Source organism: Pinus tabuliformis, chromosome 6 (assembly GCF_031772625.1).
Source record: "Pinus tabuliformis cultivar Carrire ecotype Pingquan chromosome 6, CPIR1, whole genome shotgun sequence".
Taxonomy (NCBI): Eukaryota; Viridiplantae; Streptophyta; class Pinopsida; order Pinales; family Pinaceae; genus Pinus; species Pinus tabuliformis.
The window spans coordinates 793,598,627-793,670,715 of NC_142292.1; the positions used below are offsets into that span (position 1 = coordinate 793,598,627).

The 72,089-nt window shown below is 36.9% G+C and overlaps 1 protein-coding gene and 1 long non-coding RNA gene across 5 annotated transcripts; both read right to left on the reverse strand.

Annotated features, from left to right (window-relative positions):
- Nucleotides 1–4,528: 4,528 nt before the first annotated feature.
- On the reverse strand, nt 4,529–36,026 carry LOC149261178 (uncharacterized). Of its 4 annotated transcripts, none has more exons than XR_016258404.1 (4): nt 35,867–36,026; nt 35,499–35,699; nt 4,887–5,031; nt 4,529–4,720 (listed from the first exon to the last, which is right to left on the reverse strand). XR_016258404.1 is itself a non-coding variant. In XM_089421843.1 (4 exons), exons 1-3 carry the CDS (start codon nt 8,398–8,400, stop codon nt 4,947–4,949), a joined length of 459 nt encoding a protein of 152 aa, XP_089277969.1. In that variant the 5' UTR covers nt 8,401–8,688; the 3' UTR covers nt 4,529–4,720; nt 4,887–4,946. The 4 variants fall into 4 exon arrangements, 2 of the variants coding, with proteins under 2 accessions (XP_089277969.1, XP_089277970.1); XR_016258403.1 differs by lacking the exons at nt 35,499–35,699; nt 35,867–36,026 and adding exons at nt 7,792–7,851; nt 8,102–8,692; XM_089421843.1 differs by lacking the exons at nt 35,499–35,699; nt 35,867–36,026 and adding exons at nt 5,987–6,061; nt 8,102–8,688.
- Nucleotides 36,027–36,032: 6 nt separating this feature from the next.
- On the reverse strand, nt 36,033–39,359 carry LOC149261179 (uncharacterized). The gene is made up of 3 exons (XR_016258405.1): nt 38,776–39,359; nt 38,464–38,583; nt 36,033–36,119 (listed from the first exon to the last, which is right to left on the reverse strand). It is a non-coding gene; the product is annotated as an uncharacterized LOC149261179 (long non-coding RNA).
- Between the last annotated feature and the right edge of the window lie 32,730 nt (nt 39,360–72,089).

Here is a 72,089-nt window from a genome sequence, read left to right on the forward strand (position 1 = left end):
AGGTCAAATAGACAACGTAACCCACTGTGATCACTCATCAACACAAATCTCATGCCCATAAGATAGTGCCTCCACATATTCAATGCATGTATGATCGCCACCAACTCAAGATCATGTGGGGTAGTTTTGTTCATGCTCATTCAGTTTTTGTGACTCATAGCATACCACCTATCCATTCTGCAAGCATTTGTGCATACTATAAACTCTTTGTCTGAATCTACAATCTTTAACACTGGTGCATGCGTCAACAACTACTTAAGCTGCTCAAAACTAGCCTCACACACCTCTTTCAATTCAAACTTCTTATATTTCCTCTGCAATGATGTGAAAGGATAAGCAATATGTGAAGTTCTTGATGAAACTCATATAATAGTCTGTCAACCCCATGAAACATCTCGCCTCATCTACATTCCTGGGAGCCACCCACTCCATGATAGCCCTTATCTTTTCTAGATCTACTGTAATTCCCTCCATGGAGACAACATGCCCCAAGTAATGTACCTTAGTCCGGAAGGAACTACATTTGTTGAGACTAACATACAACTAATGTTCTCTCAACAACCTCAACATTGCAGCTAAATTCTCGGCATGCTCTTTCTCATTTTTAAAATATACAAATATGTCATCAATGAACACAACAACACACTTATCTAGATACAGATGCAACATATTATTCATCAAGCACATAAATGTAACTGAAGCATTAGTAAAACCAAATGGAACTACAACAAACTCATAATGCCCATACCTGGTTCGGAAGGTTGTCTTGTAAATGTCCTCTTTGATGCATACCCGACGATATCCAAATCTCAGATCAATCTTAAAGAACATGGTTGCTCCCTTCAACTAATTGAACGAGTCTTCAATCCTTAGTGGCAGATATTTGTTCTTAATGGTCACTTTGTTCAACTGCCTATAGTCAATGCTTAATTTGAAAGTACCATCTTTCATCTTTACAAACAATACTAGTGCACCCCATAGTGATACACTTGTCATAATGTATCCCTTGTCCAACATTTCTTTCAACTGTAGCTTCAACTCTACCAACTCACATGTACTCATTCTGTAAGGTCTTTTTGATTCTCCAACTACCCCTGGCATAAATTCAATAGAAAATTCTACCTCCCTGTGAGGTGGCAACTCTGTAATGTCTTCAGGAAATACATCTTTGAACTGTTTTAGAAATGGGTACTTTTTCAACACATCTTCATCCTCAACTTCCTTACCCTTGTCACTAGAAATGTGCACTGCAAATAACACACACCCTTTCCTATGACTACGCTTTGCTTCCATAGCTATCACCATCCTAACTGATGTGGTTTTCTTCTTTTCCTGTAAGACTCTTGGTTCCCCATTATCATCCAAGAACTCAGTAGCTTTGTCATAACAATCCACCTGGGTTATATGAAGATACAACCAATCTATGCCCAACAATATTGTATGATCCGAACAATAATACTTTCAAATGTGTTGCGGTAGGCATACCACTCAAATAAAATGCACAAACTCTTACCCAATGACAAAATCATTTTTTTTGTACATGTAGCCAACTTCACTAACCAAGATTTTGCATGCAATTCCTTACTCAAACCACACTTATCCACCAAGACAGGACTAACATAGCTATGATTATTATTAAAAGGATTTCAAGTTAATTATTAAAGCGAAAGACATTGGAGTTGTTTCTAACTAGAAGCCTATAATGCAAATCAGTGTCCCGATGAATTATTGGGGGAGCATAAAATGTAGGATATGATATTATAAGTAAATAGCAAACTGCTTTTATGAGGGAAAGATACTTGTCAAAGAATATAATTAATTTGTAGGAAATTTTGGATTGAGTTTCAAGAACAAATCAAAATATATTAAAGTTTGTGATGCACTTTTTCAAATCTTAGACATAATGGAGTTGTATGTTTTTGTGGTGAAGTTTTGGAAGAAATAGGATTGCAATGATGTCTCTTAACCTCATCTTTCTATTAATACCATATGCCATAGAATATATGAACATAGATATTGCAGGTCCTCATCATGCAATTGACATAGGTTTACATCTACAAACAGATCAATATAATGTGGAATGGACTGGAAAGCCAGTTGATGACATTTTTTAGGTAATTTGACCCTAAACTGGATCTTAAGGCAGAAGTTATAGCCACTCATTCTACGAATATATCCAATTGGAGTAAAGGCTTAGTTGCATGAAGGAAAGAAAAGTAAGCTTCTATTGGAAAGAGAAGTAAACTCTAAACAGGGGAGTATGCTATGAATAATGAAAATGAATGGATAAAAGTTACATCTACAAAGTTGGGGAATCTAACATCTTTTGAAAGGGGTTTTTCAGAATGCATATTGATTATTTCTCATATCGAAATCCAAAAAGAAAGCATCCCAATCACTTCTACAAACATATCCAATTGGAGTAAAGGCTTAGTTGCAGGAAGGAAAGAAAAGTAAGCTCTATTGGAAAGAGAAGTAAGCTCTAAACAGGGGAGTATACTATAAATGATGAAAATGAATGGCCAAAAGTTACATCTACAGAGTTGGGGAATCTAACATCTTTTGAAAAGGGTTTTTCAAAATGCATATTGATTATTTCTTATATCGAAATCCAAAAAGAAAGCATCCCAATCACCTGAATGCATTTTGATTCATAAATGATATATTGTGAGATGACAACTAAGCAAGTAAAATACATGCATTAATTGGCAACCGTACAACATGGAGCTAAAAGATAAAAGATTTAGTTTAGGAACACTACGCATTAGCTACCACTTCCAAGTATCAAGTAATAAACTAAAAATAAGTAAGTATCAAGTAATAAACTAAAAATAAGTAAAATCTGAAAAGCTTCAAATTCATTGGGAATTCATTGGGAATTGATAGTAGAAATGTTCTCAGATTGTTATTCCCATTCGTGATAACCTAAGACGGTCGTCGTCTCATCTGACAATCTAACTTCAAATACTTACGTATCTTTCTCTAATTGGAACCTTATATATTTATATCTGGAAGGTCAAAAGGAAAGTAAGAACCTTGATGAAGATTAAACCTGCTAAGTTGAAAAAACAACTGATTAAGATCTTGGACTGGAACTACTGTACACTGGAAGTGAACCTTTGACAATTTCAGTTTGATATAATAAAAATAAGAAAAACATTGAGGTAAACGATATTTATAAACAATAGAGAAGAAAATGAGATGCTAATAGATACATGACATGAGAAATGGAATAAAGTGAAGGTGGCATTGTTTATTTTGTGAATTGCTAATCTGTTTGAGTGTTTCAAATATCATTCTAGGGAATCAAAGTGAACTTCAAGGAAAATCAATAGGGGGTGATGCATTGTGATTAGAAACATAGTAATTTGGAGATAAATTGTAGAAGAAAAAGATCCATATTTATATGGAAAAATAAACATGCAACGCCGAGTAAAATCTAAGGGCTCATACTATCACCTCTCAGTGCACTATTATGGGCATTATTCTTCGCTTAAAATCAATGTAACTAATTTATTTAATAATCCCCATTGTTGTTCAGCTATCGAAATCTCTTTTGTACAAGAGTTCAATAAGAAGCTACTGTTGCTCATGGGGCAACTCAGACTGTTATACCTATGACAACATGGAGAAGAAGAAATACTCAGTGGCGAGGCAGAGTTAGGATAGCCTCCAAGATGTCTTTCTGTACAGATTGTTGTGGAGACTTTGTGAAGAGACGGAGAAACATTACCAGAAAACTATCAAAACTAGTTAAATAGATGAATAGCACATGAAGAGATGGAGTAACAGTGATATATCTCAGTGTACAGAAACCAGAGTTACAGGAATTAACTGCAGATGTGTCTGAGTAGGTTGAAACTCCAAAAGGCCAACTTAGTCTGTAGAGTCAAACACAAAATGAAAGATGAAGAAATACATTGTGAATAATCTGAAGCCTAAAATGACCATGGTGTGGATATAGAAAAATTATCCCATCCATATTAATAATAAAGGCTATAGATAAATAATCTTATCCAGCCTATCACTCTTGTATTGAAGCATGTGAAAGGAGAGCAAACAGGAGATCATACAGTTTCAACCATTTTTGGAACAAAGAAATAATCAGTACATGATGAATTAAAAACAAGAACGCTTTGGTGAATCAGAGTATTCAAGATAAGCAGCTTGGTGAGAGTGAGAAATGATTTTATCTTATATTCCTTGAGACTGAAATTAAACATGAATTCTGATACTTTATAAACTTCGATTTGGTAGCAATTATATTGATAAAACTTTCATTTGTTGAGATGTACATTTAGAAAATATGTTGAGAAGGATTCTACTTGATTATGCTAAACTTTCAATTGAAAACACAGCAAGCACAGAAAGTGGAGTAAATTTTATCTTAGATCGTCTGTCAAGAATGGGAACCCAAGTCATGTCTGAGATGGATCATCACTAAAGAACATGCATAGCACATCTCACCTCTCACATTCTCGAGGAGGCCTTGCTTTGCCCATTGAGATGGAAAAACCAAAACACCATCTGTGCGTGAAGATCCCCGACGGCAATATCCACACGTCATAGAAAGCATTTATAAACATGATCAGCACAATTTATTTTTATGCCCATCACGACCAGTAAGGTCTTCAACTGAAACATTTTTTCCATTTTCTTTTTCTACATCCCCATACCAGCAAGGCCTATCAGGCTTTGTTAAAATATGTGATGACATTTTCTGGATAAGCAAGAATATCTATTATTAGATTCCATAATTCAGTAATTTTCATAGTTTAAAAGTTGCGTGAAAGAAATGAATTCCACTTGACACAAACAAATTAATTAAAAAGAGGCAACACGTACCCAAAACAGAATTAATTAAAAGGAAGAACACCAACACATACCCAAAACCAGCATTTGTTGTCAACCAGGTTTTAGTGGTTAGCCAGACCCAAACAACGTCTCTAACAAGCTATAATAGGCATACTCGACATAATAATCACACTGCTGAGAAGCTTCTTCGTGGTTGTGATTATGGGCATTCCCTGCCTGCACAACAGCACGCGCAAGATTCATGTCTGACACCAATCTTTCTATGGCAAGAATATTTCTTTGGCTTGTATAAGTGATGTGGTCCATGCACAGAAGACATAAATAACCCTCTCATGTTGTCTCAAACTGGAAGACCCAAGATAGAATGAATTCAAGAAACAAAAGTGTCCACTAATAACCGAAAGAACCGAGAATGTAGAGTCAAATACATCCATTACGAGATATAACAAATTCAAGAAACAGTGTCCACTAATAACCGAAAGAGCTGAGAATGTAAAGAGTCAAATACATCCATTACAGTAACTCAAGGAAGTGCCTAAGACATATCCAAGAGAGAAATGCAGAACGACAACTACCAAAACATACAACAAATACAGCCCATGATGCAGATGCTAACAAACTTTCATATGTATATCAATTGGGTTCCGTAAGCACCATGAATTCTACCATGAATATCTAGAAATCCAGAATGCTAATTGGAATGCATTCATAAACAAGCAGATATAAGATGCAAGCAAGCAAATATATGGGCTACTAACCCAAAATGCAGAGTCAACTCTGAGATTCGGAAATCTAATAACTTGGCTTATTCGAAAATCAAGGTTTCAAAAAATTCAGGGAACATAAACTTGGCAAAGTACTGGTGATTGCAAGCAAGTGTGACAAGCCTCGGAAAGTTCATAACTTGGATTATTAAAAAACATCGGAACATAAACTCAAAAAATAAGGGAACACAAATTTGCTAAAATATTAGTCAGTGTCTGAAGTGGGATAGATCTACTATCAACCAAAAGGAGAGACAACTATTATCCTAGACGTAGCGGGCTAACTTGGCTTACTAAAATGTTAGGGAACATAAAAAAGAATTCAGCAAAGTACTGGGCATTGTCAGCCAGTGCGCACAACGAAAAAAACGAAAAGAGCAATGACTACACTGGCCTAAGTTTCATACCTTGGCACAACTTCTGCATGGAGCATCACACTGGACCCGGGTGAGGTCACTACCACTATCATCCAGAAACCATGGCTTTGGTGGAATCCCAACATGCATAATAACGTAATACATATTACAAACTGCAATTCCACCCTATTGAATTACAAATTCTAATACAAACCATGAATTCAAATTGCATATTCTAAGATAAACCATGAATTCACAGTAACAAAGATGTATCGGAACTGTGAGAATTAGTTTTCCTTTAAATAGTTTACTTGTGAGACGTTCTTTTTATTTATTTTGGCAATATTTTATGTGGATTTTGTCCTATATTTGGTGGGATCTTTCGCGTAGTTTAATTGTGAGGTTTTTTTTATTGATTGTCTTAAATTTGGTGGGTTTTTCTTCGAAGGGTAACTTTGAGTGTAAAACAATGCTGAGAACTATGAATGCATTCATATATCGAAAACACACGTTCTAAAAAAAAAAAAGGACAATCTTCTCAAATAATAAATTATCACATCTAACAGATAAAAATAAAAACGTCTCATAGTTATATTGTTATATCCTCACTGTGATAACGAAGTATTACATGTTGCCACAATAAGAAACCAGTAAGATTGTATTTTTGTTTACACAGTAGCTGCAAAGTGCAAAGTTGTCATTGTAGAATTAAAGTTTGTGCAAAGTTGTCAATGTAGGATTAAAGTTCAGTTCATAGTTTGGCAAGATTGAAACATCTATCAGTATCAGGTATTCACTGTTCAGGTCGTCAGATTCGAAATATAGTATTTCTTATGCAGCTGTTTGAGAATGGATCAGAAGAAGAAATAAGTGAGAATGACGATAAGACTGGGATTGATCGAGATTGATCAGCAAATTGGAAATTCAAGCAGATTTGATAAAAAGACAGGATCCCAGAGACCAAGAAGAGGGAAAACGATATGCAATCCATGTTAATGAAAAGGGCATGGCAATGTGCTTCTTGCAGGTGCAGTAAACATAGCTCAAAACCGAGCATTCGATGTCGGGGGCCGAGGATCCTAGATCTGATTACCTAAAGCTTTCCAATAATGGGTCCCAAACGCTTTCCAACTATGATTCCCAGCTTCCCAGCTTCGAAAATGCATCAAGACGAAGCCTGAATTGAAGTAAATTGATGAAGATGCTAGTAGTATTTACGATGACAAGCCTAAAATGCCTTATTACAAGTGCACCCGCCTGCAATAAGCTTTTCATTTCTATCAGGCAGTGCATATTCATTCGTATCAGGCAAAGCAAGACAGAGTAGAGCAGAGCAGAATATGCAATTAAACTTACAGAGGAAGCAATGACATAAGCGTTTCATTTCTATTAGGCAAACGCAATTTCATTCCTATTAGCCAAAGCAAGACAGAGTAAACCAAAGCAAAACATCAAGACAGAGTAGAGAAGAGTAGAACATGTAATTAAACTGAGGAAGCAAATTAATCAACCAGAGGGATTAACGAATAAATACAGGGTAAACAGACTAATTAATTAAGAAATATGCTAACTAAATTAGGGCTAATTTAATGGAAGAATACCAGTCATTCCTAAGGAAGATGACTTATACCAACACAGTTGGGTTAAATGTAGAAGTTGATTTAATGATGATGCAATATGATTAATAGAAAATCAGAACACCCAAATTTTAGGTTAAAGAAAAGCTAGAGCCATCTCATATCTGGAGTTATACGCTGGAATAGGGTTTGAACAGAGACGGAACCATCTCTAAATTCCTGGAATTGCAAATTAGAGCAGAGTAATTGTGAGTAAACGAGAAGCTAGAGCCATCTCACCATATCTGCAATTATACATTGGGATAGGGTTTGAACAGAGACAGAGACAAGTCTACGTACCTGGAATTGTACATTAGAGCAGGGTTAGCGACAACAAATAAAACAGAATTCAAATGGCCATTGCTATAGTAACAACAAATAAAACAAAGTTCAAATGACGTAATCTTCAACACAAAAGTAAATTTCAATACAAAAATAAAGAAAACGGTTGCTATCTTCAACATACAAAAGTAAATTTCAATACAAAATGAAATAAAAGGGAAATTTCGATAAAAAAGAAAGTAGATAATAAAAGAATTGCTTCTCATACCAGAGATCAGATGAAATATACTTGAATGTCAGAAACCTGAGTAACTCCAAGGGATGAACCAAATCCAATTGCCCTGCCTCTGAAGTCGTTTTCTCCAAGGAATCATACAAATAGAATTGCCTCCTCCTCATCCTCCTCTCACATACACTACATGACTCAGACACCATACCACACAGAGACAGCGATGACTCAAACACAGACAGACTCAGACACCAATACCACACAGAGAGAGCCAACACCAAACCACACAAAGACATCAAACCTCGCAGACATAATAGTGCATAGAGGAAGGACACCATACCACACAGAGACAGCCAAACCCGCAGAGATACCAGGCCATGCCCTAGGAGAAATATGTTTGAAACAGTGACATTTAATGTGCATATAGACTCTTTTTCAACAAATGCGAGATATAATATAATGCATAAATTGAATATCTCGTAGCAACATTCTCATCCATTATGGTAACCAATTCAATTACAACCTTTAGAAATATTTGCACGATTAAAACAACATCATATCACCAGATTTAATTTTAAAATTGAATATCTGAATTCATAAAAGAGGGCGGCGGTGAAACTAATGATCGCCGGTTTAGAAACATGCTGATTAGCGACGGTAGTCAAACTAACAAGTGTGGATTGAAAAGGAAAAAAATGATTTAATTTGCAGGATGCAGAAGGTTTAATGAAAAATTAGTATGGATTTAAATGAAAAAACCTAATTTAATAGGGCGGGATGAAGGAAGTTTAATGAAAAAATAAATTTAATATAAGCATACTTAAACTGGGTTAAAAGAAGCCAAGAAATTTAATAAAAGCATGGTTAAAATGGGTTTGAATAAAAACTAAATTAAAACATATGTGTGCACCTAGAGGTGTAACTTGCGGTAGGGTTTAACTAGCGGTAACATTAACTAGAATAGTAGAGAGCTCACGTCATGACTATAGGAGAAAAGGCGAGAGGCCCAGACCTTCTAATGATTTATCAGTAAAGGAGAAATAATATGAGGGATTGGATAGCAAAGAGAGAATGTATTGCCCACCATGGAATTCTAAGAGCAGTTGGCAGTGTGCAGAGCGGTACTCTCATTTCTGTTCGGTTCTGGGTATGGTTTCTTGGTCACATGACGGGTCACTCTAAACGCATCACAATAGTGGTCAGTGGTCACGTCCATTTTCAAGAATCGCACACACATGAAGCACAAGACGAAAACGAGCAATGAAGTGAGAATGACATTAAGATTGAGATTGATCGCTCAATTGGAAATTCATGCAGATTTGATAAAAAAACAAAGGTCCGTCCAAGATATGCAAAATGATATGCAATCCACGTTAATGAAAAAGGGCATGGCAATATGCCCTGCAAGTGTTAATGAAAAAAGGCATGGCAATGTGCCCAGCAAGCGTTAATGGAAAAAGGCATGGCAATGTGCCATGTAATATTTGCAGGCGTAGTAAACCCCGCTCATAACCTAGCATTCCTGGTTGGGGGTCGATGATCCTAGATCTGATGACCTCAAGCTTTCCAATAACGGTTCCCAGCTTCCAATATGCATCAAGAAAAAGCCTGAATTAAAGGAAAATGATGAAGATGCTAGTCTTTATGATGACAAGGCTAAAAAGGCCATATTACAAGTACTCACAACTGCAATAAATTTCTCATTCCTATTAGGTAAGGCAAGACAGAGTAGAGCAGAGCACAACATGCAGTTGAACTTATAGAGGAAGCAAATTAATGAACCAGGTTGATTAACTGATAAACCCAAGTTAAACAGGCTTCTTAAATTAACTACGAAATATTTTAGGCTTCTTAAATTAACTACGAAATATATTAATTAAAATAGTGTTCATCTAAGGGAAGCACATCAGTCATTCAGAATACCAATCATTGCTAAGAATTTAGGGTTAATCTGATGGAAGAATACCAGTCATTCCCAAGGAACGCAACTTATACTAAAATAGTTCGGATAAAGGAAAAACTCGATTTAATGATGATGCAATAGGGTTCATAGAAAATCAAATATGTTAAAACACCCAAAATTTGGGTTAGCGAAAAGCTATATATAATAAACCTAGTTAAATGAACTTGATTTAATGATGGTGCAATACGGTCAATAGAAAATCAAATATGTTAAAACACCCAAAATTTGGGGTTAAGGAGAAGCTATATTTAATAAACCTTGTTAAATCACTGAGAGGAAAAGAGCTAGAGCCATCTCAGTATACCCGAAGTTGCACATTGGAATAGGGTTTGAACAAAGATGGAGCCATTTCTACATAACTGGAACTGTACATTGAAGCAGGGTTTGAACCATACCAACAACAAATTAAACAAAATTCAAATGGCAGTTACAACAATACCAACAAATAATTCAAGTGGCAATTGCTATTTTTATGAAAATGAATGAAATTTCAATACAAAAAGAAAGGAAGTCTTTAATAAAGAAATTGTTTCCCATAACAGAGATCAGATGAAATAATAGCAACAACAAATAAACAGAGTTCCAATGGCGGTTGTCATCTTCATCGCAAGGAAATTTTAATATAGATGGTAAGAAAGTCAGTAGATAATAATTGCTTCTCACTTTTATGAAATAATTATATGTACCTGAATGTCAAGTCCAATTGCCCTGCCCTGCCTTTGAAGTTGTTTTCTCCCAGAAAAACAAAAATGATACCAATAGAGTTGCGTCTTCCTCCTCTCTCGCATAAACCCACATGACTCAAAATCACAGACAAACTTAAACACCATACCACACAGAGAACCAAACCAATCTGGCAGACATACTAAACCAAACACCATACCACACAGAGACAACCAACCTCGCAGACATAATAGTCCATAGATAGAGGAAAGACACCATACGACACAGAGAGCCAAGCCCGCAGACATAATAGGCCATGGATAGAGGAAAGACACCATACGACACAGAGACACCGAACCCCGCAGACATAATAGGCCATGGAAAGAGGAAAGACACCATACGAAACAGAGACAGCCAACCCCTATATATATAGATAGACTTTCTTTCAACGGATACTTGTACCAAGTACCACCCATTACAGGTTATAGACCAATTAGCACATTCCTGCGCTTTTTCTCAATCCTTTCTATTTAGGTTCATGCTTTCATTTTTTTTATACTCGCCATCGCCTTGACAAAAGCACACCCCACTTTTGATTCATCCTTGAGATTCTTGCTTTTTTTCTCAGAACTTTCTATTATTCATGCGTTTTAAAATACTTTCTAGCACTTTCTTCACTTTAGATTCTCTCCTTTTTTTAATATTTTTTATTTAGATTCTTTTTTTTTTATACTTTTTATTGTCTTTTTAATTTAGCTTCAATGTTGTAATTTTTATTATAATTTAATTGAAATTGTTTAAGTATAAAATTAATTTTTATTATAATTTAATTGAAATTGTTTAAGTATAAAATTAATTTTCTTATATAAGTAATTTTTTAACGTTCATCAGTTTGAAAATTAATTTCTATTAATAGTGGTAAGAATTTAATAGGATGGAATAGAAATAGATTTGGTTAAGATTTTTAAATAAAAATTTATTAACTAAATTATATAGATAAATATATTATAATAATAATAATGCAGTAAAAACTTTTAATAACGTATCAATTTTAAGTATTATAAGAACACAAAGATTCGCTATATGTATGCATGTTGCTTTTTTCTTAAGATCACAAAGATTCGCTATATGTATGCATGTTATGCATGTTGCTTTTTTCTTTGATATTTTAGCTTTTTAGAATGTGATTTTATATGATTTTATATTGTCCCAAAACAATCTGTTATGCTTTTTAGAGATGTAATTCTATGTTCCATAATATTGCATTTTAGATATGTACTTTTATGTTCCATAATCATAATGGTGGGATGAGGCTTTTGGAAATTTGACACTCAAGAATTGTTGTTGTTTAAATCTATCTAGATTTTACCCTTATGCTTCTTAGCTATACTAAATGGATATACAATATTCATTCTAGGAAAAATATATGAATAAAAATAAAAATAAATTAATAATCAACCTCACAAGCTCACTAGAGCCAACAACATGTCAATCATACACCAATTAATCCTACCAATTGTACATTGATTTTAGTGACCATTACCTCATGGAAGCTCCACAAGTTGGCTCATTGTGGGTTTATAATTATAAATCATCTTTTATTTATTCGTTATTATTTTAGCTCATTTGAAGATATTTATTTACTTTTAATTTAAGATATTTATTTACATTTTATTTAAGATATTTTTATCCAACTAAACTTTATGCTAATTACATATTTCTGGGAGAATATGTCATTGCTATAAAATTTATATTTATGTATTTTATAAAATTTATATTTATATATTTTTTAATATTAAATTTGATTGAATTTTAAATCATATTTTTTTAATTTAATTTAGACATTAATTTAAAATTCATTTTAATCTCTTTTAAAACTCTCTAATTTATATTATTTATTTTTTCTCAATTATAACAATTTGATTCTTATTTTACCGAACTCCAATGTCACATTTAATACTTATTTTACCAAACTCTTCTCCATATACCTGACATTAACATTCTAGTTAACTTCAAAGACTTCTATTATATCATTCATAAATGCATTAAAACTAGGGTTGGTTGCTATCTAATATACTCCTTTGGGGTCATGACAAGTTTTGATATCTCTATTTTAAAAATTTTGAGAAAATTTTTATCACTAACCTAATTATAATTATTTTATATTATTTTCAATTGCATTATTATCTTTTTAAAGCTATTTTTTAAAGATATATTGTTTTCATTTCGATATATTATTTTCTCCGACTAAAAGCATAGTAATTTTCCAACTAAATGTATATTACTATGACTATATATATCTAGGTATTTTATTAATATAAAGTATAATTATGTGTTTATTTGTTGACTTTCTATTTCTTTGCTTAATGGTGATCATTAAAAAGGCTTTTCTAACATCACATTTAAGGATTATTTTATTAGAATTTGTTTAAATTTAGTTGCCATTATCATCTTGGTAAGCGTAGCTTTGCAACCTAATCGACGTAGCTCTGCAACCTTATCCGCCCTCATCTTCATCATGCTCAACATGCTCCAAAGTTTAGTCAAGGGTTTGGATGGTAGATTAGAATCCCTGTAGGGGTTTGATATCCTCCTCGATGTCTTTGATATGAAGGATTTGCCCTTTAATTCGATTAAAACTCTTTTGCAATCTCAATGGAACATCTTAGATATCTGCTTATTTACTAAATTAACTCATCCAACCACTATGTAAGATGGCATACGTTCACAACTTGATCTCCAACTCCATCTGAGAGGGAGTGAAGCGGGCTTAGCTCTCTCTTGGGGGGTGATGCCAACATAGATGGTCAGAAGATGACCATCAGCCTTGTCGCTTGTAGTGATAAGACAGGGTGTCAGTTTCGTGACATGATTGCTACAAAGAAGTCAATGTTAGATGGCAATACTCAAGTAAGCCCCGACCAAGACAGAGTGGTGGGTCGTAGATTCCCTGGGTTAATTCCTACTCATGCCTATCTGAGATTACTTACTTTAGTTGGAGGAGTTCGACACCTTTCACCAAGCTTAATACAACCTCATATCTCCAAGCCCCTTCTTCTACAAAGTTCTTTTTGCTCCCAGGATGATTCTACTACCTAAGATTTGGAGAAATTTCGATCTCCATGAAACATTTTCAAGGGGTTCCCTTTATTTATAGGCAAAAGTCACAGATATGGTTTCCGAACTTGCAGCTTGGATATAGAATTGGGTGAAAATTTCATATGGCAGTATTTCAACTCTTCCATGGAGGTCGAAAACTTCACGATCAGAAATCCCTTAACAATTATGACATAGAAAAGGATGCTTAAATCTATGTTTTATCAATAGTAAGAGGTGAATCTAAAGGTTGGGTGTGTCCTCATCATCCAAACCCAAATGCTTTAAGGATGTCCTAAATACTGGATCGTCAAACTCCAAACCCTAAAGATCTTCCAGGACCAACATTTGTGGTGGACCAGGTAGCAGAAACTCCATCTCTTGATGTGGATGACTTTATATGTAGACTCATAACTTCAAATTAAGAAAGGCAGGTGATTATGTGGAGTTTTAAAGGTTTTTTTTTCCCCTGTCGTCTTTATTTTTAAGTGTGGGTGCACCTGAATTGGTCTCGAGATATTGTGCTACATTTTTGCTCAAAAATATTCTTTGTTGTGCCTTCAAAAAACTCAAAAGACCAGAAGAAATTTTTTAACAAGGATCCTGGTTTTCATTAGAAAAATTTTGAGGTCTAAAATGGGTCTCCTAAGGAATATTATAAAATAATAATGGACATAATAAAATAAGATTAGATTACAACATCGAATTTTAGAGGGAAAAAACAAAAAACTACTCTTTCAACTAGTATTTTCAACTTATCTCCCTACGATTTCACTCAAATTTCAACTGGGATCACTAATTGGATGAGGAATTTAATTCCTCATCCAAAGAGTACCTGTAACACCCCTCCCACATTTACCCAATTTCACAAGATCACCAGGGTAAACATGAGACGTGTGTCACTATGACCTGACCAACCTCCTAGTTCCAGTTAAGGAAGTGGGGCCTACAAACTGACCACTTACAGACATCCCTCAAGAACACCAGGTCACCCAAAAGTCAGTCCACAACCTCTAATGACCAGATCCTAAGTTGGAACTTCTTTTTCCCTGACCTAACCCACAACCGCACCCACAAAAAGGCATGCATGCAGTTATGAGGCTCTAATCGCACTCATAAGCCTAACTATCAATGGTTATGACCTAAATTCTTTAGTTCTGAGCATGTTGTCCTGGGATCTGTGCCACCTTCTCAGGCTAGCCTCTAGACCATTGCCCAAAATTGCCTGAGACTTTCCAAGATCACAATTAATACATGATGACAAATCTAAACATTTAATCCAGAATCAAAAACTTGACCTAGATTACCTAGAAACACACTAGACATTTCGTCAAACATATGGAAAACATGTAAGCTACATGTCATGAATTCATATATGATCATGAGAGTTTGAGATTCATCTGAGAATCACCAAGCAAGCTCTATGCCCTTTCCACATAGCTACAACAACACTTATTAGTCCATGCATTCATCAACCATTCATATATTCATCAAAACATCTCAAGATCCATAGATAATATACTTCATATAACCAACACATAACCAACACATAACCAACATAAAAACCATGGAAACTCATCCATAACTTCACCAACATAATCACTACAAGTATTCATAAATCACAGTAGGAAAATAGCTCTTATTAATATATGAAAATACCAACCAAGTCAGGGACTTACACATACCACCCGGCCATAGATTGAGCTTAACCAAATCTCTTTTTCAACCAATCGCCCTCGTTCCATATTCCAAGCATGAATGTGGGATCTCATGGATTAGACAAAAAAAAAACCATCCAGGTCTTCTAGAGGCCAAACCACCTAAACCCTCAACCACAAGAATTCCACCTCTACGGTCCAAAAATCACTAACACCAACCAGATTGGTCCCTACTCAAGTTGTCCAGGGCTCCAGGAACTAGTAACTCTAAGCACAACCTTCCAACGCTCTAGAGTGTTTGTATAACCCGGCTCGAGTGACTAGTAACTCAACCCACCAAGGGCTCCAGAGAATTTGTCCCAACCTAGGCCCTAGGACTAGTAACTCAACCCAAGTTGTTCCAGGGCTTCCATAGCATTTGTTCCAATCCACAACCATCAAGAACTTGATAAACATTAATATCAAAAAATAGTTTTTTGAATTTAACAAAATAACGTAACAAAAACAATGTTCACCTTCCTAACTAAATTTTTAAAGTTGAGTTATAAAGCCACACATATTCAAGGCAACAAATAGATGAGATTCCAAAATACTTAATCAAAGAGTTACAAAGCACATAGAGCAGCTTAACAAACTTGAGCATAATTTGATTACAGATTTGTCCCAACTTACCTAAGTATAGTTTGATTACAGATTTGGAAATCTGATAGAAAGGCAAAAAACAAACAGTTAATTTTTCTCTTCTCCATTGATTTTAATTATTTTTAAAATATTCTATTACAGCATGGCACGTCGTAGGGAAAGTTGTTAACATTAATTTGACACCTTGTTACCACAATGCATTGCTAGTTCTAACAATTGAACCATCATCTGCTTTCCAAGCAACATGAGTTGTAGGATCTTCACCTTGTTACCACAATGCATTGCTAGTTCTAACAGTTGAACCATCATCTGGTTTCCAAGCAACATGAGTTGTAGGATCTTCTATTACAGAGATCGTAATATCAGCCATTGAGACTCTCCGTTCGGCGCTGCAGCTAGAGAATATTTGCTCTGCAAGTTGCTCTTCTTCGATGGGGTTTTTAGCTGCGATCATGCCATGGTAAGTTCCTCCCTTTTAAGGGGGACGGAGATGGTTTCATTCTCCACTGAACTGCGAGAGGGGACGGGAGAGGATTAAGAGAGATGTAAGGTAAGAGTGGGGTGGAGGGGCAGAGGAGAAGGACAACTCCCTGAAGCTCGCGTACTGGATCCTGTTTGCTGGTAAGTTGACCAGGTCGTTGAGTTAGCAGACTCCAGGCCGAGAAGTTGAGGGAAAAAGTCGCAACTGGGTACAGGATGATAACAGAATGGAGGAAGAACAATGGCGCTAGGGGATGATGCGCAATAACTGGGAGGAAGATCGAAGGGGAAATGAACGCGCTCACAGAGTGGAAAACCTTGTACAATGGAGACATGGAACGGGCCGCGAGACACATATGTTGCAGGAATATTATTAGCTACGACACACGGGGATAAGCAGAGTTTCGGCCCCGTATTTATGGACACCTAATATCAGTTCTTTGTATTTAGAGGAGAACGTGTGACACCATGGGCATAGCCACAGTAGATCGTTTAAAAAAAGCTTGCAGATGACCTAGAAACACCTTCCAGTGTGGCTCTGCACAGTAGCATGGCCTATGACATTATGAAAAAAAGGGGAACTGTGGAATTGTTTCGGCATTGTCATGCTCAGGGGCATTACAGTGTTGTTTGTTCACGGGAAAGATAGAGGAGTTTTTTATTCACAGAGCCTGTGTTTCGAACACTGGAGGGGTCTAGACCGAACAGAACTGCGGGGATTTTCAAAATCCCTGACAACAACGGATTGGCCGATGGAATGTGATCTGACAATAAAGGAGATGTCAGAAATTCGCCAACTTCCCACAAAACCCCCTACACACGTCTCCTTGATTTCGGGATGACTGCTGTGAGGTCGGTTCAACATTGGCTAAACACCCAACCTCATATATTGCTGGTGGCAGAACAAAGTATCTCCCGATCCCGCGCATCCTGACAACCATTTCTACTCCGCCGAATCCGTCAGAATTGAGACAGAAGCTACGCTCTCAACACTCACTCAACATGCGATATCTGGCGATATTTCATAGCGCCAACAACACTGATTAGTGGCGCCAAAAACACTGATTAGTGGCGCCAGCAACACTGACAGGTGTCCAATTGGAGCGTCCCCGACTTGATCAACAGGTCAATAGCACACATACAGTCAAAGAGCCGGTGGCGCGCGAACTAAATGGTCCATATGGAAACTGGATATGCAAGTACGCGGGTTTAAGAGCTCCACAGGATGAACATGCATGAGGACTTCCTAACCGAACTAACAATCTACCTTTCCTCTGCAACATCGCAACTGCAAATCTGACTGTTGGGGATATTTTTGGCATGGTCCTATGAATAAAACACGTTCAGCCAAGTGCGTCATTTTGTCAGAGAACTAGGAGCACTGGAATGGGATGTTTTTTGGCCGGGCACAGTCAACAGTATTCGAATCGGCCCACTACAGGATTAGGCAAAGCAAGTGGAGAATTGGAACGAATCACAGTCACAAAGGATTGGGTTTGGAGAGCCCAACTGATCGAACTAGGTGGGCTGACTACACAACACTCTGAACATAAATAAAATGGTGGAAAATGCATACTTGGGCTAACAGTTGGAATTTAGGCGTGATTGTGGAAATTAACAGATCGCGTGCAGATTGATAACGCATCGGAACTGCCCCCATTATAATCAGTCCGACTAGGCTACAATGATGGACAACCACATCCCTCTACCTTCATCCATGGAGGTGGAACCACTGATTGACATCACAGTGCAAGCGGAAGAACAATATTTCCATTCCAAAACGCCCTCCCGAACCATTACTCAACAAATTAAGAGACCTGAACACAACATGTCCCATTGCATTGACAAAAAGAAAAACAGGTCTATCAAAGTGGCCTAACAACTACGTAGACTAGTCCTAGATGCCGATGGACACTAGGAGGAATCAATAAAATTAAAATCTATGACATTGGTTGGCCGATGGGTATAATGCAACTTGAACGAGGCATAGATGAGAAAATGGATGGACACATGGTGGCTTCCCAAAATAAATTACCGGCTTCACATCAACACAATTTAGAATGGCTGGTTTGCATTCAATTTCAAATCTCTGAAGGATGCAACCCAAATACCAAAAATTTCGTGGGTAAGTGGGCAGGGATACTTAACATTTCAAAGGTGGACTTTCAGATTTGATCCAGTGATAGAAAAGCCAAGAAGGAACATCATTTGGATGAAGCTCCCGGGCTTGCCCCTGGAATTATGGACCAATAAGGCAATAACGGATATTACAAATACCATTGGAAATCTCTATTACTTAGATGATAGATGCCTAGGGGATAAGAACAAGCATACAACACGAGTTCTCATTGAAAACGATTTTACAGGGGGGGGGCTTCCAGAATGCTTTGACTTATACTAGGGGCCATGCTCACAAAAGAAAATCATTGATTTCTGGGCAGTGCCCTTCACATGCGTCCGCTGTCATGGGACGAGACACCTAATGTATGACTTTCCAGATCGATATGGCCAAAATTCCCGCTCACAACTGGATATTGTTGATGGAAGGCGAGACAAATTCAAAGCAAACAATACCATAATCCATTAAAACACAGGTTATCTCACACCACCCTCCATCATCCAAATCCCAAGCTCAAACCAACTATCATGACCTGAACTCGATCTCCCTGTGGCCTAACATTCTTGTCCACTTGAATCCTCTACCCCAACGTTCCACTCATTGGATGTTATTCATTGCCCCCCACTCCATTAATCTGGTTATCAAATCCTCATCTCACTCCATTACTCGGCCACTGTCATCACTTCTTAACCATAAGCCCATATCTCCTGCTCCTTCGATCACTCCCCTATCATCTGTTGAACTGGACTTCTATTCCCTAATCAAATTTGGGGCCCCATCTAAGCGTACATTTACCCCATTCTCCAGAGACATGGAGTTAGAAGTCCTACATCGAGAGAAACTATTCACCATGGAGCCTCTTACCATTAAAAGATATTTCTTTGAAAATGATAACACTCCTCCATGCCTAGCTAAGCGGAAAGTGTCACAACCAAGAGAAAATCCAAGAGATATAAAAGGGTCTCCACCTATTCCCTTGCTCCCACCAACCTTATAAACCACTTCTCAGAATCCTCCATTGTTGAGGCACTCATTGCTCCCGCCACCTTCTGGGTTGGTCATCAGGTTGTAAATCTCCTCTCTCTCGGGTCCTTAGAGTTGAGCCACCAGAATTAAACCTTCAGTAATGACTATGTTATCCCTGAATTTTTTAGGGTTGGGATCGACACCCAAAAGACAATCAATTTAGACACATAATTGACATTAACAAACCAGGGATTGTGCTACTTCAATAGGCTATGACCTACAAATAGAAAACTTGGGGATATCTCTCCAAAATCTATCCAAATTGGCACATTTGTGCTACTAACGCATCAGGCTTATCTGGGGGTCTCGCGATAATGTGGAATCCTTACATCTTCAGCTTCAAAGCATACAACACCTTTGCTGGACTCATTATCATTGGAGTAGATGTGGCACCAAACCACATTTCCGCATCATCAACAATTATGCTCCATTTGAACACAGAAGGGACTTCTCGTACAAGGCCGACCAAAGTAGACTCCTCGACATTAGTTCTATAATCTTGGCAAGGGACCTTAATCTCATCACTGGGCCAACCAAACAATGGGGATAAATGAGCAGACTTGATCCATTGGAGGACTATTTTCATGTTTTCTTTAAAGATAAAGGACTCATGGACATCTCTCCCAATCCTATTGGACCGACCTGGCATAATGGACATTCTGGTATTCAAGGCATTGCAAAACGAGTTGATTGTTTTTTATTGCACAAATATACAATCAACAGGCTTATGGGTCTCACATCCACCATTATTCACACTAAGATCTCTGATCATTTCCCCATTTTGCAACATTGGACAGAAATACATCAAAATAGGGCTCCATCATTCAAATTTAATCAATTTTGGCTTAAAGAGGCGAGCTACACAAAATTGGTCAAATTTGTCTGAAAAATGACTGCAATGGAACCAAAGGATAGACAAATGGATGGATTCATTAATCATGAACCTTGTAGGCTAAAAGAAGCCACAAAAACATGGGCAGGAAACAAGAACAAGATGTTGATTAAGGAACTGATAAATATAGATGAAAAATTAAGACCATGGAGGACCCCAATGATCCCAACTTCTCTGCTACTCGTAAATCAAAGATCCTATAGCTGGAAGGACGCAAATCACAAATCCTCCTTAGATATGCCGAAGCTCTACAACAAAAAAGTATCATTATGTGCATATAGGATGGGCACAAAAACAGTTAATTTTTCCATAAGTAGCTTTTTGGCAGTCGAAAAAAAATTAATATCTGGAGCATTAACTCAACCTCTAAAGACCATCTAATAGACTAGAAAGATATTGAGGGGGCAGCACACAAATATTTTAGTGAAACCTACCAAGCATGGGATGAGGTTCCCTTCAACAAACTGGAAAAATGTGATTTATATCCCACAACCACTAACAGGGAAGCTTTGGAACATATGGAATGCACGGTCATAAAGGACGAAGTCATCTCTGTTCTAAAAAGTTTGGGCAGAGGGAAAAGTCTCGGACCTGATGGAAGGACAATAGAGATATTCCTACACTTTCAAGACATCATGATAGATGGGCTCACTGATATGGTGGAAGATTCCAAAATCCATGGATGGGTTTCTACTGCAACCAATGCCACTTTCATCACACTAATCCCGAAGATAGATAAGCCTATCTCATTTTCTGATTTCCACCCTCTATCATTGTGCAACACCACCTACAAACTTATATCCAAAATTATTGGCAAGCGCCTCAAACCCTTCCTGTCTTCATATATCACTACTGAATGATTTGGCTTCCTCAAACATTGTCAAATCCACGATGTGGTTTCTATAGCACAAGAAAGTCTCCATTCCATCAAATCCCACAATTTAGATGTCTGCCTCGTGAAAATGAGTCTGATCAAAGCATTTGACTACATGGATTGGGAACTAATTTGGATGACCCTACGAAAGATTGGCTTTAGCTCCACCATGACTGTCTGGGTCCAATCCTGCATTAAATTTGCCTCATTTTCCATATTGATAATTGGACTTCCCACTAATTCCTTTTTGATCTCCCGTGGCCTTCACAAGGGATGTGCCCTGTCTGCTCACAACAACGGGCTAATCTCCAGGTATTTGATCAATTGCCTCGGTCCACATCACCCATTTACTCTTCATGGATGATCTTCTAACTATCTTGGTACACATCACCCAATTACTCTTCAAGGATGATTTTTAACTATGGGGAAAATAGACCCACTAGAATGGCACCACATTTTCGAGATACTACATGACTTTGGGACCACATCAGGGCTTCTCATGAATAAGTCTAAATCTCTATTCATATCCAGTGACTCGGAGGCATATTCATCCACGGACATAACAAATCGCTTTGGTGTCACTACTGTACACTTGGACAAGGGATTCACATACCTTAGATTCAAATTGAAGTTGATGGGCTACAAGATCATGGATTGGGACTGGTTATTCAGTGATGAGCCTCATCATTGGGTAATTATATGGGCCTTAATTGGCCTTAATTCACCTCCTAGCTTAGTCAAACCAACTATTCTCACAATTTATTACATACTTTTGATTATATTTTGTTTATGAGATGAGTTAGAGTTGGATATTTTGCTTTGTGGTCTAATGTGCATGTAATGTAAGAATAAAGGATAAAAGCAAGGAACTGTGGCAAAGACCTTGGTAAAAACTCTAATGGGACAAGGGAGAGGAATTATAGGAGGCAAATCCTCCTCATTTACTACCCCTCCATTCGAATATTCCTCCATGAGCTCGGAGTGCAAACAACCAAATCATGAGGACTAAAAGACAGTCGAGCAAGTGAAAGTGACAAAAACCAGTTTATCTTAAGTGGGGAGTCAAGCCTCCCTAATGGGAGGGAAGTCGTTGGATACTTCAGATGTATACGTAGAGAGGCTTAGGACCTCAGTAGGATTTGAATTCTTATTGTAAAACTCTACTTTATTTCTGAGCTACAAGAATTGTGACAGTTTGTTATGTAATCCATGGTTTTTCTAATAAAAATGAGTTTTGTTTTGAGCCAGCACTGAGTTAACTCAGAGGGCTGAAGTTCTTGGGCTAGGGCCCAACCCAAGCAGCCAAAGTTCCTCTTTATTATACATGTATGCTAGCATATATTTCTGGTTTTGTTCATAAGTAGCTTCCTGGTTTTCTGTTCATTTGCTTAAGTAACTGCATTTCCATTACAACAATATAGCATAGCTTCATTTGCTTAAGTAGCATCATTCCCATTACAGTAGTGTAGAGTAGATCGGTTATGCTTTAGTTTACTTCCATTTGTGTTTTTTTTTCAATTAGCAAGTTAGCTAGGAGAAGAAAATCACCATAAGGTTGTCTGCAAGTGTTTCGACCTCACCTCCTCCCTTTGGGACCATGACTTGAGGAAGAGACCCTTCAGCAATCCCAAAAACACAGGTTTCTAGTTCTCGCATGAGCTTTGGAGTTTGTTGTTTGATGCAGTTACTTGTTTCATTTCATTATCATCATTTTCCCTCACTCTTGGTCCACCCTCACCCTCACTGGTTTTCCTGTCGTTTTCATTTGAAACCTCCTTCAGCACATTCTTCATGCATCGTTTCCTCATCGTCTGATCCAAAACAAACCTGACCAATCACGATCCGATTCATTAGTTTACCCAATGGCCATCGCATGCGAAGTCTTCCACCTACTTTATGCGCTCTAATCTCCACCATTGATCTGTCTCTTGATCCAACAACTATCACGTCACCTCAATACTTTATGCGCGCCAATCTCCATCATTGATCTGTCTAGCTTGATCCGATGGCTATCACGCAATCTCGCGCGGATTCTTGCATGACCACAAGGATTAGTTGTATGTATAAATGTTGCTTTTTTCTTTGATACCTTAAATTTTTAGAATGTGACTTCATATGACTTCATATTGTACGAAAACAATCTCTTATGATTTTTAGAGATGTAATTCTATGTTAATTTTATGTTCCATAATCATAATGGTGGGATGAGGGTTTTTGGAAATTTGACACTCAAGAATAATTGTTGTTTAACTCTATCTAGATTTTACCTTTATGCTTCTTAACTATACTAAATGGATATACAATATTCATTCCAGGAAAAATAAATAAATAAAAATAAAAATAAATCAATAATCAACCTCACAAGCTCACTACAGTCAACAACATGTTAATAATACACCAATTAATCTTACCAAATGTACACTGATTTTTAGTGACCAATACCTCATTTGAAGATATTTATTTACTTTTTATTTAAGATATTTATTTACATTTTACTTAAGATATTTTTATCCAACTAAACTTTATGCTAATTACATATTTCTAGGAGAATATGTCATTGCTATAAAATTTATATTTATGTATTTTATAAAATTTATATTTATATATCTTTTAATATTAAATTTTATTGAATTTTAAATCATTTTTTTAATTTAATTTAGAAATTAATTTAAAATTCATTTTAATCTCTTTTAAAAAAGTTCTTTACAAAAGTAATTTTTGTATGAAAACTTAATTTGTTCTTCTCATCATTCGAAATTCAATCGGAGGAAGAAAAGAAGAGGGGCACTTCTCTCCCATTCGTAGTAGAAACCAAAAGAAAAGGAGCAATGTTCTTTGCAAACATAAAATTTCTCAACAAAATTCATTTTGATGTGAAAAACAACATGTTTCACTTATGCAAACATTTAAGCATAAGCAAACAAACAAACATTTAAGGCGTAGAGACCAACAACTTTCTTTTTAAATTGCAGAGCAGACCAATGTTTGAAATTGGCGATGAATTTAGTTTCCAACTGCCCCCAAACTAAATACAACACACTGAAGCATCAATTTAAAGTTTGAATGTTTAATTTGAGGGTCTCCAGAATATCAGTTGTGGTTCTAAACATGGCCTTTGTTTCTCTAAAGTATCTGTGCACAGGTTGATGCAGATCCTCCTTCCCTTCATCAGAGATGTCAAGAAACTCCTCCATCTCTCTCGCTGGATCGTTCATGTCCATCCATCCTTCCATGGGTCTTTAGTACCACAAAATATTTGTTTCTTTGAAAGAGTTAAACGCACAATAAATCAAATCTCATGTCTTAAACTGAAGGGGTGAGTAGTAGCATTTAAATAAAGAGGAGGTGTGTTGATGTGTAATCTGTTATGCGAATTGTGTCGATGCATTCATACGTTTCTCATTATCATTTTTATAGAAACTCTTTAATGCCCAATTACGAACTCATTCAGTCAGTTATGTAGTCATATGGGCCTAGTCGACCATGCTAGGGGGAATTTTACCGGGTTTTAATGTTTTTTTTAAGAAAAGCAACCATTTAAAATTTTATTATAATGATATCATCACGTCCTTTTGTTGTAGCACAATTAATGAATATTTTTTAAATATATGAGAAAGAGAGTTAGTTGTGGAAGACCCAGACCTTATAAAAGCTGATCAACAAAATTCGTAGTCGAGATGTTTTTTCTTTGTTCCAATCCAGCCTTGCAACCTCTCTCTCGGTCTTCCATGTTACAACTACATCATTGCATTTGTAAAACGAACACCAGTCCAATGCCTCCAAGCAGGTCTTCAAACATGCTTCCAAGCAATTGCTTCTTCAACCAAGAAGCACTCAACCCTAATGGCGGCCCACCAAGAAAGGATGAGTGCTCAAGAAGGCGACAAATATGTAGCTCAACTTACTCAACAGGGCGGATCAACTACCCACTCTGATACCATTGTAAAACAATCAAATTGGAAACCAAACAAATGTATATTATATTGATCTCAAAGAATTATGTACATGATGTACATATAAATATATATAAGAAACAAGGAATTGGGACCATTGATAGATGGGAATGGAGACTGCGATGGCAGAAACCCTGGTTCGAAGCAACACGAGGAAGGGGTTCACAGGCACAGGAACTGACAGTGCCTCCTTGATGGACCCCATAGGCACGACCCCAGACAAGTCAATCTTCCAGAGAGCCCCAACAAAGGACCTTGGGAAAACCCTCGGCAGAGTCTGATTGACTGTACGCAACCTGTCGAGGGCAAGGTTCTGCCATCTAATATCTACGATGCCCGATCTGGCCATGGGCAAGGCGAGTTCATTTTTGTTGGGCTTATCTGGATCAGCCCAAAGCTGCGCACCCCACCGACCTTGGAAAAACCGTCTCTGCCTCCTGTATGCACAGGACTACAAACATTAAGGATATCAGCCAGGAGAATAGCCCAGATTGAAGTGTCCAAACCCCTGGGGCAGATGTGAGGAAAGAGGAAATAATGATCGAGGGCGAAGCCGAAGCAAGTAGACCTCAAGGCAACGTATCTGCGGTAAGGGTATTTCATTTCTTTACTTATCCTCCCTTTATACCAGATCTAGTACAAGAGGCGTCTGCAGGGCCGATTTACAAAGCTGGATCAGGCATCCTAACCACGGAAGGAGGTCAGACACTCAGATCCGCCATGATGCCCAATAAGCAGAACAGTCCACACCAAACCCAACTCTGGATGCCAATTAACAAAAAGTCTCCTTCAGATCGGGCTCACATTCGACAGATTGGCCAAGATCTTGTAGGTCTGACACCCCAGATGGAAAATCGCCATGGCAGATCTGCTCCCGGAAGCACAAGAAGCCCTGACACTGGGTCTAGGCTCTTCTTAGACTCCTTTCAAATCCAAATTTCTCGGCCTTCAGGCAAAATCATCCTGCATTGGGTCAATTCTTCAGATCCGGTGCTGGATCTCAAACTGGATCTAGAACGATGGATTGGGATCCCTTCTGGCCTTCAGAGACTTCTCTTTCAAGGCAAGCAACTTGAAGACTTCTTCCCCTCTCTTCTTACAACATTTCGAGGAAAAACTCTTTGGTGGTAACCCTTCGTCTGAGAGGAGGCACAACGAGACAGTCATCCTCTGCTCCTCCTTTCTCATACAAAGATGCAATACACTCTGACAACCCCAAACCCCCGGAGATCCTTAAATCTAGGCCCTTTTTGGTTGATGAGATAGATGAAGTCCCCTCTGTTGAAATCACCCATGATGATCTTGCAACTCAACTTCAAGAATTTGCAGAAAGAGCCATCATTTGCAGATTTAATGGACTGTGGCCACGATCTCAGGATCTCTATGCATGGATCCATGCAAACTGGACTCATCATTGTAAGATCAATTTCTGTTCGAAAGGTTACTTCATTGTTCTATTTGACAACAGTAAGCATTATAAAAAGCCTTTAGAAGAAGGCCCTTGGTTCATGGGAACTGCAGGGCTCTTCTTGACTCCTTGGTTCCTAGATTTTGATCCAGCAACTGTAGTCATTACCAGGACACCTGTATGGATCATGCTTCCAAATTTACCTACCCACTTATGGCATACTATTGTATATAGAGCTATAGGCAACACCTTGGGCAGTTTCATTAGGGAAGATTTCTGTCGGGAAACGAAAGGTCTCCACACATATGCCAGAATATGTGTGGAGTTGGATTTAAGCAAAGGACTTCCAGATCAAATCATTCTCAAGATCAATGACTTTGTCTAGACCCAGAATCTGGATTATGAAAACACTGCCTTCCGCTGCCGCCACTGTCACCTAACAGGGCACCTGCAAAATTCTTGCCCATCGTTGCCTGCAAAATCAAAAAAGGGAAACTTTGCAAAGACCAAACCCAAACATTGGACCCCTTGTCCTTCACCGCCAGCAGTGAGTTATGATTCCTCGAGCTCGGAAGATGAGGAGAGCGATGAAGAACCAGACCAGGCGCCTTAGACGATGGATCCGTCCACTGATACTCCTGCGCACACCACTGTCACAACAATCTCCCAGAAACACGTCCATGAGACCTCCTCTTCTGAATCAGATAAGGAAATCCCCCTGTTGGAGAACTCCAATCTTCAAGTTGTTTTAGCTCATACTCCCCAGGATGGTTGGATAAAAGTCAATAGAAAGAAAGGGAAAAAACATCGTGTTGAGAATTCTGCCCCTGTGGGGTAAATGTCAGTTTTTGCTCTCAAGTTAATTGTTGTAGCTCCGTGATTGGTTCACCCCTCCTCCGGGACCAAGGTTGATAGTTTCATCATTTACGGTCAGTCGGTTTCTTGTCACTCTTGATTGTACTATATTTTACTTAATAGAAATAGTTTAATTTTACAATAGATATATATATATATAGGAAACAATTGAATTACCTCCAAAGTCTTTTTGGATTCCAATAACTACTCAAACTTACCGTATCATTAACCCTGAGAATTAGTTGTCCAACAACTTTTAACATTGTGTATATTATAAGAGAAATAGAAGATAAAAAGCTTCAAATTCCTTAGGAAATGATGGTAAAAATGTTCGCAAATTGTTATTTCCATTTGTGATAACCTAAAATGGTCCTCGTCTTATTCGATATTCTAACTCAGAATACTTATAAAAGGATATTCTTTTTCTTACAAGGAATTTTTAATATGTGGAAATCAAAACCTTAGATATTTATGTCAAAAAGGTCACAAAGGAAGGGAGAAAACTTGATGAAGATTAGACCTACTAAGTTGAAGAAACAAATGATTGAGACCTAGAACAAATGATTAGGACCTTTAAACTAGAACTAATGTAGACACCTTGACGATAACCAAAAGCATGGATCCATTTAAAATATCAATTTGTTATAATCAAAATAAGATAAAAGATTGTGGTAAATGATATTTATAAAAAAATACCTGTACAAAAGAATGGTTAGACAGAAAATGAGATGCTAATAGATACTTCACATGAGAGATGGAATAAAAATGAGGGTGGCATTGTTTATTTTGGGAATTGCCAACAATTTATGATTGTTTCAAATATTACTCTAAGGAATCAAAGTAAAATTCAAGGAAAATCAAAGAAAAAGATGTAAAGAGGGTATTATGCATTGTGATAAGAAACGAAGTGAAAAATATGTAAAGAGGGGATTATGTATTGAGATAAGAAACAAAGTGATTCGTAGATAAATTGTAGAAGAGAAAGACCTATGGTTTATATGGAAAAAATAAATGTGAAACTCCATGTAGAAGCAAAGGGATCATACCATCACCTCTCAATGTACTATTAAGGGCATTATTCATCTCTTGAAACAATGTAACTACTTTATCTCTATTTAATAGTCCTCATTGTTGTTTAACTAAAAGAATCTCTTTTGCACAAGATTTCAAAAAGAAGACAATGTTGTTCATGGGGCAACTCAGATTGTTAGAACTGTGACAACATAGACAAGAAGAAATACTCAGCAACAAGGCAGGGTTAGATAACCTCCAAGATCTCGTCCTATATAGATTGTTGTAGAGACTTGGTGAAGGGATGGACAAAAATCAAGAGGAAACTACAAAAAATTGTTAGCTAAATGAATATCAGATGGAAAGGAGGAACCAAAACTTTCCAAAAGGAAGAAGGATAAGAGTTTTGAAGGGTAATAGTTTTAGCGCTAACTTCCTGTGTGAATAATCTGAAGCCTAAAATGACGATGGTGTGGATATAGAAGAATTTTTTCCCATCCATATATCAAAGCTAAAGATGAATAACCTTATCTACACTCTCAGACTCTCTATGGTTCTTGTATTAAAGCATGTGAAAGGAGAGCAAACAGGGGCTCATAGAGTTTCCCAATTTTTGGAACAATGAAATACAAAGTATTCAAAATAAGCAACTCAGTGACACTGAGATATGATTTTATGCTATGTTCATTAAAAAGGAAATTAAACATGAATTCTGATACTTGACAAGAATCCCATTGCCATCGAATACAATCAAATATATTAATTATAATTATTAATATTTTTTTTTTGTTTGGTACCGATTCGTCCTACTTATTTAAAAGGACGAAGGTACTTAATGATAGTTTACATGGTTTAAAAGGTCAAATTTGTGTGGATAGGTATTAAACGATAAATGAAAGCTACTTATTTGTTAAATCTGAGTTATTAAATCATAGTGTTAGGTGGTTTGGAAAAAAATGTTTTTAATTATTGTCCAAGGAGGGGCTCTCCTGCTTTAGAGATGTTAAACTGCAATTCTAGCCGAAGAGGTGGATTAGATATGTTATAAAGTAATTTTGGCTTTAGAGAAGTTATGATGTAATTGTAATTTTGGTCAAGAGAGATGGTTTTAGATATGTTATAATTTTATTTTGGTTTAGTATAGTAAAAATGTAATGTGATGTTGAAATATAATGTTTAATATTTTGGTTAATTAATGTAATATAATGTAAATATTTTAATTTTTGTCAAAATAAAAATAGAAATAATAATTTTATAAAAATAAAATAATAATAAAAATATAAACTAACGGTATCGACTCATAATATTAATGTGGAATATAGTTTATTTAAAAGGAAAATTAAATCAACCTAGATTTATTTTTAATTTTGAATCTTTACCAAATATGGAGAGAAATTAAATCTTTTTTCCCTCTCAAACTTCTTCAAAAAAGAAAAGAAATTTAATCCCTCTCAACCCCTCTCGATATGCAAAGCTCTTTTCAATCTCAAACCACTTCAAAAAAATAAAAGAGATTTTGATCCTCAAAAATCTAAAATTAAAATTAATAAAAAAAATTACAAATCCCTTAAAAATCTATAATAATTCACACAATTTCTTTAAAATAATTGCACACAATTACAAACAACAAAGAAACTTATTAAAAAGTTAAATTTCATATATGATAAAATAAAAAGTTACTCTTCCAGAGATATTATTATATGGCAAAAATCAATCTGTATCCATTTTCCGAGTTATTAAGCATAAGATTACATAAAAATTGAATTTATATGTATTTTGCTAGGTATTTAGTATAATATTATGCATGTATTGAATATCTTGTGAGAACTTATAAAATTACAAACTATATTGAATATCTCGTGGGAACTTATAAAATTACAAAGTTTCTAAATCTTCTGAAATCATAAATTTTTAAATATTAAAAAATATTTATGCATCATTAAAATGGGATCTTTAGAAATATTTACACACAATTATTATAGCATATTTTGTCTTGTATATGAAGATTTTCGGGAAAAAACACATTGAAAATATTTGATCAACACATTTCGAACCAACCATTGTGGTTTATCTTCAGAATAAGATGAAGAGACAGATGTCACAAACGGGCTAAATAAGAAGAAATCACTGTTTTTTACTGGGGAGGGAGAATTATATTGTTTATTAATATATTTATTTATATATTTATAAAATATTATTATTATAATATAATTAAATGGCTATATTGACTTAAATTGTCTAAATAATTAATAATTAATAATAATTTATTCAATTTATCAATTTCTTCCCTAATTTATTTACCTATTATTATTATTTAATTATTTATTTGATTAATCAAATTGAAAAAAAATAAAAATAATAATTTAAAAAAATTATTAATTATTTTTATTTTATTAATTAATTTTTTATTGATTTATATTTATTTATTTGTTTATAAAATATTATTATTATAATATTTATTTATTTATTTGTTTATAAAATATTATTATTATAATATAATGAAATGGTTATATTTGACTTATTTTATCTAAATAATTAATAATTTATTCAATTTATCCATTCTTTCCCTAATTTATTTACCTATTATTATTATTTAATTATTTATTTGATTAACAGAAATGAAAAATAAATAAATAAATAGAAATCAATCAATAATTAATTCACAAATAAAAAATAATTAATTTTATTTTTTTAATACATAGATATAAACAACAATATAAACAACAATGATAGTGAATGAAAAAATAAAATAAAACATAAAACATAAAAATATTAAAAGCGAATACATAATCATACCAAAAAAATATATGCTAAAAAATATAATACAATAACAAAAGGGATCAATAATAATAATAATAATAATAATAAACAAGTAAAAATATATGACAAAAATTGATAATGAATAAATGAATTAAAATGAATAAAAAGAGAGGGTACTCTTGTCTAATGAAAATCAATAAAGGGAAGAATAAAGAGGAAAATAAAGGGGAAAAAAGGGTGAGAGGAAATAAAATGAATACTTTTTATTAGTTTGGAGTTGTTTTTAATGTTATTTTTTGGAAGTTTGGGTTTTTCCCGTCTAATTTCTCTAAAATCCAACAAGAATTTATTGAAATCACAAACTTGATAAGTAACCCTTCCACAATAGAAGTGCCATCTGTTTTTAAATGATACAAATAAAAATTTCACCTCAATTTTTTTCTACCAAATTCCAGTACCAGAAAATCCAAAAAATCACACTAAAAACATCTTCAATTAATTTCATATTAACCAATTTAATTTAATATTTTAATATCAAAATTCATAAAACAGAGTGGCGGGAAGGAAACACAACTGACTAAATTATAAACACGCTGATTCATCCAAGCTTCCAAAATGCATCAAGAAGAAGCCTGAAATTAAGGAAATTGATGAAGATGCTAGTCTTTACGACGACGAAGCTAAAAAGGCCATATTACAAGTGCACCCACATGCAATAAGTTTTTCATTCTTATTACGCAAAGCAAGACAGAGTAAATCAGAGCAGAACATGCAGTTAAAGTTTTTCGTTGTTGTTAAGCAAAGGAAGACGGAGTAAATCAGAGCAGAACCCAATTCAAGCAGATTTGATTGATCACCCAATCAAATCTGGCTAAGAGATTGAGATTGATCACCCAATTAAAGCAGATTTGATAAAAAGACAAAGATCCCACAGACCAAGAAGACGGAACAAGGAAAATCCCAGAGGAAAATGATATGGCAATGTGCCCTTTTATGCTTGCACGTGGAGTAAACACTGCTAAAAACACAGCAATTGAGGTTGGGGGCCGAGGATCCTAGATCTGATGACCTCAAGCTTTCCAATAATGGTTCCGAGCTCGACCTCAAGTTTCACAATAATGGTTCCAAGCTTCCAAAATGCATCAAGAAGAATCCTGAAATTAAGGAAATTGATGAAGATGCTAGTCTTTAGGACGATGAAGCTAAAAAGGCCATATTACAAGTGCACCCACATGCAATAAGTTTTTCATTCTTATTACGCAAAGCAAGACAGAGTAAATCAGAGCAGAACATGCAGTTAAAGTTTTTCGCTGTTGTTAAGCGAAGGAAGACAGAGTAAATCAGAGCAGAACATGGACTTAAACTTACAGAGGAAGCAAATTAAATAAACCGGAGGGATTACAGAGGAAGCAAATTAAATGATCCGGAGGGATTAACAGATAAACGAGGGTAAACAGAGGCTAATTATTAAGAAATGCACTAACTAAATTAGAGTTAATTTAATGGAAGAATACCAGTCATTCCTAAGGAAGGCGACTTATACTAAAACAGTCCGCTTAAAGGTAAAGATTTATTGAATGATGATTCAGTATGGTTAATAGAAAATCAAATATGTTAAAACACCCAAAAATTGGGTTAGAAGCTATATTTATTAAACCTGGTTAGTAACTGAGAGGAAAAGAGCTGGAGCCATCTCAGAATACTTGAAGTTATACATTGGAATAAGGATTGAACAGAGATGGAGCCATCTCTACATACCTGGAATTGTACACTGGAACAGGGTTTGGATAATAGCAACAAGAAATAAAGCGAAGTTCACATGGCGGTTTCCTATAGTAATAACAAATAAAACAGACTTCAAATGGCGATTGCTATCTTCATCACGCGAAAGGAAATTTCAATAGATAAGGAAAGAAAGTAGATAATAAAGAAATTGCTTCTCATAACAGTGATCAGATGAAATAATAACAGCAACAAATAAAACAGAGTTCAAATGTGGCGGTTGCTATCTTCATCACAAGGAAATTTCAATGCATAAAGAAAGAAAGTACATAATAAAGAAATTGCTTCTCATATCAGAGGTCAGATGAAATAATAATATGTACCTGAATGTCAAAAACCTTAAGTAACTCCTAAGGATGAACCAAATCCAACTTCCCTGCCCTCCGGAGTTGTTTCTCCAAAGAGTGATAGCAATAGAAGTTGTTTTCTCCAAAGAATGATAGCAATTGAGTTGTCTCTTCCTCTCTCACATTACTCAAAAACGCAGACAGACTCAAACACCATACCACACAGAGACATCCATAACACTTAGAGATAGCCAACCTTGCAAACGCCATACCACACAGAGACATCCATAACACTCAGAGATAGCCAACCTTGCAAACACCATACCACACAAAGACGGCCAACCTCACATAAATAATAGGCCATGTATAGAGGAAGGACACCATACCACACAGAGACAGCCGACCCGGTAGAAATAGATAAAGGCGGGAGGAGGAGACATGTTTGAAATTCTGTCAGATTGAATATATATATATATATATAAAGTTTCTTTCAACAGATACTTGAACCACCCATTACAGCTGAGACCAACGGCTTAGCTTATCTTATTCTGTAACAGCCAACCCCGCAGACAAAGCAGGCCATAGATAAAGGAGGGAGGAGGAACATATTTTTGAAATTCTGTGAGATTGAATGTATGTATATATATAGACTTTCCTTCAACGGATACGGATATTTAAACAATATACGTACAAAAGAATGGTTAGACAGAAAATGAGATGCTAATAGATACTTCACATGAGAAATGAAATAAAGTGAAGATAGCATTGTTTATTTTAGGAATTGCTAATCTGTTTGAGTGTTTCAAATATTATTCTAGGGAATCAGAGTGAACTTAAAGGAAAATCAATAGGGGTTTATGCATTGTGATTAGAAACATAGTAATTTGCAGATAAATTGTAGCAGAAAAAGATCTATTATTTATATGGAAAACTACACGTGCAACTCCGAGTAAAAAGCTAAGGGCTCATAGTAGCGTACTATTCTGGGCATTATTCTTCGCTTAAAATCGATGTAACTAATTCGTTTAATAATCCCGATTGTTGTTCAGCTATCGAAATCTCTTTTGTACAAGAGTTTAGTAAGAAGCTACTGTTGTTCATGGGGCAACTCAGACTGTTATACCATGGAGAAGAAGAAATATTCAGTGGCAAAGCAGGGTTAGATAGCCTCCAAGATCTCTTGCTATACAGATTTTTGTGGAGACTTTGTGAAGAGATGGAGAAACATTAGCAGAAAACTATCAAAAATAGTTAAATAGATGAATAGCACATGAAGAGATGGAGAAACAGTGATATGTCTCAGTGTACAGAAACCAGAGTTTCAGGAATTAACTGCAGATGTGTCTGAGTAGGTTGAAACACTAGAAGACCAACTTAGTGTGTAAAGTCAAACACAAAATGAAAGATGAAGAAATACATTGTGGATAATCTGAAGCCGAAAATGACCATGGTGTGGATATAGAATAATTGTCCCATCCATATTAATAATAAAGGCTATAGATAACTAATCTTATCCAGCCTCTATCGCTCTTGTATTGAAGCATGTGAAAGGAGAGCAAACAGGAGCTCATACAGTTTCAACAAATTTTGGAACAACGAAATAATCAGCACATGATGAATTAAAAACAAGAACGCTTTAGTGAATCAGAGTATTCAAGGTAAGCAGCTTGGTGAGCCTGAGAGATGATTTTATGCAATGTTCCTTGAGACTGAAATTAAACATTTATTCTGATACTTGATAAACTTCGATTTGGTAGCAATTATATTGATAAAAATTTCATTTGTTGAGATGTATATTTAGAAAATATGTTGAGAAGGATTCTACTCGATTATGCTAAATTTTCAATTGAAAACACAGCAAGCAGAGAAAGTGGGGTTATTTTTATCTTAGATGGTCAGTCAAGCATGGGAACTCAAGTCATGTCTGAGATGGATCATCACCAAAGAACATGCATCACCCATCTCACCTCTCACATTCTTGAGGAGGCCTTGCTTTGCCCATTGAGATGGAAGACTCGCCAAGACCCAAATGACTGATCACCTCGATTTATTTTTATGCCCATGACCACCAGTAAGGTCTTCACCTGAAACACTTTTTCCATTTTCCTTTTCTACATCCCCGTACCAGCAAGGTCTATCAGGCTTTGTTAAATATGTGGTGGCATTTTCTGGATCATCAAGAATATCTATTATTAGATTCCATAATTCAGTAATTTTCACAGAATAAAAGTTGTGTGAAAGAAATGAATTCCACTTGACACAAACAAATTAACTAAAAGGAGGCAACACATACCAAAAACAGAAGTAATTAAAAGGAAGCAACACCAACACATACCCAGAACCAGCATTTGCTGTCAACCAAGCTTTAGCAGTTAGCCAGACCCAAACAACGTCTCTAACAAGCTATAATAATAATCACACTGCTGAGAAGTTTCTTCGTGGTTGTGATTATGGGCATTCCCTGCCTGCACAGCAGCAGGACGCGCAAGATTCATGTCTGATTCTCTGGCAAGAATATTTCTTTGGCTTGTATAAGTGTTGTGGTCCATGCACAGAAGACATAAATAACCCTCTCATGTTGTGTCAAACTGCAAAACCCAAGACAGTATGAATTCAAAAAACAAAAGTTTCCACTAATAACAGAAAGAACTGAGAATGCAGAGTCAAATACATCAATTACGAGATAGAACAAATTCAAGGAACAGTGTCCACTAATAACCGAAAGAGCTGAGAATATAAAGAGTCAAATACATCCATTACAGTAACTCAAGGAAGTGCTTAAGACATATCCAAGAGAAAAATGCGGAACGACAGCTACCAGAACATACAACAAATACAGCCCATGATGCAGATGCTAACAAACTTTTATATGTATATCAATTGGGTACTGTCAAGAACCATGGATTCTACCATGAATATCTAGAAATCCAGAATGCTAATTGGAATGCATGCATAAACAAGCAGATATAAGATTCAAGCAAGCAAATATATGGGCTACTAACCCAAAATGCAGAGTCAACTCTGAGATTCGGAAATCTAATAACTTGGCTTATTCGAAAACCAAAGTTTCAAAAAATTCAGGGAACATAAACTTGGCAAAGTACTGGTGATTGCAAGCAAGTGTGACGAGCCTCGGAAAGTTCATAACTTGGATTATTAAAATACATTAGAACATAAACTCAAAAAATAAGGTAACACAAATTTGTTAAAATATTGGTCAGTGTCTGGTGGGATAGATCTACTATCAACCAAAAGGAGAGCCAACTACTATCCTAGACGTAGCAGGCTAACTTGGCTTATTAAAAAGTTAGGGAACATAAAAATTACACCCTGTTGAATTACAAATTCTAATACAAACCATGAATTCAAAATAACGAAGATGTATCGGAACTGTGAGAATTAGTTTTCCTTTAAATAGTTTACTTGTGAGACGTTTTTTTTTTTTTTTGGCAATATTTTATGTGGATTTTGTCCTATATTTGGTGGGATCTTTCGCGCAGTTTAATTGTGACGCTTTTTTGATTGATTGTCTTAAATTTGGCGGGTTTTTCTTCGAAGGGTAACTTTGAGTTGAGTGTAAAAAAATTCTGAGAACTATGAATGCATTCATATATTGAAAACACACGTTCTAAATAATAAAAAGGACAATCTTCTCAAATAATAAATTATCACATCTAAAAGATTAAAATAAAAACGTCTCATAGTTATACTGCTATATCCTCACCGTGATAACGAATTATTACATGTTGCCACAGTAAAAAATCAGTAAGATTGTATTTTTGTTTACACAGTAGCTGCAAAGTGCAAAGTTATCATTGTAGAAGTAAAGTGCAAAGTTGTCATTGTAGAATTAAAGTTTGTGCAAAGTTGTCAATGTAGGATTAAAGTTGAGTTCATAGTTTGGCAAGATTGAAACATCTATCAGGTATTCACTGTTCAGGTTATCAGATTCGAAATATAGTATTTCTTATGCAGCTGTTTGAGAATGGATCAGAAGAAGAAATAAGTGAGAATGACGATAGGATTGGGATTGATCGAGATTGATCACCCAATTGGAAATTCAAGCAGATTTGATAAAAAGACAAGATCCCAGAGACCAAGAAGAGGGAAAACGATATGTAATCCATGTTAATGAAAAAGGGCATGGCAATGTGCAGTAAACACAGCTCAAAACACAGCATTCGAGGTTGGGGGCCGAGGATCCTCTAAAGCTTTACAATAATGGTTCCCAAACGCTTTCCATCTATGATTCCCAGCTTCCCAGCTTCGAAAATGCATCAAGACGAAGCCTGAATTGAAGGAAATTGATGAAAATGCTAGTGGTATTTACGATGACGAGCCTAAAATGCCTTATTAAAAGTGCAGCCGCCTGCAATAAGCTTTTCATTTCTATCGGGCAGAGTATATTCATTCGTATCAACCAAAGCAAGACAGAGTAGAGCAGAGCAGAACATGCAATTAAACTTACAGAGGAAGCAATGCAATAAGCGTTTCATTTCTATTAGGCAAACGCAATTTCATTCCTATTAGCAAGACAGAGTAAACCAGAGCAGAACATCAAGACCAGAGTAGAGCAGAGTAGAACATCAAGACCAGAGTAGAGCAGAGTAGAACATGTAATTAAACTGAGGAAGCAAATTAATGAACCAGAGGGATTAACGGATAAATACATGGTAAACAGACTAATTAATTAAGAAATATGCTGACAAAATTAGGGTTAATTTAATGGAAGAATACCAGTCATTCCTAAGGAAGACGACTTATACCAACACAGTTGGGTTACACGTGGAAGTTGATTTAATGATGATGTAATATCATTAATAGAAAATCAAAACACCCAAATCTTGGGTTAAAGAAAAGCTAGAGCCATCTCATATCTGGATTTATACATTGGAATAGGGTTTGAACAAAGACGGAGCCATTTCTAAATACCTGGAATTGCACATTAGAGCAGAGTAATTGTGATTAAACGAGAAGCTAGAGCCATCTCACCATATCTGCAATTATACATTGGGATAGGGTTTGAACAGAGACGGAGACAAGTCTACGTACCTGGAAATGTACATTAGAGCAGGGTTAGCCACAACAAATAAAACAGAATCCAAATGGCCATTTCCATAGTAACAACAATTAAAACAAAGTTCAAACAAAATGAAATAGAAACGAAATTTCAATACAAAATGAAAGAAAAACGAAATTTCAATACAAAAAGAAAGTAGATAATAAAAGAATTGCTTCTCATACCAGAGATCAGATGAAATATACTTGAATGTCAGAAACCTAAGTAACTCCAAGGGATGAACCAAATCCAATTGCCCTGCCCCTGAAGTTGTTTTCTCCAAGGAATCATACAAATAGAGTTGCCTCCTCCTCATCCTCCTCTCACATACACTACATGACTCAGACACCATACCACATAGAGACAGCGATGACTCAAACACAGACAGACTCAGATTTCTCCAAGGAATCATACAAATAGAGTTGCCTCCTCCTCATCCTCCTCTCACATACACTACATGACTCATACCAGAGATCAGATGAAATATACTTGAATGTCAGAAACCTAAGTAACTCCAAGGGATGAACCAAATCCAATTGACCTGCCCCTGAAGTTGTTTTCTCCAAGGAATCATACAAATAGAGTTACCTCCTCCTCCTCCTCATCCTCTCACATACACTACATGACTCAGACACCATACCACACAGAGACAGCGATGACTCAGACACAGACAGACTCAGATTTCTCCAAGGAATCATACAAATAGAGTTGCCTCCTCCTCATCCTCCTCTCACATACACTACATGACTCAGACACCATACCACACAGAGATAGGGTTTGAACAGAGACGGAGACAAGTCTACGTACCTGGAAATGTACATTAGAGCAGGGTTAGCCACAACAAATAAAACAGAATCCAAATGGCCATTTCTATAGTAACAACAATTAAAACAAAGTTCAAACAAAATGAAATAGAAACGAAATTTCAATACAAAATGAAAGAAAAACGAAATTTCAATACAAAAAGAAAGTAGATAATAAAAGAATTGCTTCTCATACCAGAGATCAGATGAAATATACTTGAATGTCAGAAACCTAAGTAACTCCAAGGGATGAACCAAATCCAATTGCCCTGCCCCTGAAGTTGTTTTCTCCAAGGAATCATACAAATAGAGTTGCCTCCTCCTCATCCTCCTCTCACATACACTACATGACTCAGACACCATACCACACAGAGACAGCGATGACTCAAACACAGACAGACTCAGACACCAATACCACACAGAGAGAGCCAACACCAAGCCCCACAAAAACATCCAACCTCGCAGACATAATAGTGCAGAGGAATGACACCATACCACGCAGAGACAGCCAAACCCGCAGAGATACCAGGCCATGCCCTAGGAGAAATATGTTTGAAATAGTGAGATTTAATGTGCATATAGACTCTTTTTCAACAAATGCGAGATATAATATAATGCATAAATTAAATATCTCGTAGCAACATTCTCATCCATTATGGTAACCAATTCGATTACAACCTTTAGAAATATTTGCACGATTAAAACAACATTATATCACCAGATTCAATTTAAAAATTGAATATTTGATTTCATAGAAGAGGGCGGCGGTGAAACTAATGATGGCCGGTTTAAAACTGCGGGGGAACCCACAACTGGACTAAATTATAAACATGCTGATTAGCGAGGGTAGTCAAACTAACAAGTGTGGATTGAAAAGGAAAAAAGTGATTTAATTTGCAGGATGCAGGAGGTTTAATGAAAAATTAGTGTGGATTTAAATGAAAAAACATAATTTAATAGGGCAGGATGCAAGAGGTTTAATGAAAAAATAAATTTAAGATAAGCATACTTAAACTGGGTTAATAAAAAGCCAAGAAATTTAATAAAAGCATGGTTAAATTGCGTTTGAATAAAAACTAAATTAAAACATATCTGTGTGCGCCTAGAGGTTAGGGTTTAACCAGCGGTAACATTAGCTAGAATAGTGGAGAGCTCAAGTCATAACTATAGGAGAAAAAGCGAGAGGCCCAGAGCTTCTAATGATTTATCAGTAAAGGAGAAAGAATATGAGGGATTGGACAGCAATGAGAGAATGTATTGTCCGCCAAGGAATTCTAAGAGCAGTTGGCAATGTGCAGAGCGGTACTCTCATTTCTGTTTGGTTCTGGGTATGGTTTCATGGTCACATGACGGGTCACTCTAAACGCATCACGATAGTGGTTAGTGGTCACGTCCATTTTCAAGAATCGCACACACATGAAGCACAAGACGAAAACAAGCAAAGAAGTGAGAATGACATTAAGATTGAGATTGATCGCCCAATTGGAAATTCATGCAGATTTGATAAAAAAAACAAAGGTCCCTCCAAGATATGCAAAACGATATGCAATCCACGTTAATGAAAAAGGGCATGGCAATGTGCCCAGCATGCGTTAATGAAAAAGGGCATGGCAATGTGCCATGTAATGTTTGCAGGCGGAGTAAACCCCGCTCATAACCTAGCATTCCTGGTTGGGGATCGATGATCCTAGATCTAATGACCTCAAGCTTTCCAATAACGGTTCCCACCTTCCAATATGCATCAAGAAAAAGCCTCAATTAAAGGAAAATAATGAAGATGCTAGTCTTTATGACGACAAGGCTAAAAAGGCCATATTACAAGTACACACAACTGCAATAAATTTCTCATTCCTATTAAGTAAAGCAAGACAGAGTAGAGCAGAGCAGAACATGCAGTTGAACTTACAGAGGAAGCAAATTAATGAACCGAAAGGATTAATTGATAAACACAAGTTGAACAGGATTCTTATATTAACTACGAAATATATTAATTAAATTAGTGTTCATCTAATGGAAGAACATCAGCCATTCAAAATACCAGTCATTGCTAAGAATTTAGGGTTAATCTGAAGGAAGAATACCAGTCATTCCCAAGGAACGCAACTTATACTAAATTAGTTCGGATAAACGAAAAACTTGATTTAATGATGATGCAATAGGGTTCATAGAAAATCAAATATGTTAAAACACCCAAAATTTGGGTTAGCGAAAAGCTATATATAATAAACCTAGTTAAATGAACTTGATTTAATGATGGTGCAATACGGTTAATAGAAAATCAAATATGTTAAAACACCCAAAATTTGGGGTTAACGAGAAGCTATATTTAGTAAACCTAGTTAAATCACTGAGAGGAAAAGAGCTAGAGCCATCTCAGTATACCCGAAGTTGCACATTGAAATAGGGTTGAACAAAGATGGAGCCATTTCTACATAACTGGAATTGTACATTGAAGCAGGGTTTGAACAATACCAACAACAAATTAAACAAAATTCAAATAGCAGTTACAACAATACCAGCAAATAAAACAGAGTTCAAGTGGCCATTGCTATTTTTATGAAAATGAATGAAATTTCAATGAAATTGTTTCCCATAACAGAAAACAAATGAAATAAGAACAACACAAATAAACATAGTTCCAATGGCAGTTGTCATCTTCAGAGCAGGGAAATTTTAAGAAAGTAAGTAGATAATAATTGCTTCTCAATCTTATGAAATAATTATATGTACCTGACTGTCAAGTCCAATTGCCCTGCCCTGCCTTGCCTTTGAAGATGTTTTCTCCCAGAAAAACAAAAATGATACCAATAGAGTTGTGTCTTCCTCCTCTCTCGCATAAACCCACATGACTCAAAAACACAGACAGACTTAAACACACCCTACCACACAGAGAACCAATCTCGCAGACATACTAAACCAAACACCATACCACACAGAGACAACCAACCTCACAGACATAATAGACCATGGATAGAGAAAGCACACAGCCAACCCCGCAGACATAGCAGGCGATGAATAAAGGAGGGAGGAGGAGACATATGTTTGAAATTCTGTGAGATTGAATGTTTATATATATATATATATGTTCGTATGTTATTCATATTTGGGCATTCAAGAATTTATGTCTATGCAAATTGTGTTTTTTTTGTTTATTTTATTTTTTAAAGATTTTATATAATTAACTTATTGATTTTAAATAGTTCTAGATATTAAGAATAAATATTGAGTTTTTTCTGATTTATTTTTGATAATATTTATATTAATTTTACAAAATTTTATCAATTAAATTGTGATCTTATAATTAATTATTTATATTGGAATTTTTTTATACAGATTATTTGTTATATTATCATGTAGATATTGATAGAGAGAATGAAATGATATCTAATTTTATTTTATTTTCATGTTTTCTAAAGAGGTGGAGGTGGTGAAGGAGGAGATGGAGGTGGATGTGGAGGAGGAAGACAAGGAGGAGGAGGAGGTGGATGATGAGGAGGAGATTAATGTGGAGGTGGAGGAGGACGAGGACGAGGTAGAGGTAGAGGTGGAGGAGGAGGTGGTGGAGGTGGAGTAGGAGGAGGACAAGGTGGTCGAGGTGGAGGTTGAGGAGTAGGTGGTGATGGACGTGGTTGTGGAGGAGGTAGTGGTGGAGGTGGAGGAGGTGGTAGTGGAAGAGAAGGAGGAGGAGGAGGAGGAGGAGGAGGCGAAGGTAGAGGTGGAGGTGATGGAGGTGGAGGAGGAATAAGAGGAGGAGTCGGAAGCAGAGGCTTAGGTGGTGAAGGTGGAGGTGCAAGGGGTGGTGGTGGAGGAGGAGGCAGTGGTGGTTGAGGAGGAGGAGGTGGAGGTGTAAGTGGATGTGGAGGTGGAGGAGGTGGTAGTTGAGGTCAAGGGAGAGGAGGTAGGGAAGATGGTGGAGGAGGAGTAGCAGAAGGAGGTGGAGGAGGTGGTCGAGGAGGAGGAGGCGAAGGTGGAGGTGGAGGTGGAGGAGAAGGTGTAGGGGGTGGAGGTGGACGAGGAGGATGAGGTGGTGGTCTAGGAAGAGGAAGAGGAGGAGGAGGAGGTGGAGGTGGTTATGGAGGAGGTAGTGGTGGAGGTGGATGAGGTGGTGGTCAAGGAGGACGAGGAGGAGGATGCGAAGGTAGTGGTGGAGGTGGAGGAGGTGGTGGAGGAGGAAGACGAAGAGGATGTGAAGGTAGAGGTGGAGGTGGTGGAGGAGGACTCAGAGGAGGAGTCAAAGGAAGAGGCTTAGGTGGTGGAGGTGGAGGTGCATGGGTGGTGGTGGAGGAGGAGGAGGAGGAGGAGTATGTGGATGTGGAGGAGGAAGAGGAGGAGGAGTATGTGGATGTGGAGGAGGAGGAGGAGGAGGAAGAGGATGTGGAGGTGGAAGTTGATGAAAATGAGTCTTGGATATTACCCAAAATCCCCTCTTCAAATAGAAATCGGCCCTTGACCTGTGGTAACAACCTACAGGCTTTATCGGAAGCGCTTAAGGCTTTAAGCCTTTTATGACCATGGACATATGAGGAATCAAAGCCACCTTTTTATCGGTGCTCTTAATCACCCATAGGAAGCCACCACCCGAGCTTTAAAGCTCGCAAGCACCATATTACATGAGTCGGGAATGATCCATCATAAATACATGAGAATCATATATATATAAAGCCCCCTTTTATAACCACGCCCACATACATATATAAATATATGGGAACAATACAAAACCCACTCTAATCAAAATATCGGACTTCAAATTATATATATACCTTTGCAATTTTCGGCAAGTCCAATATCGGCCGTCACCACCATAAACATTATACCGCGAACCCGATGACCCTGATGAGGTTGCAGACCCGATCTACAATTCACCACAGTTGATATTTCTATCGCATCCGCCTCCGCCCAATAGTATTTTGTCGGCGGTCGGCGATTGCTCGATGCGCTATACACATATGTGCATCCTCCGATATAGAACTGGACCTGACTTGGGAATTCAACCCGATATATAAAATATCGCGTCCACTTTCATTCCTAAGGTTTACGATGCGATAGCGTTCCGCTGATATAGAACCGAAGCCGACTTGGGAATTCAACCCGATATATAAAATATCGCGTCCGCTTTCATTTTTAAGGTTTCCGGTGTGATATCGCTCCGCTGTCGCCGATATGCTGATGCAATGATGTTACCCGGACCCGATAAGTTTAAAGGCAAACTTAATATTATTTCAAGTCCGCCCGTGCTCTGCTAAAGGTTTCGACGTCGATTCTCTATGTTAATGGCTTCTCCACTCTCGGACTCTAGTTAACCCAGATTGGCTTTAAACACAAGATTGCTTACAGTTATGAATAAACGCACAGACAGATCGAATTGCATGAACTTTAAAAAGGTAATTTAAACACACAAGACCTCCACAGACCGCATTAACAAAACGCTGCACAAAGCACTGTAATTGTTTATAAATAAAAAACAGAGTCTGGGCCTTTGGCCAGATTACACCATAAAATGACCTTTGTTGCCCAAATACAGTCCACAACACACTTTGAGCTCTCGCTCCACTCCAAAACCTCACACTCTTCTCTCCCCTCATCACATTTGTCCTCTTTTTTAACTCAATAATTTCTCTAACAATCTCTAGCAACAATATTCTATTTTTAAGAGATCTAACAGCAATCGTCTATCTCTTAGCTCTCATGCACACCTAAGCTAACAAATATTATCCCTAATCTAAATAAAACAATGCCTTATTTATTACAATAACTAACAATTTGAGAAGTCATCCTTCTCGGTAATAGTCGATGAAATTTACTGTGATTAGCCACAACATGTGGACAATCCTCCACATTGTTGGCTAATGTCGATGCTCCTGCATCAAACTCCCGGGGAAGAAAAGATTTGTCCTTCAAACCTTCAGGACTCACTCCATATTTCTGTAGTTCAGTTGTTGTCAACCAACTGAAATCTTCCACTGGCTGCTCCTTCCACTTGACTAGATATTGGAAATATGTCTGCCCGCTGGTTTTCTTAGATACTCTTCGGTCTAAAATAGCTTCAACTTCTTTTTGAGATGCTTTTGGTACTTGTTCCTCCTAATCCACAATTTGAATTTCATCACCTGTGACTTCTTTCTGCAACTCTGTTTCTGCCTCTCTGAATGGATACAAGTCTGCAATATTAAAAATGGGGGATATTCTGATCCCTTCTGGTAGCTCAATCTCATATGCATTAGCTGAAAATTGCCTTTTGATTTTACTTAGAAAATGTCAATTTTTTACTTAAAAAAACAAATAAATGTTATTTTAATTTTATTTTATTTTATATTTTTTTTCCATCAACATTTTTGTCATTCTAGCTTTGAAATTTCCAATTCTTTTATCTCAAAAGCAATTAAATGTTTTTTTTTTTTTTTTTTTTTTAATTTATCTTTTAATTTTTAATTTTCCATTTCTAAAATTTAAAAGTTAATTATTTTAGTTTGCTATTTTTTTTTAATTTAACCGTTTTTTAGAGCTTTTAAAATTTTAATTAATATCCCATTTTCTAAATTTAAGTAACTTTTTAAATTTAAATAACTTTTTGCCTTTTTCCTCGTAATTAATATTTCTTGAATTCAACCCTAACATTTAGTTAACCACGTAACCGTAACATGTTAACCATAACATTTAGTTAACCGCGTGTAGAGGAATTGCATCCGTTTCATCATTGTTCAATGTGGATTTCACAATGGGAATCGCTTCCACTTGAGCATTTAGTTAAATGTGGATGCATTTAGTTAAATGTGGATTTCACAATGGGAATCTCTGGGGAATCTCTTCAACTTGAGCATTTAGTTAAGAGATGATGGAGGAATTTGATCCGTTTGCTTCATAGCCGTTTTCTCATTGTTCAAGGCAGATTTCAAAATAGCAATCTCTCCCAATTGTTTCAAGATGTGCCCGAAGATCCACAATGTTGTGGCCTATGTATTTTTGTTGGGAAAGCGTCAAATTGTATATATGAAGGTTGTGTGTTCGATCCACACTGCTCTGTATCTTTGTTGGGAGAGCATCAGGCTGAATATACGAAGGTCATGTGTTCGATACACAATCTTGTTGATTATGTATCTTGGGAGACTATTCGCTTCAACACATTCAATTTGTGGTTTCTGTAAAGGCGACGAGTGGTTATACTCGTCCAATTCCATGTCCGACAGATGGTGATCCAAGAAAATCGCTGGCAAGAGGAATAAATATGCGAGAGACCACCTACATCATAACATATTTGCTAAGGATGTAATCATGCGGATCGATTTTCTATTAAAATGATTGCACGGGCTCCTGCATTTCTCGGAAGCAATTATTGAAGATTTGTATGACGTCTGCAGGAGAGGAAGATCCCATGGAAGCTGTCAAATCACTTCATGAATCCATATAGGCTTTCATAGTCAGAGACTGTGTCTATGTCTGGCCCAAGCAAGTACTAGATTTGATCTTTTGTTGTCAAGCTTCTGTTTTTTAAAATTTCTTGATGTTGTTAGGGTTTGTAATTTCTTATTTCCCATCAAGGGATTCATTATCAAGAAACTAAATTATTATTTTCGACAATACAAGGAAAATAAATTTATTTAATATATAAATATAAATGCAATAGCATTATTTCTTGAAGAAACTAAAAATTATATTATATATATACTGTCGAGAAAAAATGCTCCATATGAAGCAAACAACTATTAGGTCAAGCTGCAAGGGCATCGTTGAGGAAAATAGAACACGTAAGATAACAATAACCTCCACTAAGTACGATGGAACACCACCATAACATAACAATAAAGCTTATGAGGAGTGTAGGTTTTATGAAGTTTCTTTGTGTTTTGCATTTGTATGTTACTTGGGTTTCCATGATTTATGTCTAGGGTAATTGTGCTTCTTGGTTACTTTATTTTTTAAAGATTTTATATAATTGATTTATGGTAATTGTGTTTTTTTTTTTTTTTTTTAAAGTTCTCGGTATTAAAAATAAATATTGAGTTGGGTGCGATTTTTTTCAACAGCTTTTTATACTATTTATATAATTTTTACAATTTTTTTAATTAAATTGTTGTTCTCATAATTACTTATTTATATTGCAATTTTTTTTACATATTATTTGTTATATTATGATATATGAATTATCACTGTAAAATATCAATCAATAAGTACTATAAAGAAAGAGAATGAATGAAATGATATGCAATTTTGATTTTTTTTTGTAGGTTTTTTGAGAAGGCGAGAGAGGTGGAGGTGGAGGTGGAGGTGGAGGTGGTAGAGGAGGAGGCGGAGGAGGCAAAGGCAGTTGATGAGGAGGAAAAGGAGGCAAAGGCAGTTGAGGAAAAGGTGGAGGACATGGAGGGGGAGGTGGTGGAGGTTGAAGTGATGGAGGAGGAGGGAGAAGTAGAGGTGGTGGAGGAGTTCGAGGTGGAGCAGGAGGCGTAGGAGGTGGTGGTGGTGGAGGAGGTGTTGGTGGAGGAGGTGTTGGTGGAGCAGCGGATGGAGGTGGAGGTCAAGAAGGAAGGGTTAGTGGTCATGATGGTAGTGGTGGAGGAGGAGGAGGATGATGACGTAGAATTGGAGGTGGCGGCGAAGGAGGAGGAGGAGGTGGAGGTGGAGGTGGAGACAGAGGCAGAGGTGGAGGTTGTGGATGAGGTGGAGGTGAAGGTGGAGGAAGGAAGGGTGGAGGTCGTGGTGGAGGAGGTAGAGGTGGTGGAGGTGGAGATGGAGGAGGAGGAGGAGGCGGTGGATGTGGAGGTGGTGGTGGAGATGCAGGATATGGTGGAGGAGGAGGTGGTCAAGGAGGAGGAGGAGGAGGAGGTGTTGGTAGTGGTCGAGTAGGAGGTTGGAGGATGTGGAGAGGGAGCAGGTGGACATGGAAAAGTAGGAGGTATAGTTGGAGGAGGAGAACGTGGAGGATGAGGAGGGGGAAGAGGTGGTGGAGGAGGTAGAGTTGGAGGTGGAGGAAGCGGTAGTGGAGGAGGCAGTGAACGAAGAGGTGTTGGTGAACGTGGAGGAGGAGAAGGAGGAGGTGGTGGTGGTGGAGGAGGTGAAGCTGGAGTTGGAGGAGGAGGAGGTGGATGTTGTGGAGGTGGAGTTGGTGGAGGAGGAGGTGGTGTAGGTGGATATCGTGGAGGAGGATTTGGAGGTGGAGGTGATGGAGGAGGAGGGAGAGCTGGAAGAGGAGGTAGAGCGGGAGGGGGAGGTGGTGGTGGAGGCAGAGGCAGAGTTGGAAGAGGAGGCAGAGTGGAAGGTCGAGTTGGTGGAGGAGGTGGAGGTGGAAGTGGTGGAGGAGGAGGTGGTGGAATGCGATCCTTTGGTGATTTTGATGGTTCACATTTTCCCAAGTCACAGCTACTCTAGCACAAACCCATCTTAACATTAGATCTATAAAGCACTGAGATGGCTCAAAATATATTAAGGTGTAAAAGCCTTTCTTGGGTGAAAAACTTGAGGAAAGGTTGCACCTTCAGAGATTTGATCTCTCTTGTTGCTTGATAGATTTGGGGTTAATATGGATGTAGGTTAGTTTCATTCAAGTTAGATCATAGAAAATATATTGAACATCTAATTATCCTAATAATTTTTGAATATGTTAAATGTTTCTATAATTTTTTCTTGTAATTCAAAGCTCTATTTATTCATTAAAGAAGAAGTACATCAATACTAAAATCGAGGTAGTCTCGCTAGCAGAATAAGACAAAGAAAAGAAAGTACAACTAGAGACATAGTCCACAACTTAGGAGGAAAAAAGCACTAGAATGCACATAAAATAACTAGAACACATGTAACCTTGCTTAGTAATTAGAGGTAGTAGAAGAAAGATTATCTTAGGAGGTCCCTTGAGGAGGAGGAGGAGGAGGATGATGAAAATAACACTAACATGCTCCTCGAAGTGATCCATCCATGATTCCAACTTCTCCACTTTCTGAGATAGCCAAATTTGACCATGCCACACCACCACAATCCTCTCTCGAACATGACATGGAAAATAATGAATCATATTAAGTGCATCGATGAACACTTCATGTTCTTCATGCTAAGACTTCTCAAAATATTCTATGAGGTCTAATATAGATTGAACAATATCTAGACATCAGGGAGCCTGCAAATGTGAAAGACACCCCCTCTAACTGGCCGAACTTCTCTTTGACAGGGGTAGAGAGTGAGAATTACATGGAATAGGGTGCTTTGTAATAGAGCGAAGAGCACTAATTAATTGCGGAGCTTCTTGACTAATTCTAAAGCACACCAATGAAATTAATGCAAAGGAACTACCCAAGCAAATCAGAGGGTCACCATCAACCCTCTCCGACAAAGTTGTAGGGAAGATAGACACAAGCCAGGAAACAATACAGTTAAGCATCAACTCAGAAGTCTCGAATCCCCCCAGATAAGTAACTACCTCTAAATCGTTAAGACAACCAACCTCCCGCTAGCCCAAGTAATTAATTACCCAATAACGGGTCAGCACACTATAAAAATCCTTCAAGAGGATAGAACCTCAGAGGAAAACCAATTGATAGGGTAAACATGCTTCCCTGTAATCACAGAGGAAAACCAAGAGCATAATAGAGTGAGCACCCATGGGAAGGCTCAAGGGTCAACTTGATAGCCAGATACAAAGCATTGAGACCATAGAGAGAATTCGAAAACCACTTAGAGGAAAGGATACTTATCAATTTTATGACCCTAATGATGAGGAAGGTGCATTGATTTTGGAGGCTCTATCATTCCCAAATAGGGAACTCGCTAGAGAGTTTGAAAAAATAAACAAAACTCAACCGTATCATAAGAGAATACCAAAAAGCCACAACTTCATACTAGAGACGAAGCTCACCAACCTCCATATACCAATATCCTTTGCCTAATCCTACTCCAACTGAAGCTTAAGGGAATTTCACACGCCATACATTTACTGGCCCCATATTGCTAATGGATCAGAGGACAGGGACGCGACCTCTTCAACAACAACCATGTGCTCAAAATTGTCTACCGCACGTTCATATCCCGTCAATGTTTGTCACCCCCATCGGGGATGCCTCTTTTGAGACCACTACCCTACTGAGTTTCGCAATTTAGGAATTTTGTGAATTAAAATACCAGTCATTGAGATGTTCCTGGCCTCATTGATCACTACCCCAATTGGATAACTTATTAGTCGCCTTATTACCTTCATGATCCACATGTCCATGATTACATATTCAAAGGAGGGGAGCCACGAGTTGATATGTTTTTGAATAAGCTCAAGTCTCCAGATTTTGATCACCTTGTTTTGGGGGGATCATTAATAAATTTTTGATGCAAAGAGATTGCAATTTAAGAATGTATAGAGGCTTGCAGTTTTTTGAATCCCATTTCATCTGAATTTGTAGCCCTTTCTCTAATGCTATGAATTGAACAACATTATTGGTAGAACTGCCACACAAAGTCACAAAAATTTTCACAACGTTAATTAAATAATAATAATGATTAATATAGTAGTAAGACATAAAACGCAAATATTTGAAACATATATTTTATTTATTTTCCAAAATAAATAATAAATTGAAATTAAAACTAATTTTAAAATATATAAGGAAAAAATGAAAAAGGAAAAAAAACGTCTAAGTTATAAATAAATTTTATATTTTTTATATCTATATCTAAAATAAATACATTTTTTTTAATTAATTATAGGAAGAAACAAAAACAACACCCCTCTCAAAAAAAATACTTAAAACAAAAACAACAACTATCCAAATAAATTTGTAGAGTAAGGATCAAAGTTCAAATATATGGTTGTTTTGTTCTCAAATATAGTTTGTACATTATTAGTTGTAGTTTTGTTTAACCTTATCTAGTTTTATTATATTAAGGCTCTAACTTGCATGTCTGTCCTAAATAGAATTCTAATTTTAGGTCGCCTTTCCTTATCCCCTACAAATATTTCTTGATTTCAATTTGTTTTATCTATACTGATTATATTTCATCCCGACAATTGTTTATCTATGTTACTATATTTTACCATGCTTACTTAACGATGAAACCCATGTAGTTGGAGGTACATTTTGTTATTACTCACTCTTTTTCATTTTTTTGTTCCTCTAATCCATTCCGATCCATCAAAACCCTAGTGCTTTCATTTCTACAATGTAGTTCATTCATGCTAATTTCTTCAGGATTTCATTTTGGTGGGATCTCGGCCTCGTAGAATGAAGTCATTGTTGCTCATTCAAAAAATCATGGGATGGGAAATTTCCATTTCAAAAACTCAGGTTTTCTAACTCCACTGCTTTTTGTCGTTGAAAACCACGGTCCTCGGGTAATTATGGCGTTTTGTCTCAAACCAAACCAAATGAGATCGCACGATGGGCCGAATTAGACTTTGTTGAATTATTTTTACAAATGGAGTTGTATTTGCTCCTTGTTAGAAGATTCATTAAATATTTTCTCCATTATTAGTTTTAGTTTAGTTGAATGAGAGAGATTGAGTGGCATGGGGAAGGGTTTAGGTTTTATAATACTTTAGTGGCAACTTTGGAATGCTTAATGCAATTCCTAGAACTCTTCCGAAACTGGCAAGAAGTTGAAGTCTTCTGCTAGAGGAAGTGTCCCCAATTCTATTCCTCGAACTCTTCCGAAACTTGCAAGAAGTTGAAGTCTTCTACTAGAGGAAGTGTCCCAAATTACCAACTAAAGGCGTGCTCAGGGGTATCTTTGTCTCTGGCTACAACTCTGAAACTGGTGTGGTAGGTTGTGTCTCAGGCTCACTTAATGTGGCTTTGAATCTTGTAGATGACAATCATTTCCTCCTCTGTTAGATACAAGGTGAGATGATGGAGAAAAATAAACTGCAAGACTATTCAATACTCTAGAACAAGTTCGGACATATGACTGGAATATCTTCTTGGCTATGGATGCCCGTTGCCAAGAAGCAATCCATCCAAGACAAATCTTTGTTCTTGCAAGAGGTTTGTTTCTGAAGCATCTGTCTGAAGAATGACATGGATGAAGATCAAAAAAGTGATCTTTTAGATGGCCAACTCGATCACAATGTTAGCATTTCAATATCTATTGTTGTTTCTGTGGAAGAGGTGCAGAATCTGGAATAGCTAGAGGTGAATTGTCATGAAGGAATCCAACACTCTGAAACTAAATGGGCTTTGAGTAGTCTGCAATATGAAAGGACAAGTCGTTCTCATATTCAACACCAGTTTTGTTCCTATTATGGACAATCTCTTCCCAAGGTCTGATGGTGGTCTTGGGAATTGTAGACTGAACTTCTGCATCTACATGCAGCTTTGTTGCTTCATTGGGTACTAAATATGAATGAACTGTAACATTATTTACTTGGTGTTGATGGGTTGTTGTCTCAATGTTCTGAATAGAAATAGGTTCAGAATGATGACTCCTCTATTTTAATTCTTCTCGCTGAAGCTGAGATTCAAGCTCTAAAAATTCTACCTTTTCTTGTGTATACTGTAGATAGGTTTTAATATCACACAGAGTGTTCTTACTAATTTTCATTATATCATGATCAGTAGAATGCATCAAAGTTTTCAAGAATTCTATTACTTCAGTAATTTGAGCAATATTCTCCATTGTCAAAATTACACCTTTTAGAAATTGATCACAACTATGACCCAATGTGGAAAAGCAACACCCACTCACAGTGTGAAGACACAACAATATCCTCTATAAAAGTGCACCAATTGACCAGTGTGCAACAAGAAGCAACAAGTAGAATTCAAAAATGTTGCAACCGGATCAACTTGAATTGCTTTTATAGGAGTCCAAGAGAGTCTTGAAGCATACTAGGAAGCAACTTAAGTATTCATTCAACACTATAATTCTTTCTTTCTGAAAATTTACAAGGAGACAACAAACTAGACAATGCAGATTGGTACTTATTGAAAACTTTTATATCTCAACACCTGCTGCAAATAAAAGAATGCCAAAATACCAATATGTGTTCCCACTGGAATATCTTTTTATTTGCTGACTTCACTCTTTGAATGGCATCAATTTGTTCAAACAGAGAGCTACTCCTACAACTGTGACTCTTCAACTGACATAAATTTCTCTTCAATGCACATATAAAATTTATTGAAACCAAATGACATATTTAACTCCAAGGTATAACCAGCACACATATAGTCATATAATCTCAGTAATAGCATATACAATAGAACAAGTTCTGGCACCCAATCTCATTATCTCATCAAAACTATCTCTGGCTGAAAGAGTAGCTATCGAATCAAACAACTTATTGAGGCATGTTTAGTCAATACAAAATCCATAAATTATAATATTTCGAACAAGATTAACTCACTTGCCCAAATTTTCATGTATTACGAGAGCTAGTATATGGTTATAAATATCCTCAGAAGGATTAAATCAAGTGAATATGATTTAATAAAGAAGGATGTCTAATTTGAGTATACACATAAAATAGATGGAGGAAATTTGATTTAACTCATTTACTTGAACAACGCTCGCAGGCTCTTTGCTATGTACTTCAATGTTAATTCACATCTTTCTTCCATCTATGTATTAGATATCAAGTCCAGGATAATTTTCTGAAAATGATAGAATTCTAGCATTCACCACTGCACAAATATGCCACTGTCCATATGTCGCCTTTCAAAAATCGCAACGGAGGACTGAAACACATAGATTTCAAATAAAGGGATTCAAATAGGTACAATGAGGGATTTTCATCATCAAAACTCCACAATAACTATTGACACAATGCAAACCAAGCAACAATTAGTTCCTCTTTGTGCATAGTCAAATTCATTCACTCCAGAACTTTTGGAAGCAAAGGATTATGGTCAATTGCATCAATGATCATTGTGGAAACCTGTGATTGGAATATTCATCATGTTGCATGTTCACCAAGAATTGGCAACACCATCTTGGAAATGAACCATGAAACCTTTTTTCTCATTTTGTGTAGGCCCTTTCATCCTTTACGTAGCTTTGTTTGTTTGTTGGGACAACAAAAGCGTTGAGTAGTACAATCTTTAGAGAACCACAAGAAAACTAGAGAGATCCCATCAAAAATTTGAAATACAATGATAATACGATATTTGTCTGCTTAAAGGAACACCTATTTCTGTTAAGCTAATCCAATCAATCACAATTCAGTTGAATGAATGAAGTAAAATAGATTGGAATGGGAATCCACTTTGTGCCCATTTTGCTGAATGCCTCAAAGTTGGTACGAGTGTTAGCCACAATCTCAGTAACTGCAAATACTATTATATTCATCAGGTTCCAGAAGAAATTTCTAGAACTCCTTAACAACCCATTAGATGAATGTGAGGAAGTTTTAACCACTTTTAACGCAGAAAAAAATAAGGATGATGGAGGATTCTTCTTTGGCTTGGCAAATGCCCCTACCCACGTCGAAGAAAATCTCCATGATGCCTAGCTTGAACTCGCCGAGAATGACACTGTGGATTAGAATCCACGACCAAGCAATCAACCACCAAAGATAACAAGAGCTCAACCGAATTTCTCCCTACAATCTTCAACACACCATTCAACGTAGGTTTAAACAAACAACACATGCATCAACGCCAGGTTCAACGAGACACACACAGAGAAATGTCATAAGAAAACAATGGATGAGAACGTAGAAATATTGTAACGGTTTCTTTAGGGTTGACAACACCATAAACTTGAGAAAGGTGATGGGTTTTTTGTTGACTGGTAACACATGCAGGAAGATAGATTATGTTATGGATATAATGTTCATTTGAAAAATAAAAATTCTCATAACTGATATCAAACGCATATGCCAAAGATATGATTTCACTCGGACTTCAGGATGCACAAAATTTCAATGGCCAGTAGATTAAAACTTCCCACAGAGGTGCATCAGCGAAGAGCTGAGAGACGTTACCTCTGTTCTGACAAATGCTCTGAAAGGCACAAAAAAACGTATTAAACACATATGATAGGTATGGCAGCATATGGCAGGTATGACAACGTATCAGGGATGGAAACACAGGAATTCAACTGCCACTCTGGGTGTTTTTCACGCTAGTTGTCAATATAAATACAGCTATCTGATGACTACGAAAAACAAAGCTATATAAATGGAGTTGGTAATATTTTAACGCAGCGATGGAGAGGATTTTATACTAGAAACCAGTGTTGGTTGATATATCACAGCAAAGTTATATATCTGTTATGAAACTAGCTCAAGAAAAGATAGAGAAGATAGATCAACGCCTTAGAATTCAGCCTCTTCAAGGGGGCAACCTCCTTTACATTACATAAATGAACATTTCTTGGATTATTCAAATGAAAAAACCTCCTTTCTATATATAAGAGTCCAAGGAGTCACAATATAATCTAGCTGACCTAACAATAATAACATAAAGCCACAAAATAACAATAAAGGGATTCTATGGGGCACAGTAATAACAATATGGGGCAATAGGGGCACAACAATATAAATAAGGGGTATACCTACAATAGTAATGGGTTAATCACTAGCATTATAGGGACCCAACATGCCCCTCACCTTCAAAAAAGTGTTGTCCTCAACGCTTGAGTAGTTCTGGATACTTCTGCATAAAAATTCTCATTCTCCCATGTGGAATCTTCAGCGGATAATTTCTTCCACTTGATAAGATACTCTTAAATTAATCGATTTCGTAGCTGTCGAGTTCTTGTTTCTATGACTGCTTCCGATTCCAATATAATTTTACGTTCCTCGTCAAGTTCTGACAATATTGTTTGATCTGGGAGCTTTTCGCCTATAACCTTCTTTAAACATGAAACATGGAAAACTAGGTGCAATCGAGAAGCTACAGGAAGCTCCAATTTGTATGCCATAGTACCAATTTTTGGCAACACCTTGTACGGACCATAATACTTTGGTGATAATTTATTATCCTTCTTAGCTTGCTTGAGGGACATTTGCTTATATTGTTGTAGTCGTAGGAATACCCAATCCCCTACATCAAAACTTCTTTCACTACAGTGTTGATCTCCCTATTGTTTCATTCTATTCTGTGCCAACACGAGGTTATCCTTTAAGAGTTGGAGGACTTGTTGTTGATGTTTGATGTGATTTCCACTACCTGAACCTTAGAATTTTATCTTAAATATGATGTGATGGATGGTGGTTGATACCCATAAAGTGCCATAAATGGGGTCATTTTTGTTGCTGTATGGAAGGAAGTGTTATACCACCATTCAGCCACAGCCAACCATTTGACCCATTGTGTCTGTTTATCAGATACAAAGCAACGAAGATATCCTTCCAAACATTTGTTTACTATCTCAGTTTGCCCATCAGATTGCGGATGGTAAGATGAGCTATGAGCTAACTGAGTACCAAAACAAGAAAATAATTATGTCCAAAAATTACCAGTGAAAATGGGATCTCTGTCACTTACAATAATCTTTGGGTTTCCATGTAGCTTTTGAATTGTTTCCATAAATGCAGTAGAAACTGTACTGGCTTTAAATGGATGTGATAATGCACAAAAGTGTGCATACTTGGTAAGTCTGTCAACTACCACCATGATGACACTCTTTCCCTCAGACTTGGGTAAACCTATGATAAAATCCACTGAATCCTCCTCCAAACATTGGCTTGGAATGGATAAAGGTTGTAATAGACCCGATATCTTAATTGTTTCAACTTTATTTTGTTGGCAAACCAAAAATTCCGCCACAAACTTTTGAATATCTGATTTAAGTCCATCCCAAAAAAATTCCTTCTTAACCCTGTGGTAAGTTCTTAAAAATCCTGAGTTCCCTCCTAAGGGAGAAGTGTGCAATTCCATAAGAATCTTTTCCTTTAGCTGGGAATTCTTACAAAGGTATAAGAGATCTTTGTACCATAACGAATCATTTTGCCAGCTAAATGTATCAGACGTACAGGAATCTTGTTGTAGCTTTCAAATAAGTGCCCACACTTCTTCGTCATTCTTCCATTCCTCCCTTGCTTCCTTTATCCAATCTGGTTGGATAATAGAAATGGTGCACAACAATGCTTCCACATCCTCTTCCTTTCTTAAGAGTGCATCTGCCACCACATTTTGCTTCCCTTTTCTGTAGATGATTTCAAAGTCATAACCCAACATCTTTGTGACTCACTTTTGTTGCTCTTCAGAGGATAATCTTTGTTCAACACCAATTCCAACAACACCAATTCCATTTCCTGAAGCATCACATTCCACAATAAAGGTTTTTGTGAAGTCCAGTGTAGCTAAGACGGGTGCTTGGAACATTGCCTCTTTAAGATGTTCAAAGGCCTTTGTTGCTTCCGGAGTCCATGAGAATGAATCTTTCTTCAATAATGTTGTTAGAAGTGCTGCTATTATCCCATAATTCTTAACAAACTTGCGATAATACCCTGTCAACCCAAGAAATCCTCGCAGATGCTTTATGGATGTGGGGATTTTCCGTTCCTTAATGGCTTTAATTTTGCTAGGGTCTACCTTAACTCCTTCATGAGATACAATATGACCCAAATATTCCACCTCCTGGACTCCAAAGAAACATTTGGATCTTTTTGCATATAATTGTTTCTCCTCCAATAGTTGTAGCACCCTGTCAACATGTTCAACATGATCCTTCCAAGACTTGCTATAGATTAGTATATCATCAAAAAATACTAACACAAATTTTCTAAGGAATGGTTTGAAAATTGAATTCATAAAACCTTGAAATGTTGAAGGTGCATTGGTAAGGCCAAAAGGCATGACCAAAAATTCATAATGACCGTCATGAGTTCTAAATGCCATTTTCGGAATGTCTTCAATCTTCATTCTGATTTGATGATATCCTGAATGAAGATCCAACTTGGTGAAGTAAATTGATCCATGCAATTCATCTAGTAATTCATCAATGACAAGAATGGGGAACTTTTCTTTAATAGTGAGCTTGTTGAGCTCCCTATAATCCGAACACATGCGCCATGATCCATCCTTCTTATGCACCAATACTACTGGAGCAGAGAAAGAACTTTGACTCGGTTGAATTATACCAGCCTCTAGCATTTCTGCAACCATACGTTCAATTTCACTTTTTTGGACACAGGGATATCTGTATGGCCCGATGTTTGGAGGAACACTTCCTGGAATCAGATGAATAGCATGATCATGATCCACCTCCATCACCTCCTTCTCCAACTCCTTCTACTCCTCCTTCGCCTCCACCTCCTCCTACTCAACCACCTTCTCTTCCTCAACCTCCAACTCCACCTCCTCCAACACCTTCGCCTCTGCCTCCTCCTCCTCCACCACCTCCTCTAACACCACCTCCTCTTCCTCAACTACCACATCCTCCATCTCCAGTTCCTCTCCTCCTCCTCCACCACCACCTCCACCCCCTACACCTCCTCCTCCACCACCTTCACCTCCACCTCCTCCACTAGCACCACCTTCTCCTCCTCCTCCTCGAACACCTCCTCCAGCTGCAGCTCCACCTCCTCCACCCCCACCTCCTACACCTACTTCTCTTCATGCTCCTACACCTCCACCTCCTCCTCCACCACCTCTCCCACCTCCTCTTCCTCGAACTCCACCCCCACCTCCTCCAACACATTTTCCTCCTCCTCCCCCTCCTCCACCACCTCCTTTTCATCCACCTCCTCTTCTTCCACTACCACCACATCCACCTCCACATCCTCTTCCTCCTCCTCCTCCTCCTCCACATCCACATACTCCTCCTCCTCCTCCTCGGCTAACTCCTCCTCCTCCTCCTCCACCACCACCTCCACCTCCACCACCTAAGCCTCTTCCTTTGACTCCTCCTCTGAGTCCTCCTCCACCTCCTCCTCCTCCTAGACCACCACCTCATCCTCCTTGTCCACCTCCACCCCCTACACCTTCTCCTCCACCTCCACCTCCACCTTTGATCCTCCTCCTCCACCACCTCCTCCACCTCCTTCTGCTACTCCTCCTCCACCATCTTCCCCACCTCCTCTCCCTTGACCTCAACCTCCATCCCCTCCAACACCTTTGCACCGCCTCCACCTCCTCTTCCTCCTCCTCCTCTTCCTCTACTACCACCTCCTCCACCTCCACATCCACTTACACCTCCACCTCCTCCTCCTCGACCACCACCGCCTCCTCCTCCACCACCACCCCTTGCACCTCCACCTCCAACACCTAAGCCTCTGCTTCCGACTCCTCCTCTCGTTCCTCCTCCACCTCCATCACCTCCACCTCTACCTCCACCACCTCCTCCTCCTCCTTCTCTTCCACTGTCACCTCCTCCACCTCCACCACTACCTCCTCCACAACCATGTCCACCCCCACCTACTCCTTGACCTCCACCTTGACCACCTTGTCCTCCTCCTCCTCCTACTCCACCTCCACCACCTCCTCCTCCACCTCTACCTATACCTCTACCTTGTCCTCCTCCTCATCCTCCTCCACCTCAATCTCCTCCTCATCATCCACCTCCTCCTCCTCCGTGTCTTCCTCCTCCACATCCACCTCCATCTCCTCCTTCACCACCTCCACCTCTTTAGAAAACATGAAAATAAAATAAAATTAAATATCATTTCATTCTCTCTATTAATATCTACATAATAATATAACAAATAATATGTATAAAAAATTTCCAATATAAATAATTAATTAAAAGAACACAATTTAATTGATAAAATTTTGTAAAATTAATATAAATATTATCAAAAAAAAATGTTGAAATAAATTAGAAAAAACTCAATATTTATTCTTAATATCTAGAACTATTTAAAATCAATAATTTAATTATATAAAATCTTTAAAAATTAAAATAAACAAAAAAAACACAAGTTGCATAGACATAAATTCTTGAATGCCCCAAATATGAATAACATACTAACACAAAACACAACGAAATTTGTGAAAACCTCCACTCGTCATAAGCCTAAAACACGCTGGGGCGGATGGCTTTCGCTCCCCCCAGCCGCGATCGAATCCTGCGGCGGTTGGTTGTGGACCCCGCGTATCTGCTGGCTTCGGCCTTCGACGGTTATGCCGTAACATTCTGCGTTGGTTATCTGCTGGCTTCGGCCTATGATTTGCAACGGCTATGCCGTAATTCTGAATTCTGCTAGCTTCGGCCATATGTTGTAAATATCTGCTGGCCTAGGCCATATGTTGATTTTCTCTCTCAAAAAAAAAAGTACTACGGAACACCACCACAGCAGATTCTATAATAATAATATTATTATAATCTGGCTTACGTGGTCTCCTAAACATTGTAATTATCGTTGGAGAAATTGTTTTATTTAGATTACTTAATATTACCCTAATTTTAACGCTAATTTAATATAAAATTGATAAATTAATTTTTCTTTACACTAAACATTAAATAAACTTAAATAAATTACCACTAGCTGAAATCTTTTTAGCTAAATTATTTGAAAATGTCATGGAAGGAGTGGATAAAAGTCACTTAAATTTACTTGAAAACCATAACAATACGTGCTTTTGGCAACTGTTAAAATTGTAGTCCGACCCATCTGAAATTTTAACTGAAACCCTTTTAGCTAAAATATTTGAAAGTGGATAAAAGTCACACTAAATTTACTTGAAAACGGTTAAAATTGTAGTCTAGCTTAGAAAGAAATGCAAATACAATGTTGAGAAATGAAGGGCATCAGTGGAGCCCTGAGAAAATGGCTTTAGTTTACGTTCAAATTGATTAACTTCACATAAATGAGTGGAAAATTTCCAACAAATGATGATTCAGAGAAGTTTTCGATTATGATCGGCTGGATAATTCCAGCGATATCATATCTAACAAAGCTTCGACCGAAAACTTCCAGAAGCTTCTGGATGCAGCAGAGCATTTTCTGGAAAGTCAAATTTACAAAGAGACAAAAAAAAATAGGGTTGATCTCAATCATTTGGATGCAGCAGAGGATCTTCTGGAATAGTGAGATTTACAAAGAGATATGTAAATGAATAACAAAATCAAGAAATAGTGTTGATCTCAATCGATTGGATGTAACAGGGGATCATTAGTCGAAAGAGAATTCAACAATTGCATCCAACAGAGAATCCCTCTGACAGGTCCGATCCATTGTTGTCCTCTTGTGTCAACCTACAAGTTTTACCCACATAGTGTCTGATTTGGAACATAGACACAGACACCAAAATCGCGCTTCCGGGCATGAGAACGAAAGAGGACGCGGATTTGAAATTTATAGGTGCCTCCTCCTTTAACATAAAAAAGAAAAAAGATATGCCGGATTCTCTATACCTATTTCGGTTTTTTTTTTTACTTTTTACATATCTACCGGTATATTTATGCACCTCTTTCATTGCAACTTCTCAGGCTTTCTTTCCAAGTCATCCCATCATAATTATTACTATTTTAGGGAGGTCTCCGGCTCCCACTTCTATCAACAGAATCTTTTTCCGCCCACTAATCTTTATTATAAATTAATTGATCTGTTGCTTTAATATTTCACGAAGGAATTTACAATTTGTGTTCGAGTTTCTAAGCGAAGAAAATTAGGTCACTATTAATTTCTGAATTTCCATTATTTTGGAGTTTTTTTTCAATGATTATTATTAATATCACTTCATAGCTTCATTACATCATAAGATTTTTAAGACATTAAGGGTAAAAAAAGAATTTTAAAATTAAACAATATTTTAAAATTAAGAATTATAAATTAAAATATATTGAAAAGTTAAAAAAAAATAGATAAAATAAAAATTTATTAAAATTTTATATGTTAGAAAAATATTTATAATTTAAAATAAGGGAAAAATATATAATAATTGTTTTTACATTTCATATATAATTGTCAAAAAATTTAATGATCAGATTTACATAATTTTATGATAACATTTTAGGCTTCTAGTTAGAAACAACTCCAATGTCTTTCTCTTTAATAATTAACTTGAAATCCTTTTAATAATAATCATAGCTATGTTAGTCCTGTCTTGGTGGATAAGTGTGGTTTGAGTAAGGATTTGCATGCAAAATTTGGTTAGTGAAGTTGGCTACATGTACAAAAAAAATGAGTTTGTCATTGGGTAAGAGTTTGTGCATTTTATTTGAATGGTATGCCTACCGCAACACATTTGAAAGTATTATCGTTCGGATCATACAATATTGTTGGGCATAGATTGGTTGTATCTTCATATAACCCAGGTGGATTGTTATGACAAAGCTACTGAGTTCCTTGATGATAATGGGGAACCAAGAGTCTTACAGGAAAAGAAGAAAACCACATCAGTTAGGATGGTGATAGCTATGGAAGCAAAGTGTAGTCATAGGAAAGGGTGTGTGTTATTTGCAGTGCACATTTCTAGTGACAAGGGTAAGGAAGTTGAGGATGAAGATGTGTTGAAAAAGTACCCATTTCTACAACAGTTCAAGGATGTATTTCCTGAAGACATTACAGAGTTGCCACCTCACAGGGAGGTAGAATTTTCTATTGAATTTATGCCAGGGGTAGTTGGAGAATCAAAAAGACCTTACAGAATGAGTACATGTGAGTTGGTAGAGTTGAAGCTACAGTTGAAAGAAATGTTGGACAAGGGATACATTATGACAAGTGTATCACTATGGGGTGCACTAGTATTGTTTGTAAAGATGAAAGATGGTACTTTCAGATTAAGCATTGACTATAGGCAGTTGAAAAAATTGACCATTAAGAACAAATATCTGCCGCTAAGGATTGAAGACTTGTTCAATTATTTGAAGGGAGCAACTATGTTCTTGAAGATTGATCTGAGATTTGGATATCGTCAGGTATGCATCAAAGAGGACATTTACAAGACAACCTTCCAAACCAGGTATGGGCATTATGAGTTTGTTGTAGTTCCATTTGGTTTTACTAATGCTTCAGTTACATTTATGTGCTTGATGAATAATATATTGTATCCATATCTGGATAAGTGTGTTGTTGTGTTCATTGATGACATATTTGTATATTTTAAAAATGAGAAAGAGCATGCCGAGAATTTAGCTGCAATGTTGAGGTTGTTGAGAGAACATTATTGTATGTTAGTCTCAACAAATGTAGTTCCTTTCGGACTAAGGTACATTACTTGGGGCATGTTGTCTCCATGGAGGGAATTACAGTAGATCTAGAAAAGATAAGGGCCATCATGGAGTGGGTGGCTCCCAGGAATGTAGATGAGGCGAGATGTTTCATGGGGTTGACAGACTATTATATTAGTTTCATCAAGAACTTCTCACATATTGCTTATCCTTTCACATCATTGCAGAGGAAATGTAAGAAGTTTGAATTGAAAGAGGTGTGTGAGGCTAGTTTTAAGCAGCTTAAGTAGTTGTTGACGCATGCACCAGCGTTAAAGATTGAAGATTCAGACAAAGAGTTTGTAGTATGCACAAATGCTTGCAGGATGGATAGGTGGTATGCTATGAGTCACAAAAACTGAATGAGCATGAGCAAAACTACCCCACATGATCTTGAGTTGGTAGCGATCATACATGCATTGAATATGTGGAGGCACTATCTTATGGGCATGAGATTTGTGTTGATGAGTGATCACAGTGGGTTACGTTGTCTATTTGACCAACCAAACCTAAATGGTAGGCAGATTTAATGGTTGGATATGATTAGTGAGTTCGATTTCAAGATCAGATATATCAAAGGTAAAGAGAATAACGTGGCAGGTGCTCTTAGCAGGCAGATACAAGTAAACTATTTAGCAGTTATGAGCTCCTATGGGACAGACTTATAGGATAGGATCTTGCAGGCAGGTCAACAGGATGTCAGGTATATGGAAATTGTGTACAAGTTGCAGCAGAATATTGGTATAGGTGTAGGTGGTAGTACAGGTACATGTATAGGTGACAGTACATTTTCAAGTACATGTAATCGTACAAGTAAAAGTGCAGGTGCATATGATGTGTACTATTGTCTTACGATAGATGGATTGGTTAGGTTCAGAGACAAGATATACGTGCCAAACAATAGTGAGCTCAAGAAGGTGATTTTGAGGAAGTTTCATGCGAAACCATATTCGGGTCACCCATGTTATCAAAATACATTGACTGTAGTGAAGATATTTTGTTATTGGTCGAACCTGAAGAGGGATGTAGCAGAGTTTGTGGCTATGTGTTTCGATTGTCAACGTGTGAAGGCAAAGTGTAAACATCCCGGTTGCCTGCTACAGCCGATTGCGATTCCAAAATGTAAATGAGAGTTCATTTCCATGGACTTTATCACAGGTTTGCCAATGAGACAACATGATTCCATCATGGTTATTGTGGATAGGTTAACAAAGGTTGTGCACTTCATTCCATAGAAGTCTACATTCTCAGCTAGTGATGTAGTAAGAGATGTGGTCAGATTGCATCGTGTTCTGAAAAATGTTGTGTCAGACAGGGATGTAGAGTTCACTTCCAAGTTTGGAAGGATTTGTTTGTAGGTTTGGCCACAGAGTTGGCCTTCAATACAACTTATCATATGTAGACAGATGGATAGATAAAGAGGGTTAACAAGATATTGGAGGACATGTTGAGTATGTATGTTATGCATCAGTAACGAAAGTGGGAAGAGTATCTTTCACTGGTAGAGTTCGCTTACAACAATGGGTATCAGGAATATTTGAGGATGAGTCCTTTTGAGGCATTGTATGGGAGGAGTTGCAATACTCCTATTAGTTGGAGTGATCTAGTTAACAGGCTGTTGATTGGACCAGACATGTTGGTAGACATGGAACATGAAATGTAGGTAATCAAGAAAAATATAAAGGCATCACAGGATAGGTAGAAGATCTATGCAGATCGGAACATGTTGTTCAAGTAGTTCTAGGTTGGGGAACATGTGTACTTGGCATCAAACCGAAGAAGAGATCCTTACAAATTAGATCATGTGCCAAGATGGAACCACGATTTTGTGGACCCTTCAATATCATTGAGAGGATTGGGCCAATAACTTATCGATTTGCACTGCCTCTGACAGTGAAAGTCCATGATGTTTTCCATGTGTCACTGCTTAAAAGTATGTAAAAGATGTTGATCATGTGAATGACTGGTTTGTATTGCAGGCGGAACTAGATGGATAATTTAAACCAGAGATTTAGTGTATATTGGAGAAAAAGGTACTCATGCTCCAAAATCGAGCAATCGAACTAGTTAAAGTGCAGTGGAAGCACTTTAGGCCCAATGAAGCTGCATGGGAGATAAAAGATCTGATACGGGCTATATATCCTTCCTTATTTGTCGGTTGTGGCAAAATAGTTTTGGTACATGTTTTTATGACGTTGGTATATGTACATATGTATACTGATGTAAATACCACCATGAACTACGTTATAAAGCTCTAATAAGCAATACAAGTGTCATGTCATTATGTTGTTATGTTTGTTATGTTTTCATGTTGGTTTGCTTCTCAGCAGGTTTATCATTGTAAATAATGCAACAAGCTAAGTTACAAAGCTCCATCAGTAGTATGTTTTTCTTATAGTAGTCTTGTGGTTACAAGTGTTGTTGAACATCGAAGACGATGTTCCCCCAAGGGAGAGGGTTCTGTAACAGCCTTGGTCAAAATTTCCATGTAATAAATGTTAATAAAGAAAAAATAATAACCATGGTTGATGGGACACTTATTCCAAGTTGAATGTTAGGCAAGAAATCATTGTGTGGGTGTTTATTAGTTTATTAAAGGCGAAGGAAATTGGCAAAAGAAATGGCCAAGGCTTTGGAAAGAAAAAAATGATATATTTGGCATTTATGAAAATAATGAAAATTAGGAGAAAAGGGAGGTGAAAGGTCATAGGTTACATGTGAGGGGGAAAATGAAGTAAAATAATGGAAAAAAGAAGAAAATAGAGGCCTCATTCATAAAAGGGATTTTGAGGATTAGTTGGTAACCTTTTGTCAGTTCAGTTTTGGAACTCTCTCATTATTTTCTCTCTCTCTCTCTCTCATGCTCTTGGATATTTAGAGTTTTCTTGGAGCACTCTTGGAGGTGTGGTATAGTTGGATTTTTGGAGGAAGAAGGCAAAGGAAGAGTAGGAAAGCACAAGAGGACGTCAGGATCAACAACTACAATAGGATTTTCTTGCAGGTACCGAGTTGCATGTATGTTTTTCTCACTAGTTTTGTCATGCATGACATATGCATGTGGATTAAAAGTCATGATCTATCATTGGCATGGATGATTGCCTGGATTGAAAGTGGATTTCTTACCTTGCCATTGGCTGGATAACCATGGAGATTATGGATTTATTTCTTTGTTTTTATTTTGGTTGGTTCTCATGTTTCCTTAGCTTGGGTTTAGTTACTAACAAAATCCACAATCCTGTTCTCTTTTCCCTTAATATACTTGATCTCGAAATCAAACTTGCTAATTGTAGCTAACCACCTAGCTTTCCTGGCATTCATGTTAGGTTGGTCAAATAATTATCTTAATAGATTGTAATCACTCATCAAAATGAACCTCTTTTTAAGAATATAGTGTCTCCACATCTTCAATGTGTGAATGATCGTTGGCAACTCAAGATCATGCATCACATAATTCTTCTCATGTTCATTATGTTTCTTCATTTTATAGCATATTGCATGTCATTCCTATATCATAACCCCACCAAGTCCTCTCTTGCAAGGATCTGTGCACACCACGAACTCTATATTCGGATCTACAATATTTAGGATTAGAGCATTAGTAAGCAATTGCTTCAATTTCTCAAAACTCGCTGCACATTCATTAGTCCACTCAAATTTATTTCCTTTTCACTGCAATGACGTAATATGATAGGGAATCTATGAGAAGTTCCTAATGAACCTCCTATATTAACTTTCTAAACCCATGAATGATCTGACCTAATCTACAATTATAGGAATTTCCCATTCCATGATATCTCTTATCTTTTCTGGATCCACTGCTATGTGTTCCTTGGAAACCACATGCTTCAAGTAATGTACTAAAAAAACTGCATTTACTAAGCTTGGAATACAATTGATGCTCTTTTAACAACCTTAACACTACTGCCAGATGTTCGAAATGCTCTTCCTCATTCTTATAATATATCAATATGCGTTCAATGAATACTATCACAAACTTTTCCAGATAAGGATGCAATACACTATTCATCGAGCACATAAAAGTATGCATTAGTCATACCAAAAGGAAATACAACAAACTCATAATGCCCATACCTGGTTTGAAAAGCAGTCTTGTAAATGTCGTCTTATTTGATGCGTACTTGATGGTATCCTAATCTCAAATCGATCTTGGAGAATATTTCTTCTCTCTTAAACTAATCAAACAAATCATCGATCCTTGGCAAGAGATACATGTCCTTAATCATCACCTTGTTCAACTGCAGGTAATCAATGCATAACCTAAGAGTACAATCCTTCTTCTTCACAAATAACATTGGTGCACCCGAAGGCAACAAACTTGGCTTAATGTATCCCTTGTTAATCATTTTCTTCAACTGCAACTTCAAGTCGGCCAAATCCAAAGTGATCATCATGTACGATGTCTTTGATGTTGGTGCTGCTCTTGGTACCAACTAGATATAAAATTCCATTTCCCTACGAGGCAGTAACTTTGAAATCTCTGGTGGGAATACATTTTGACGCTGTTGCAAAACTGGGTACCTATTGAAGACCTCCACATCCTAAACATCCTTACCTATATCACTACATAGCAGTAACCATTCTAACTCATGTTGCCTTCTTCTTACCCTACAAGATCCTCTATTCCCCATTGTCATTCAATCACTCAATTTCCTTTTCATAACAATCCACCTTGGTCCTATGAAGATACAACCAATCCATACCCATAAACATACTCTATGAAAACAATGGAAACACATTCAGTTGCGTTGATGTAGATGTACTTCAACTCAAATGCACAAGATTTTACCCAATGATGAACTCTTTTCTTTGTACATGTAGCGAACTACACTAACCAAGACTCTGCATGCACTTCTTTATTCAAACCACACTTATCCACCAATTCAGGGTTAACATAACTATAATTAGATTAAGGGTAAATCAAAATAGAAATAACTTGATCACAAAGCTTACTGTCCATCTCGATAATAGATGTCTGTTGATTTTCCTTCCTATTATCTAACACTGCATAAATATGAGGAATACTATGTCCAACATCCCCCACTATCTGTGCCTCCTGAGCACTATGGATATGTGGTTTTCCACCTTGATTTTGTGAGCAATCTCTCCTACGATGATCTTTGCCACATGTCCAACAGTGTAAAGGCTTCCTGTCGTAGCCCTTGTTCTGCTCCTCAAACTAAAATCCCCATCCTCTGTCAAATGCATTAAACTTCTCAAGCATTGTTGCATTCTCCTTATCATCTATATCCTACGGATTTCCTCTCTCCTTAACCTACTTTCCCTTGTTCTTCTCATTGCCTTTCCAATCTTGCTTAGACTTAGTTTTACACTTTGATTTCTCATAACAATGATTTATTTTTGATATCTTCCTTCAGTGATCTATGCTCATCAAATTCAATCCTATCCTTGAATGACACCAATAACCCACTGATGAATCTCTGGATCTTTTCTTTCTCCTCTTTAAAATAAGGCACATATCTTAGCAACTCTGATAATCTGCTAGTATACTCCTCATTGGTCATATATCCCATCTTCAACTCATAGGATTCCTTCTCCCTATCATCATAGTATCTCTCAAATAGATACTTCTTCCTAAAAAGTATTGGAAACTCACTCCAAGTCAATTCCTCTTCTTGAATGTCTCTGACATTCTTTACATTTTCCCACCAAATGTATGTTTTACCTTTAAGACTAAAAGTAGCTATCCTAGTTTTCATGTTTCCTAAATAGTCATGCAAACTAAAGAATTTATTTATCCCAAGAAACCAAGCTTCTCCATCCTGTGAGTACTTCATTTCTCCGTTAAATGTAGGTCACTTTATTGTCTTGATCTCTTCTGGAATACACTGATTCTCACCCCTCCTATTTCATTTGTGATGGTGATGACCATGTTGTCTCTTTAAACTAGAAATAGAATGGAATCCATGTTCACTACCCCTCCTATTAGGGGTATCTAGAAATATACCATCTTTGACTACCTCTCTATCCAGCTTGTGTCCTATTCAGTTCCTGCTGCCATATGTACCATTGGTCCTTTCTTCCTATCCATGACTGATCCTATGTGGTCCCTATCTTTGCAAGTCTAAAAAACTCTGAAGGATAACAAAATTAAACTTTGCTTATGTCTCTCGTGCCATAGCAAGCCTTTCTTGTGATTGAATTATTCTATCATTATCCACCTTACGACTCCTTATATCTGCTTTCAAAATTCTCAATGTGTTTGATACATGAGGGAGTACTCATAACCATGCTGCTGATTTGATTTGTAGGATAATCACGTGAATCATACTTCACCATTTTTCTTGTCATCTTTGATCTGCTTCCTGCAAGCATGCTATGTCGAATAATGAAACACAAACATTATCATACCTTAGTGAAGTTCAAGGGAGGCTATCCTATCTGCACAAATAATTCCATATTAGCATAACATATGTACATATAATGAAATCAACATATCCATCATCTCAACATCGACCTATACATAACGACACTACAACAATTACCATCACCATGCATACATAAAAAACACATGGACAACAAACATTTATGCATGACAAAGACATCTCACCCATCCAGTCGAGGTGTTACACCTGGGAGCTTTGATACCACTCTGTAAGCACCCATCCCACATTTACCCAAATCCACACACTCACCAAGGTAAACATAAGATAAGGGTTACTATTGGAGACTTGATTTCCAAGATGCATTTATGGAAAATGGGGTCCACAAGTCCATAACTGAATGCAAACATTTAGTGACACATGATCACACTGTTATTAGCCTAATTTTACCCGACACTATTTCATTTAAGTTTTGTTTCCTTATTTAATAGAACTTTCTATTTTTAGGAAATTTTTGGGTTCTAAACTTTCGAAGCCTATTTTGAGGGCCTAAACAACATTTTCATGGAAAACATAGACACCGGAAAAGTGCTAGACCAAAAAGGTGGGAGAACTAATCCTCATAAGTATTTTTATCATTGAGGCCTTTATTTTCTTCATTTTCCTCTATTGTCCTTCAATTTTCCTCATGCAATTATGTGACCTTTCACCTCCCCTTTCTCTTAATTTCCTTTATTTCATAAATAAATTGCAATGAATGCCACGTTGCCTTTGCCAATGCCTTTTCCAATTTCCATAGCCATTAATTAATCACCAATGATCCCCATCGCTATGTTTTTTCCCAACATTTAGCTTGGAATACATGTCTGAAGACCTTGGTCATATATTTTTTTACATGGAAATTCAACCAAGGATGTTATAGAACCCTCGCCCTTGGGGGAACAACATCCTTGGTGTTCAATGATACTTATAAACAAGAAAAAATACATGTTTCCCATGAATATTTATAACACAAATCGATGCAACCTTTACATCATATCATAGTACTTAATACATAACCAACATATCATGAACAACACACTACTTATTGGAGCTTTATAACACAACTTGATTTTGTATTTACATACATACATATGCATATATAGTCATAACAAAAAAAAACACAACATTAAAACATATATCAAAGCACATCCTCTCAACCATCGAATAGAGAAGGATACATAGCCCGCATCTGATCAACCATCTCCCATGTAGCTTTGTTGGGCCCAAAGTGCTTCCACTGCACTTCAACTTGCTCGATTTCTTGATTCTAGAGCATGAGAATATTTCACTACAAAATGCAATGGGGTTCTTGCTAGAATTCTCCTTTTCAATCCACTTGTAATATCGACCAATCAATCACATGATCAACATCTTTCACATATAGTTTAAGCAATGAAACATGGAAAAAATAATGAACTTTCACTGTTGGAGGCAGTGAATGTTGGTAGGCTACTGGTTCAATCCTCTCAAGAATCCTGAAACGCCCACAATAATGAGGTGCTAGCTTGGCACAAGATCCAATCCTCAAGGAGCTCTTCTTGGGCTTGATGAAAAAGTACACATATTCCCCAACCTAAAACTCCTTTTAAAACATGTGCTGATATCCATAACCCTTCTACCTCTCTTGTGCTACCTTTAGATTCTTCTTAATAACCTGCATTTCATGTTCTATCTCTTCTAACATATTTGGTCCAATCAATACCTTGCTCACTCGATCACTCCAATTGATAAGAGTATTACAACTCTGTCCATAAAGTGCCTCAAACATACTCATCTTCAAATATTCCTGATACCCATTGTTATGCGCAAACTCCACCAATGGAATATACTCTTCCCACTTTCACTGCTAATGACTAACATAAATTCTCAACATGTCCTCCAAAATCCTATTGACCTTCTTTGTCTATCCATCTATTTGTGGATGATAAGTTGCGCTAAATGCCAATTCTATACCCAAAATTGCAAATAACTCTTTCCAAAACCTAGAAGTGAACTTGGCATCTCTGTCTGACACAATCTTATAAGAATACCATGTAACCTCATTATCTCCTTGATGAAGACTTGTGCTACCTCATTAGATGAATTCGTCATATTCATTGCAATGAAGTATGATGCCTTTGTCACCCTGGAAACCATAACCATAATAATCATGTTGTCTAGATGTCCTTGGAAAAACTGTAATCAAATCCATGGAAATGACCTCACATTTCGACTCTCGAATTAGAATTCGCTGTAATAACCCACCTAGATGCTTACACTCTACTTTTCTCTGTGGAAAATCCAAAC

What these genes read in the sequence shown, in the direction of transcription:
- LOC149261178 (XM_089421843.1), bottom strand. Translation starts at nt 8,400, where the DNA reads ATGGTGTCCTTCCTCTATGCACTATTATGTCTGCGAGGTTTGATGTCT. An exon ending in TATATTTCATCTGATCTCTG is followed by an intron (nt 6,062 to 8,101) that starts GTATGAGAAGCA and finishes ATTCCACCAAAG; the next exon opens with CCATGGTTTCTGGATGATAG. An exon ending in CATGCAGAAGTTGTGCCAAG is followed by an intron (nt 5,032 to 5,986) that starts GTATGAAACTTA and finishes GCTGTTGTGCAG; the next exon opens with GCAGGGAATGCCCATAATCA.